Genomic DNA, 72,089 nt, shown 5'->3' with positions numbered 1-72,089 from the left:
AGAAATAAACAAAATAATAATAATAGTAAACTTGTAAACCTGGTGCACCAAAACATTCAAGGAATGCTAGGAAAAGATTTAGAGATTGAGTTATTCATAAACAGCAATGCCATTGATATTTTATGTTTTACAGAACACTGGCTTGTAAATTATCAGTTTATGTTTAACTTCAGTGGTCACCAGATGGCTAGTCTGTTCAGTAGAAAAAAAGCTATACGCGGTGGCTCATTAATACTTATTAATAAAAATTTAAAATTTAATTTATTTTGAACGTAAGGATGTTGTGAGCCTTTCTATTGAGCAGACTATTGAAATAGCCTGTGCAGAGCTTGAGCATGTCATTGTTGTATGCGTATACAGACCTCCTAGTGGGTTATATGAAGCATTTGAGATAATATTAGAAAGTGCATTTCGCCTTTGCACGCTTCTCTTTTTTTTATGTTCTTGTAATGTTATGTACACTGTATCTTTTGCTTTTTGTGTGCAATAAAGTATCTATCTATCTATCTAACTTGTTCCTAGAAACAACTAGAATCACTGAATCCACTGCAACATGTATTGACAACATATTTACCAATTGTGTTCCAAAACATAAATGTATTATAAATATGTTAAATTCAGATCATTGTGGACAGTTGGCTTCATTCAATTTGCAAATAAAAAATAATACTAAGGGTTTAAAACAGACATTTGTTCCTATCAATTTGTACCGATTTGAGAAGTTCAGAAGTAATATCATGGCAAAGCTCTCATATTTACAATTAAATAATAATTCTAATCAGCTTTATAACAATTTTTTTAATTTAATAAAAACAGAATTTAATGCCATATTTACTCCTAAGACAGTCAGTTCTAGGAATTTTCTTAAGTTTAATGATTGGGCGACTGTCGGAATTCACAAGAGTAGGCAAAGGTTGTATGAGCTTTATAGTGAAAGATCATACAATCGGTCATTTTCATTTATTAGTTATGTTAGTGCCTACTCTAAACTATTCAAACGTGTATGTCATACAGCCAAATCATTACATATAAAAAAAAAATTATTGACGCTCCTGATAAAATTAAAATGACATGGAAAATGATTAATTGCGAAACTGGAAGAGTCAAAAATAACATCTCCGACATTAGTTTATCTATTGATAATAATTTATTTTCCTCAGATCGGGATGTTGCAATTATTTTTGAAAATTTTTTTGCTGACATTCCTTTTTCGACTACTAGCTCATTAAATCCCTCTCCCACCGTTGCTGAATCATTATTAAAAAACAATGTAAAAGAATGTAATATAAGTTATAAATTTAATACAGTAGGTGTAAATGACATCATAAGTTCTTTCAGATCGCTAGATGTTAAAAAAACTGCCGATCTATGGGGGTTCTCTGTTAAAGTAGTCAATTCAATAATTGATGTAATCGCACCCTACCTTGTCAATATATTCAATAATTGTGTTCTTAGTGGCGTGTTTCCTGACCTCATGAAACATAGTAAAGTAATACCAATATTTAAGTCAGGTAGTACATCAGACCCCAATAATTATAGACCCATCTCTGTACTACCAACTCTTAGCAAGATCTTTAAAAAATTATTACATTTTAACAAGAACAAGTTGCTACACAAGAAACAATTTGGATTTACAAGGGGTCGCTCGACAACTGACGCTGGTGTTGAGCTCATAAATAATATCTACAGGGCCTGGGAGGAGTCACAGGATGCCTTGGGGATTTTTTGTGATTTATCTAAGGCCTTTGACTGTGTGCAACACGAAACTTTGGTCAGGAAGCTACGACATTATGGAGTCAGGGACACTGCACTCAATCTTCTGATTTCGTATCTGAGCAATCGGATTCAGAGGGTTGATATAAATGGAAAGAGATCTCCCGGGGCTCAGGTTACTGTGGGGGTCCCTCAAGGATCAATTCTTGGTCCATTTCTCTTCCTGGTTTATCTAAATGACCTACCACATCTCTTAGGTGATAAACTCGAGATAGTATTGTTTGCTGACGATACTTCATTAATTTTTAAAATAAAAAGACGTCTTTTAATGTATGACGATGTGAACAATGCTCTCTCGGAAATAGTACATTGGTTTAGTGTCAATAATTTAATGTTAAATAGTAAAAAGACAAAATGTATTAAATTCACTACTCCCAATGTAAGATGTGTCAAAGCGAATGTACTTTTATTATTTATTATTAGGGGAAGCATTAGATGTATTAGAGTCAACAGAGTTCCTTGGTATGACTATTGACTCTAAGCTCCAATGGGGCCCCCATATAAGTAAATTGGCAAATAGACTCAGCTCTGCAGCCTATGCGGTAAAAAAGATTAGATTTTTGACAGATGTGGATACAGCTCGCCTTGTGTATTTTAGCTATTTCCGCAGTATTATGTCGTATGGCATTCTACTCTGGGGTAATGCAATGGTAACCTGGGCCCAAAAGATTCGTTAAGATGTAAATTTAAAGAAATTCAAATAATGACTGTCGCTTCTCAATTTGTTTTTGATAATGTTATGTATGTACGCAAAAATATGATTTTCCCAAAAATTGTGACGTACATTCCATTAATACTAGGAACAAGAATAAACTTGTTACGCCTTGCACCCGACTACACAGGGTTAGTAACTCTTTTTTGGGGCAATGTATACGTTTTTACAACAGGATCCCAGAAAACGTTCAACAATATTCAATTATAAAATTCAAAAGAATCGTTAAAGAGCTTTTGTGTGCTAAAGGATATTACAGCACTAATGACTTTCTAGTTGACTGCACACCTTGGGAATGAGATGATCGCCTCCAGGCTGTTTCAAATAACAGGAATATGTTTATTATTGTAAATTATAAATTGACATTATAAAAAAAAAAAAATATCCCGCTGAGTTTCTTTCGCCGGTTCTTCTCAGGTCTGAGGTATTAAATTCCGAACCGGTGGTAGATTATCGACAATCAATAAGAAAGTGTAAACACTTATATTTTGAATAAAGGTTTTTGACTTTGACTTTGACTAACGCAAGCACGGCCCACTGACTTACCACCTGACGCAGCTCATGTCCGGTCACGGCTGCTTCGCCAAGTACTTGTGCGAGGTGGTCGGGAGAGAGCCGTTAGTGGTATGCCTCCATTGCGACGACGGAGCCGTGGATACGGCCGAGCACACGCGCGCAGAGTGCCCAGCCTGGGCGGAGCCTCGCGCAGCCCTGTTCACGGCCATTGGATCAGACATCTCGCTTCCGGCCTTAGTGCGCAAGATGGTCGCGAGTGAAGAGGCGTGGGCGGCATTACGAACCTTCAGCGAGGTCGTAATGTCCGCCAATCAGAAGGCGGAACGACAGCGGGAGGACGACACCAACGGGAGGGCCGTTGCGTCGACGGAGATCTGGTCGACGACGCCGCGACCATCTAGGCCGGTTGCCTTGACCCGACTTGACACAGCGGCGGCGGACCTTTACATCCGCTGCCGCATATTCCGGACGTGACATAGCGAAGTCGGCAGCGGACCTTTACACCCGCTGCCGCCGCCTAGCCTCCAGTGGCGGACTCGGGGGAGTCCGTCACGGTTCTGACGGAGGCGGAGACGGAAGCGTGCCGCAACACCCTGGCACGCTCTAGAGACGAGTCGCCCTTCTACAGCGACGGCCGTTGGCAGGGCCGCGGTGGTGAGCCACGTGCGTTCCCGTAGTCCTGCCGTCTTGCGGCGAAGGCGTAAATCCTAGGAGGTTTTAGTGGGTAGGACGGGGCCTTCTGCCCCGGGAGTCCCACATATCCGTCCCGGTCCCCCCTTTCGACCGGGCGGAATGCGAAAATGCATTTCCTCCTAGTAAAACAAAAAAAAAGGTTAGGTTGGGGTGCATGTCAGTCGCCTCCTCGTGGCGCACCCTGGGCAACGGGGCCGGCTTGAGCTCGCTCGCCGGCCGCGGCTAAGACTGACGCGGAGGAAGGCCGCGAGGTCGCTCCTAGTACTTCTCCGAGCGCAGCGGATGTGAGCGGCCTCGGTGGCAATTAGCGGAGGAGTGTACATATGTATACTATGTATTTATGTAAATTATGTAAATATTTGTTATTGTGTATATATGTATATATAGAGCGGAGGGCTCATTACGAGCACTGAAGGAGGAGTGGTGGTCCACCTTGTGGTGTGGAGTTACACCGATGGTCGGCGGCGGAGCCAGTCATCTTATTCGCCGCCACCAGGGCGTCAGCATTGTTGGCGCCCAGCCTCCAGTGGCGGACTCGGGGGAGTCCGTCACGTTTACGGGACGGAGGCAACGGAGGAAGGCGCGCCCTTAGGCGCGCATTCAACGATTTGACCGCCTCGCGGCGGTCGCCGCGGGGGGGCCGCGGAAGTATGCTTTAGCGTTCCCGTAGCCCCTCCATCACGCGGTACGGTGGAAACCCGAGGAGGTTTTAGTGGGTAGGACAGGGCCTTCTGCCCTGGCACGGGGCCCTTATGGCCCCGGTCGAGTCCCACATACCCGTCCCGGTCCCCCCGCCGGGCGGGAGGCGTAAATGCCTTTCCTCCTCGTAAAACTAAAAAAAAAAAAGGTTATGTTAGGTTGGGGCGCATGTCAGTCGCCTCCTTGTGGCGCACCCTGGGCAACGGTGTCGACGATCTTTTGTCGTCGGTAACGGCTAAGACTGACCCGGAGGGCACGCCACGGGTCGCCCTGGTCCTTCACTGTTTTCAGAGCGGACTGTGAGCGCGGCCCGGTGCCAATGAAGGAGTGTACATATGTTTTGTTAATATATTTAAGTAGTCGTAAGTTATACATATAATATTTAGTGTATTTAATTTTAAGGTGTAAATTTTGTATATTTTATTTTACTACCCGAATCCTAAGTGGCGACGCAGCGCGATGGGATGCATGGCCGGAGGGTATTCCGGTCATTACTGCGTCACGCCGGCAGCCCCGGCAAAAATTTTTATTATGAGTGCAACTAACAATAATTAAAACTAACAATAATTGAAACAGCAGCACACAGGATACGCTCGGAGGATGACTTAATGACGGTTTTTGGTCAAACGTCTATTTGAGTTTTAAATTTAACTATTTGTTTATGGACTCACAAATATTGTTTTTTGTTTTTTTAATTAGTTACTTTAACTACTTAAAAGCAATATTAAGTATAGACACTTTTTCTGTGCATTGGTTTAGGTACAGCTTGTATTATATTTTTCTTGGAATTAAATTCGAAAACTTTTTAAAACGCGTAACATCTAATATAAAATCAATAACAATTCAATTTAATCTATCTGCAATAATTCAAAGTAATGTTGTTATAGTCTGCTTTAAAATTTATGTTGAAACTTGTTCCTGCATATTGCATTCAATTTGCCATCAAGTAATTACACATATACATATATATATAATATATTTTGGTTCTAAATGATTAATCCACGACACTTAAAAGTTGGTTTTATAAGTCCTGGGTCTCTTGGGACTAATCATGAGGAACTCATTGTTACCGTAGAAAGACACAAAGTAGACATATTAGGCCTTAACGAGACGTGGTTAAAAGCAGGCGAAGACGGGCGTGCGCCTAACATTGCAGGTTATAATCTTCGACATATACCAAGGCCACCAGGGGTACGAGCGCGCGGTGGCGGAGTAGGATTTTATATAAGGCAGGGTTTAACCGTACGCACTCTTACTCATCCTCCCTCGTCCGTTGAGCAGATGTGGATAGGAATTAAAATCAAAGGCAAGCAAATCGTAATAGGTACAGCCTATAGACCTCCATGGTTAAGTGTGCATACATTCTTCGATGCCCTGTATGAGACTCTGAGTACGTTTACATGGCGCGATCATCTAATAATAATGGGCGATTTTAACATTAATTTTCTTAACAATAATCAAGTTAATTACAATATGATCACTGATTTTTTATCTTTTTTTAACTTAACTCAACATGTTACTGAACCGACGCATTTTACAAACCATAGCGAGACCCTAATTGACTTAATTTGCTCAGATACAAGTATATGCCGGGTATGGGTTGATCATATTAGTACATTAAGTAGCCACTCTTTCATTTCTTGCGAGCTTAGTATCGACAAAGATGTATTTCACTCTAAAAGCATTTGTATTAGAAACATTAAAGCTATTGACTGGAATGAGTTGGATAGGAATCTAGCGTTAATTAATTGGGAGTGCATTGCTGAACTTGAAAATGTTAATGATATGGTGGAGGAATTTAACAAGATAGTGCTTCGTGTTTATAATACTTTAGCACCTCTTAAATGTATTAGCATCAAAAATCGGCAATACCCGTGGATCACCGCTACCATCAAGTTTATGATGAAACTTAGGGACAGTGCGCACACACGTTCAACTAAAAATAAAAGCGATGTTCATCTCAGTTACTATAAACAATTAAAGAATTTAGTGAATCAGGCAATAAAAAATGAAAAAAAGGCATACTTTGATATGTATGTGAATAAAAATATCAAAAATTCTCGGCTCTTATGGACGCATATAAAATATAATGTAAATATCAATAGGAAATGTGACATGCAGCTACCAGAACAATTACGTGATCCTAATAAAATAAATACCTTTTTTCTAACGGTTCCTGGCAAAAACTTTGTTCTCCAATCGGATATTGATTTCTTTCTAACGCATAAATTTGGACATTCAATATTTAATATAAATGTTGTTACAGAGACTGACATATTCAGACATATCAAGTCATTGCATACTAACGCCATCGGATCTGATGGCATCTCACTTGATATGTTATTACCTACGCTTCCTTATTCAATTCAATTAATTACAAAAATCATAAATAAATCAATAACGACTAGTATTTATCCTAATCAATGGCATAAGTCCATAATTAAGCCCATACCAAAGAACAGTAACCCTACAGAACTAAAGGATTTACGCCCTATTAGCATCCTGCCCTGATTGTCTAAAGTTCTTGAGAAAGTAGTTTGCAATCAATTAAGGGACTATCTCGAACTGAACAATATTTTGCCTTCAGAACAATCTGGGTTTAGAAAGAAAAGGAGTACTACAACCGCATTTGCTTATGTAGTGGACGATATCCTATCTGCTCAGGACAGGGGGGAGGCGACTATCCTTGTGCTTCTCGATTACTCGCGAGCTTTTGATACCATAAACATCACTCTATTACTTTCAAAATTAGCATACTATGGTTTTAGCTCAGAAGCTGTAGAGTGGTTCATAAGTTATATGTCCGATCGCACTCAATATGTAGAAATAGGACGTGAGGATGGTAATGCTGATAAATCTGTCTGTAGCCAGGTAAACAGGGGCGTACCGCAGGGATCCATCTTGGGCCCTATTCTTTTTATAATCTACATATCAGACATAGTAAACAAAATAGAGAATTGTAAATTTCAGATGTACGCGGACGATATACAATTGTATATATCATTTAAACCAAGTGAGATAAGTTTAGCTTTGCACAAGCTTGGGCAGGACTTAGACCGTATCTCCAAATGGTCGGAGTCAAACACTTTGACTATAAATGCGGCCAAGACAAAATACATGATTTTTGGCACAGATCGTCAAATACAATTAGTTAACATTTATAACCCTAAAGTAGAGATAAGAGGTGAACATATTGAAAGGGTAACCGAGGCACGTAACCTAGGTGTACTAATGGACGAAAGACTTCGCTTTGAAAATCATATAAATAATATATCTAAAACTTGTTTATATAGATTAAAGATCCTTTATCGTATAAGAGACTCAATTTCAACGAATGTCCGTATCAAACTATGCGAGGCCTTAATTTTGTCTAAGTTTAACTACGCTGACGCAGTTATAGGGCCCCGCTTACTTGCACGCACTAAAAAGGTAATACAGCGAGTGCAGAATGCATGCGCACGGTACTGTTTCAATATTCCACCTCGTACTCATGTTACGCCTTTTCTAAATAGTGCCAATATTTTAAAAATGAATTATCGTAGACAACTACACTTTGCATCGTTACTTTTTGGTGTTATTAAATATCAGATTCCTCCTTACCTATACCACAAACTACAATGGTTAAAAAGGAACAGTAATGAACATGTCACGCGAGCGTCAATTTTTATGCTAAAAATGCCCCAGCACAGAACTGCAGCGTTCCGAGGCAGCTTCAGGTATAACGCCACCAAGTGCTGGAATGATCTTCCACCTCCTTTGCGGGACCTGAAAACAATTTCAACATTTAAAAGTAAATATAAACAATACTTGCTAGATAAACAAAAAACTGAATGAGGATACTAGATACTCATTTATTATTATTATTTTTTATTTATTTATTTTTTAAATAATTGTTCTATTATGAGTATGTATATATATATATATATACATATATATATAGTATATACTATAACATAACATATATACATATATATATATATATATATGTATATATGTTATGTTATAGTATGTACTCGTGTGTAGGTATTCAGTATTTAAAAATTGATATAAATTATGAAAATAAATTTTAACAGAATGTAATTATTATAATACACTAAGTATGTTTAGTTTACTTTAGGAATACGATTAATAGTAAGAGTAGGTACCTGTCTGTTTGCGGCCCGATAGCACTTGGAATGAGTCATGCCAGCGCTCGGTGACCGGTTGTTGTTGTTATTGTAGTTTTAAACACAATCTCCGACTCCAATTTTTTTTTTTTTTTTTTTTGTATTGGATATTTAATATTCTTCCACAGGTTTAAATCTTCTTGGCGTTAACTTTCTGTCTAACATTAGTATTCTCCGTATAGTATTGTTTTTGATCACTTACACTTGAGAGCCTAGAATATAAATAAATAAAAAGTAAAGGACTTGGACCAGAGAAATATAATACAACTGAAAAGCCTAAGTTATGATCTTATTATATGTAATCCAAAAAATATTGACTTACCATTGCGATGTCTGTTTTTCTTTTTTTTTTCCTATTACTTGTCATTGTTGCTATTTTATCAACCGACTTCAAAAAGGAGGAGGTTATCAATTCGTCTGTATTTTTTTTTATGTTTGTTACCTCATAACTTTTTACTGGGTCGACCGATTTTGATAATTTTTTTTTTGTTTGAAAGGTAGTGCTTTCCGTGGGGTCCCATTTTGTTTTTATTTTTTTCCGATGATGTTATCCGTATGAAAACGACATAAGTCTTAAATTTGCATTATGTATATGCGCGACAAATAGGTGAATAACTCAAAATCATGTTAACCAATTTTGATGATTCTTTTTTTATTATAAAGGTGGTTTTGAAATTGATTGGTGAAAGTTTGGTAAGGTTCTGAGCACAGGATCCATGACAAAATAAGGGAACGGGAGGGAATGGAACAATTCTGAGGAGCACGTTAGCAATACTCGGTCGAGTCTTTTATTTATGGGTTACTTGGATATTTGAATCACCTTCCGGAACGTGGTTATGTTCATGTAATTGTCATAATCGAATATTATAATCAACTAGCGACCCGCCCCGACTTCTCACGGATGCAATACTGATACTAAATATACTAAAGAATTTGTTTATTTACGACATCACATTGCAAACTTCTAAAATTGTCAGTGTTTCTTTACTATATTGTTCATTTATTATATACACAAACCTTCCCCTTGAATTACACTATCTATTAAAAAAAATCGCATCAAAATCCGTTGCGTAGTTTTAAAGATATAGGGACAGAGAAAGCGACTTTGTTTTATACTATGTATTGACATAACTCCTAAACGGCTTACAGTTAGGGTGCGATTTGGGGCAGAATTTCTTTCTGTCTTTAATCAAATTTTGTGTATATGATGTGATGTCATATGATGTACGACATAGAATACGAATAGCTCTTTTGCAAAGTTTTTTTACTGAGGTCGATTACAGCTCATTCGAGGGTGGTACCTTGTAGTTTATGCCGCATGACGTATTACAGCCGCATTTTCGAAAGTCTATTTTTGCTTTATTCGAAAGTTTCTTTTGAAATTGTCCCTGAAGTAGTTTCTGATTCATATAAACGGCACGCTTAATCTATCTATATTAAGAAAATAATGTTAGTCTACATCAGCTTCACTTAAAATAAAAAAATAATTATTGTTATATTTGGAGCCGGTGTCAGCCACAGGCACACGCTTCAACAATCAAAAGAAAGAAGCGATACGAGCCTCTTGATTGACCCAGTATAATATCGTATAAAAGGTAATTTGTAAAAAACATTTCTTAAAGTATTCTCGTATTGTTTTTTGATAGGTATAGTTTAGGGTTGGCTGACACCGACTCCAAATATAGCAATAATTATAACTACATTATATAATCGTAAATCGACTTATAAGTAGTCTAATATTTTTCATTTCATTTTACCTAGGAGGACTCTCAAAAATGTGTTAAATATGCAATTATTTTTATTACTTTTTAGTGCATTTTAATTTGTTTTAAAATACTGTTTTGTTTGAAGTCGGTTTTTCTTTTTGTTAAAATTTTATTTTTAATTACAAGTTGTGCCTATAATAAACGATAATTATAATTATTTAGTGCGGACGAGCAGTACGCACGACAGCTCAGCGCTAGAGGTGACGCTCAGACTGAGAGTGAGATGGAACATTAAGTCTACATTGTTATTGTTATATATAATTTTTTTCCCTTACATTAAAATTGCCGTTTAGTTGCTCCTATCTCATGTAGATATCTCACTCGCACAGCGTTCCGCTAGGACTGTTTATTGTTATCATTTTATTATTATTATTATTTATTTTTATTTTTTTTTAATTACTTTCGTTATATTATTGTAAGAATTTTTTTTTTGCTTGTTTTTAGTGTTTAGATTTGCTTTGTATTACTTTTATTACTATTTTTTTTTGTGTCACAGCTGTCAGCGCATACCTTCTGGAGACCGCTGAAAATCAGTTTAGAAGCATCATTGATGCTTCTTGTTTTACTGAGCGAATCTCCATTTGGTATTGTTGTACTGCAGCACAATTTCTTTTTTCTTCCCTTTTTCTATTATAATATTAATTTTTTTTTTGTGTAATTTTAATTTATTGTGTTTTTTATACTGTTTTTATATGTTAATAAGATTGTTATTGTGTTGTAGTGCAACTTGACCAATAAATCTTTATTATTATTATTATTATTATTATAAAGTCAGTTTGGCCGCTTCAGTGTAAGCGGCCAGGACGTCTTCGGTCTCGAAGCGGTCCTCTCTGGCCTTCGTTTTCGCCGCACGGAGTTCCGCTTGAGACTTGCCCAAGCCCACGTATTTACCGTGAGTGGGCGGCCGGCCTCGCCCTCTCTTGTTTGCGGGTTTAAGCCACCTCGCTGAGTCCGAGTTTTCACTCAGCTGCACGCTCGCGTCACTTTCGGAGCCAGAGCAGCTATTCTCAGCGTGGGTCCGCTTCTCACCCTTCCGCCGTACATTGGTCTCGTCCATGTGTGTAGAATCCAGTGACTCCACCGTCTGCATGCTGCAAACTGAAGTGTCCGACTCTGAGAGCCCTTCAGTCTGCGTAGCAGGTCCTGCGTGTTCCGAGCTTAAGGAGCTCGGAGTCCTTTTGATAATAGATAATAAAGATAATAAAGATTTATTGGTCAAGTTGCACTACAACACAATAACAATCTTATTCACGTATAAAAACAGTATAAAAAACACAATAAATTAAAATTACACAAAAAAATAATAATAATATTATAATAGAAAAAGGGAAGAAAAAAAAATTGTGCTGCAGTACAACAATACCAAATGGAGATTCGCTCAGTAAAAGAAGAAGCATCAATGATGCTTCTAAACTGATTTTCAGCGGTCTCCAGAAGGTATGCGCTGACAGCTGTGACACAAAAAAAAATAGTAATAAAAGTAATACAAAGCAAATCTAAACACTAAAAACAAGCAAAAAAAAAATTCTTACAATAATATAACGAAAGTAATTAAAAAAAAAGAAAAATAATAATAATAATAAAATGATAACAATAATAACAATAAACAGCCCTAGCGGAACGCTGTGCGAGTGAGATATCTACATGAGATAGAAGCAACTAAACGGCAATTTTTATGTTAGAGAAAAAAATATTAGACTACTTATAAGTCGATTTACGATTATATAATGTAGTTATAATTATTGCTATATTTGGAGTCGGTGTCAGCCAACCCTAAACTATACCTATCAAAAAACAATACGAGAATACTTTAAGAAATGTTTTTTACAAATTACCTTTTATACGATATTATACTGGGTCAATCAAGAGGCTCGTATCGCTTCTTTCTTTTGATTGTTGAAGCGTGTGCCTGTGGCTGACACCGGCTCCAAATATAACAATAACTATAACTACGTTATATAATCGTAAATCGACTTTTAAGTAGTCTAATATTTTTCATTTCATTTTACCTAGGAGGACTCTCAAAAATGTGTTAAATATGCAATTATTTTTATTTCTTTTTAGTGCATTTTAATTTGTTTTAAAATACTGTTTTGTTTGAAGTCGGTTTTTCTTTTTGTTAAAATTTTATTTTTAATTACAAGTTGTGCCTATAATAAACGATAATTATAATTATTTAGTGCGGACGAGCAGTACGCACGACAGCTCAGCGCTAGAGGTGACGCTCAGACTGAGAGTGAGATGGAACATTAAGTCTACATTGTTATTGTTATATATAATTTTTTTCCCTTACATTAAAATTGCCGTTTAGTTGCTCCTATCTCATGTAGATATCTCACTCGCACAGCGTTCCGCTAGGACTGTTTATTGTTATCATTTTATTATTATTATTATTTATTTTTATTTTTTTTTAATTACTTTCGTTATATTATTGTAAGAATTTTTTTTTTGCTTGTTTTTAGTGTTTAGATTTGCTTTGTATTACTTTTATTACTATTTTTTTTTGTGTCACAGCTGTCAGCGCATACCTTCTGGAGACCGCTGAAAATCAGTTTAGAAGCATCATTGATGCTTCTTGTTTTACTGAGCGAATCTCCATTTGGTATTGTTGTACTGCAGCACAATTTCTTTTTTCTTCCCTTTTTCTATTATAATATTAATTTTTTTTTTGTGTAATTTTAATTTATTGTGTTTTTTATACTGTTTTTATATGTTAATAAGATTGTTATTGTGTTGTAGTGCAACTTGACCAATAAATCTTTATTATTATTATTATTATTATTATAAAGTCAGTTTGGCCGCTTCAGTGTAAGCGGCCAGGACGTCTTCGGTCTCGAAGCGGTCCTCTCTGGCCTTCGTTTTCGCCGCACGGAGTTCCGCTTGAGACTTGCCCAAGCCCACGTATTTACCGTGAGTGGGCGGCCGGCCTCGCCCTCTCTTGTTTGCGGGTTTAAGCCACCTCGCTGAGTCCGAGTTTTCACTCAGCTGCACGCTCGCGTCACTTTCGGAGCCAGAGCAGCTATTCTCAGCGTGGGTCCGCTTCTCACCCTTCCGCCGTACATTGGTCTCGTCCATGTGTGTAGAATCCAGTGACTCCACCGTCTGCATGCTGCAAACTGAAGTGTCCGACTCTGAGAGCCCTTCAGTCTGCGTAGCAGGTCCTGCGTGTTCCGAGCTTAAGGAGCTCGGAGTCCTTTTGATAATAGATAATAAAGATAATAAAGATTTATTGGTCAAGTTGCACTACAACACAATAACAATCTTATTCACGTATAAAAACAGTATAAAAAACACAATAAATTAAAATTACACAAAAAAATAATAATAATATTATAATAGAAAAAGGGAAGAAAAAAAAATTGTGCTGCAGTACAACAATACCAAATGGAGATTCGCTCAGTAAAAGAAGAAGCATCAATGATGCTTCTAAACTGATTTTCAGCGGTCTCCAGAAGGTATGCGCTGACAGCTGTGACACAAAAAAAAATAGTAATAAAAGTAATACAAAGCAAATCTAAACACTAAAAACAAGCAAAAAAAAAATTCTTACAATAATATAACGAAAGTAATTAAAAAAAAAGAAAAATAATAATAATAATAAAATGATAACAATAATAACAATAAACAGCCCTAGCGGAACGCTGTGCGAGTGAGATATCTACATGAGATAGAAGCAACTAAACGGCAATTTTTATGTTAGAGAAAAAAATATATATATAACAATAACAATGTAGACTTAATGTTCCATCTCACTCTCAGTCTGAGCGTCATCTCTAGCGCTGAGCTGTCGTGCGTACTGCTCGTCCGCACTAAATAATTATAATTATCATTTATTATAGGCACAACTTGTAATTAAAAATAAAATAGCAACAATGACAAGTAATAGGAGAAAAAAAAAAGAAAAACAGACATCGCAATGGTAAGTCAATATTTTTTGGATTACATATGATAAGATCATAACTTAGGCTTTTCAGTCGTATTATATTTCTCTGGTCCAAGTCCTTTACTTTTTATTTATTTATATTCTAGGCTCTCAAGTGTAAGTGATCAAAAACAATACTATACGGAGAATACTAATGTTAGACAGAAAGTTAACGCCAAGAAAATTTAAACCTGTGGAAGTATAATATTTAATATCCAATACAAAAAAAAAAATTGGAGTCGGAGATTGTGTTTAAAACTACAATAACAACAACAACCGGTCACCGAGCGCTGGCATGACTCATTCCAAGTGCTATCGGGCCGCAAACAGACAGGTACCTACTCTTACTATTTTAATCGTATTCCTAAAGTAAACTAAACATACTTAGTGTATTATAATAATTACATTCTGTTAAAATTTATTTTCATAATTTATATCAATTCTTAAATACTGAATACCTACACACGAGTACATACTATAACATAACATATATACATACTCATAATAGAACAATTATTTTAAAAAAATAAATAAATAAATAAATAAATAAAAAATAAAAATAATAAATGAGTATCTAGTATCCTCATTCAGTTTTTTGTTTATCTAGCAAGTATTGTTTATATTTACTTTTAAATGTTGAAATTGTTTTCAGGTCCCGCAAAGGAGGTGGAAGATCATTCCAGCACTTGGTGGCGTTATACCTGAAGCTGCCTCGGAACGCTGCAGTTCTGTGCTGGGGCATTTTTAGCATAAAAATTGACGCTCGCGTGACATGTTCATTACTGTTCCTTTTTAACCATTGTAGTTTGTGGTATAGGTAAGGAGGAATCTGATATTTAATAACACCAAAAAGTAACGATGCAAAGTGTAGTTGTCTACGATAATTCATTTTTAAAATATTGGCACTATTTAGAAAAGGCGTAACATGAGTACGAGGTGGAATATTGAAACAGTACCGTGCGCATGCATTCTGCACTCGCTGTATTACCTTTTTAGTGCGTGCAAGTAAGCGGGGCCCTATAACTGCGTCAGCGTAGTTAAACTTAGACAAAATTAAGGCCTCGCATAGTTTGATACGGACATTCGTTGAAATTGAGTCTCTTATACGATAAAGGATCTTTAATCTATAAAAACAAGTTTTAGATATATTATTTATATGATTTTCAAAGCGAAGCCTTTCGTCCATTAGTACACCTAGATTACGTGCCTCGGTTACCCTTTCAATATGTTCACCTCTTATCTCTACTTTAGGGTTATAAATGTTAACTAATTGTATTTGTCGATCTGTGCCAAAAATCATGTATTTTGTCTTGGCCGCATTTATAGTCAAAGTGTTTGACTCCGACCATTTGGAGATACGGTCTAAGTCCTGCCCAAGCTTGTGCAAAGCTAAACTAATCTCACTTGGTTTAAATGATATATACAATTGTATATCGTCCGCGTACAGCTGAAATTTACAATTCTCTATTTTGTTTACTATGTCTGATATGTAGATTATAAAAAGAATAGGGCCCAAGATGGATCCCTGCGGTACGCCCCTGTTTACCTGGCTACAGACAGATTTATCAGCATTACCATCCTCACGTCCTATTTCTACATATTGAGTGCGATCGGACATATAACTTTTGAACCACTCTACAGCTTCTGAGCTAAAACCATAGTATGCTAATTTTGAAAGTAATAGAGTGGTGTTTATGGTATCAAAAGCTCGCGAGTAATCGAGAAGCACAAGGATAGTCGCCTCCCCCCTATCCTGAGCAGATAGGATATCGTCCACTACATAAGCTAATGCGGTTGTAGTACTCCTTTTCTTCCTAAACCCAGATTGTTCTGAAGGCAAAATATTGTTCAGTTCGAGATAGTCCCTTAATTGATTGCAAACTACTTTCTCAAGAACTTTAGACAAACAGGGTAGGATGCTAATAGGGCGTAAATTTTTAGGGCGTTTTGGGGTTTTGTTTTTTCGTTTCTTCCATATAATTTCAACGAATGTCCGTATCAAACTATGCGAGGCCTTAATTTTGTCTAAGTTTAACTACGCTGACGCAGTTATAGGGCCCCGCTTACTTGCACGCACTAAAAAGGTAATACAGCGAGTGCAGAATGCATGCGCACGGTACTGTTTCAATATTCCACCTCGTACTCATGTTACGCCTTTTCTAAATAGTGCCAATATTTTAAAAATGAATTATCGTAGACAACTACACTTTGCATCGTTACTTTTTGGTGTTATTAAATATCAGATTCCTCCTTACCTATACCACAAACTACAATGGTTAAAAAGGAACAGTAATGAACATGTCACGCGAGCGTCACTGTTTATGCTAAAAATGCCCCAGCACAGAACTGCAGCGTTCCGAGGCAGCTTCAGGTATAACGCCACCAAGTGCTGGAATGATCTTCCACCTCCTTTGCGGGACCTGAAAACAATTTCAACATTTAAAAGTAAATATAAACAATACTTGCTAGATAAACAAAAAACTGAATGAGGATACTAGATACTCATTTATTATTTTTATTTTTTATTTATTTATCTATTTTTTAAATAATTGTTCTATTATGAGTATGTATATATATATATGTATATATGTTATGTTATAGTATGTACTTGTGTGTAGGTATTCAGTATTTAAAAATTGATATAAATTATGAAAATAAATTTTAACAGAATGTAATTATTTAATAGTTTAATAGTTATAATAGTTTAAAATCAAATGCCATAGGGAGGGACGGCATATCTCTGGATATGATATTATTGACTATTCCCTATACACTCAGAATTATAACGAGCATAATAAACAAATCCATAATGACTCATATATTTCCTGACATGTGGAAAGAGTCAGTAATTCGACCTATCCCCAAGAATAATAACCCTGTTAGCTTAAAAGATCTTCGACCTATAAGCATTCTACCATGTCTCTCTAAGGTTCTTGAAAAGATAGTATGTCGTCAATTAACAGAATATCTAGAGTTAAATCGAATACTACCTGAAGAGCAGTCTGGGTTTAGAAAAGGTCGCAGCACAACTACCGCTCTGGCCTGTGTTGTTGACGACATACTTACAGCTCAAGACGAAGGAAAAGGCACTATTCTCGTTATGCTAGATTACTCCCGCGCATTTGACTGTATTAATATTCCTCTGCTATTGTCCAAGTTAAAATATTACGGTTTTGATCATACATCTCTAAATTGGTTTTCCAGTTACCTTAATGATAGAAAACAGAGAGTTGAATTGAAGTGTGAAGATGGGAGGCCTTTAATCTCAGGCTGCTCCACAGTTAAAAGAGGAGTGCCACAAGGCTCAATTCTAGGCCCACTTCTTTTTATATTATACAGCTCGGATATTACGAAGTGTATTAAACATTGCAATTATCACATATATGCCGATGATGTTCAGCTGTATATCTCCTTTAAACCTTCAGAGACAGACAACGCGCTAGAAAAGCTTAATGAAGATCTTAGTAATATCTCAAACTGGTCTGAGTCCAATACATTAGTGCTGAATCCAAGTAAAACTAAATATATGTTACTGGGTACTCCTAATCAAATTAAAAAAATATCTGTTAAAACCCTCAACATACAAATTAAGGGTGAAAATATTCAGAGAGTTTCTGAAGCAAAAAATTTGGGTGTCTTAATGGACGAGAATCTACGCTTTGAAAACTACTATTCTGAAATTGTCCGCAATTGCTATTACCGTTTAAAGATTCTGTATCGTATCCGTGACTCACTGAGTACTGATTTGCGTATTACATTGTGTGAGAGTTTGGTTATGTCTAAGCTGAATTACGCTGATGCAATTACAGGACCAAGACTACTTGCAAGAACTAAAAACGTAATACAACGTGTTCAAAATGCTTGCGCTCGATATTGTTTTCACATACCCCCTCGCACTCACGTCACGCCATTTTTGAATAATTCTGGTCGTTTAAAGATGGAAAGCCGTAGAAAATTACATTTAGCAACACTTTTATTTGGCATTATAAAAAATAAGGAACCCTTGTACCTTTACAAAAAACTACGATGGGCGAGAGACGAAAATACCTCGTATGGTACCAGGGCGACCACATACATGCTCAGACAGCATAAGCACAGCTCCGCTAGTTTTCGAGGCAGTTTCCGGTACTCCGCAAGCAAAATCTGGAACAACTTGCCACCGCCTATCCGTAGCCTGCAAAACATTAATAATTTTAAAACAAAATTCAAGACCCATCTGCTAAATTTACAAAAGCAGACATAGATCTAGTGTATACATAATTTATAGTAGGTACTACTTGTATATACTAGGTAGGTACTTTTTTCTTTATTATTATTATTATTATTTTTTTATTATTATTTATTTATTTAATGTTACTAAACTCAACTAATTTTTCTAATTCAACAACCTTTTAAATATTACGTATAGTATACCTAGGTATTTAATATATAATTATTTTTTAATTTGATTAACTACTTGCCTATCGGTCATGGCCATCTTGCAATATGGAAGTTGCTCCTTACTTGAACACGGATGCCGGATTGCCTCGACTCGCCTATGATGTTTCACTCCCTGAAAATACATACAAAAATACGATTACAATATTAATATGCATATTTCAAATCAAATAATATATAACACAAACAGATTCTTTGACTAAAAATAAGTTGATAATTAAATTTTATATATAATTAACAGATATACTAAATAAAATAATACATAACATACCTTACAGTAGCACAGGACATTTGCATTATGTGTTGCTGAATATCGTTTAGTGTATAAATATGGAATAATTTTCTCAATTAACCTATGGTAGTTCTTTTATGTTGCTTTTACTATGTTTGTTGTTCACTTTTTATTGTTTTTTACAATTAATGTAAGCAAATAAAATTACTTTAATGTAGTAATAACATGTCACAGAATAAGTAACATAATAGGTTTATAATGACGCAACGTGACGCAATCTACACGGGCGTGCGGTGACGATCACACTGACGTCGACGGTGTTCCGTTATGTCCACGGACCACGTCCACGTTGCGGCCGCGCACCCCCCGCCCCGCGCGTTTAAGTTGATACTGTCATTGCGTGGCTACAAGGGAGACAGCTGAAAATCAGCAGAGGGATAAAAATCCCTCATAGCCTGAGCTGTCTCCTTTTGACTGCACACAAGTTTTACATTCATTATATATATATATATATTTTTTTATTCGTTATTATTATATCTTTCTTTGTTTTTGTTTTTTTTTTAATCAATTTTTTCTTTATATGTGTGTATGTCAATAAATGTTTTTTCTTTCTTTCTTTCTTTCTTTCTTAATTATTATAATACACTAAGTATGTTTAGTTTACTTTAGGAATACGATTAATAGTAAGAGTAGGTACCTGTCTGTTTGCGGCCCGATAGCACTTGGAATGAGTCATGCCAGCGCTCGGTGACCGGTTTTTGTTATTATTGTAGTTTTAAACACACAACAATTTATTTATTTTTTGTATTGGATATTAAATATTATACTTCCACAGGTTTAAATTTTCTTGTCGTTAACTTTCTGTCTAACATTAGTATTCTCCGTATAGTATTGTTTTTGATCACTTACACTCGAGAGCCTAGAATATAAATAAATAAAAAGTAAAGGACTTGGACCAGAGAAATATAATACAACTGAAAAGCCGAAGTTATGATCTTATCATATGTAATCCAAAAAATATTGACTTACCATTGCGATGTCTGTTTTTCTTTTTTTTTTTTCGTATTACTTGTCATTGTTGCTATTTTATTTTTAATTACAAGTTGTGCCTATAATAAACGATGATTATAATTATTTAGTGCGGACGAGCAGTACGCACGACAGCTCAGCGCTAGAGGTGACGCTCAGACTGAGAGTGAGATGGAACATTAAGTCTACATTGTTATTGTTATATATAATTTTTTTCTCTAACATTAAAATTGCCGTTTAGTTGCTTCTATCTCATGTAGATATCTCACTCGCACAGCGTTCTGCTAGGACTGTTTATTGTTATTATTGTTATCATTTTATTATTATTTTTTTTTTAATTACTTTCGTTATATTATTGTAAGAATTTTTTTTTGCTTGTTTTTAGTGTTTAGATTTGCTTTGTATTACTTTTATTACTATTTTTTTTTTTTGTGTCACAGCTGTCAGCGCATACCTTCTGGAGACCGCTGAAAATCAGTTTAGAAGCATCATTGATGCTTCTTCTTTTACTGAGCGAATCTCCATTTGGTATTGTTGTACTGCAGCACAATTTTTTTTTTCTTCCCTTTTTCTATTATAATATTAATTTTTTTTTTGTGTAATTTTAATTTATTGTGTTTTTTTATACTGTTTTTATATGTGAATAAGTAGTTGTAGTCCAACTTGACCAATAAATCTTTATTATTATTATTATATTATTATAAAGTCCCACGAGTATGGGGGAAGTGTCGGAAGGCCCCGTCCTACCCACTAAAACCTCCTAGGATTTCCGCCTCTCCGCAAGGCGGCAGGTCCACGGGAACGCGTTTGGCTCACCACCGCGACCCTGCCAGCGGCTGTCGCAAATGAGGGCGACACTTCGCGAAAGGCACGCCAGGGTGTTACGGCGCACTTTCCGACACTCCGCCTCCGTCTGAACCGTGACGAACTCCCCCCGAGTCCGCCACTGGAGGCTAGGCGGCGGCAGCGGATGTAAAGGTCCACTGCCGACTATGCTTCGTCAATTCAGTTCAGGGCGGCAGCGGGTGTAAAAGTCCGCTGCCGACTACATTACGTCAAATCAAAACAGGGCTATGCGACAGCGGATGTAAAAGTCCGCTGCCGATAGCGCTGTGTCACATCCGGGTAATGCGGCGGCGGATGTAAAGGTGTAAAGCAACCGGCCAAGATGGTCGCGGCGCCGCCGACCGGGTCTCCGTCGGCGCAGCGGGAGGGAGTTTGGATCGTCCTCCCGCTGACGCTCCGTCTCCTCCTTCGCGGACATTACGGCTTCGCTGAAGACCCGTAATGCCGCCCAGGCCTCTTCACTCGCGACCATCTTTCTAATCAGGGCCGGAAGCGACAAGTCCAATCCAATATCCGTGGACAAGGCTGCGCGAGGCTCCGCCCAGGCTGGGCACTCTGCGCGCGTATGCTCGGCCGTGTCCACGGCTCCGTCATCGCAATGATGACATACCACCGACGGCTCTCTCCCGACCACTTCGCACAGGTATTTGGCGAAGCAGCCGTGCCCGGTTATGAGCTGCGTCAGGTGGTACGTCAGTGGGCCGTGCTTGCGCTCGACCCACTCTCTAAACACGGGCCGGATCGCCGCCACGAGTTCCCCACTGGCATCCGGAACTCGCAGCCGATCCTCCCACTTCTCCATGAGGCGGCGTCTTGCCTCCTCCCTCCACTGCTGTACCTCGCGCGGTAGCGGTCCGCTCCCGCTCGCTCTTGCAGCCTTGACCCGCCAGTAGACGCTCGAGTTAGTCTCGGCCTCGAGGTCCCATGGCGGGCTTCCGGACAGCAAGCCGGCCGCGGTGTATGACACCGTCCGGTACGCCCGAGCCGCCCAACGTCGCCCGCTGCGGACGTCGCAGCGAGGCGACGTTGACGCGATTGCTCAGAGCGTCCGCACATATTGGCGCACCGTATAGTGCCATCGAACGCACCACGCCGGAGTACAGCCGTCTGCAGGAACCGCCCGGTCCACCGACGTTGGGCAAAATCCGCCCCAACGCTCCGGCTGCAGCCACCAGTCTTGGGGCCAAGCGCCGGAAGTGCTCCTCAAACTTCCACCTGCCATCGAGGACGAGTCCTAGGTACTTCATCGTCGACCCGATGGTGATGGAAGTTCCGCCGACAGTTATTGACATGCCCTGAGGTGGCACGTTCCGAGGTCCATGGAAGACTAGGGCCTCGGATTTGTGCAAGGCCACCTCAAGGCCCAGAGCACGAATGCGGTGGACCGCATGTGCCACTCCCGCCGTGGCAAGATACGCCGCCTCCCGATGGGTACTGCCGCGGGCCGACACGAGGGTGTCGTCAGCGTAGCAGGTCACGCTGACCCCCCGCAACGTGGCCCCGCGCAGCACCCAATCGTAGCCGATGTTCCACAGTAGCGGCCCCAAAACCGAGCCCTGTGGAACACCGCAAGTCACAACCCTCCTGCTCACTCCCTCCATCGTCGGGAACACCACCGCCCTACCCGAGAAATAGTCGGCGATGGTTCGTCGCAGATAGTCCGGAACGTTGTGGTATCTCAGGGCTTCCAGTACCACTTCCCAGGGCAGAGTGTTGAGGCCCTGACGAAGGTACCCTTCAGATTGCCAGACTTGTTGGCAACCTGAAGTACCACGTCCAACGCCTCCTGTACCGTATGGTCCAATGCTGCGGACGTCTTTTGAGCGTCCTCATTGGCCGCGTCCATGTGACGACTCCGATTACGAGCCGCTCTCTCGTCTATATTCAATTTGGCCGCTTCACTGTAAGCGGCCAGGGCGTCTTCGGTCTCGAAGCGGTCCTCTCGGGCCTTCGTTTTCGCCGCACGGAGTTCCGCTTGAGACTTTCCCAAGCCCACGTATTTACCGTGAGTGGGCGGCCGGCCTCGCTCTCTCTTGTTTGCGGGTTTAAGCCACCTGCTTGCTTAGTCCGAGTTTTCACTCAGCTGCACGCTCGCGTCACTCTCGGAGCCAGAGCAGCTGTCCTCAGCGTGGGTCCGCTTCTCACCCTTCCGCCGTACATTTGTCTCGTCCATGTGGGGAGTTTCAATCGACTCCACCGTCTGCATGCTGCAAACTGAAGTGTCCGACTCTGAGAGCCCTTCAGTCTGCGTAGCAGGTCCCTCGTGTTCCGAGCTTAAGGAGCTCGGAGTCCTTTTGGGGTTTTGTTTTTTCGTTTCTTCCATAAAAGTCCCACGAGTAAGGGGGAAGTGTCGGTCCGCCCAGGTGGTGCCCCCTGTACCTGGGTAAGCCTTGCGTAACTCGTCGAGGGTGTCGGCCGGTGCCCTGACGAGGATCGCGGTAGCGACTGAACATCCCATCAGCCATGCATCCCCTCGTGCCGCGTCGCCACTTGGGATTCGGGGTGATTTTTATAGAGGTGGTCTTCCTCACGGTCCGGCCGGTTAAGGCAAGACCCGCGGTCCCGCTCGAAGCCGCGAGACGTGTTCCACGACACCTCACTAGCGGGATTACGCGTTACGCCTTCGGTCTCCGAGGTCAATAAACCCCGGAGACAAAACACAAAACATAAGAATAAGAATAAGAATAAGAAATGTTTATTCGGGACAAACATACATTGCAAAGATAATTATCAAAAAAAAAACACAAAAAAATCAAATCAAATCATCATCATATTTAACATTAGCTAACTAACAACATTAACTAGTGACTATAAGAAAACAAAAAAAAAAAAAAAAAAACTTAAAACATTTAAAGGAAATTAAAAAAAAAATAATAATATAACAAATGCCACAAAATTTATACAAATAAACAAACAAAGTCTTAACTTATGATGTCTGCAATCGCGATGTTTCCCGAAAAGGTGAACCATTCAGCTTTTATGTTGGATTAAAACCCAACGCTGATTTTCAATGGTACCCTTTGTGACTGTAACGAGCCGTGACAAAGTGTTGAATAAAAAAAATTAATATAGTTATGTGAAATAATAAGAATATTATATAAATAAATACTTTATATACTTACATATTATAATTCAGGTTGTCGTTTAACAGCAATAAATAAATGCAAGTTTTTAAAGTAAATGCAAAGCGAACCGCCCAAATAATAAAATTAATGATTAAACGAACTTACCTTAGTGACGTTCTATCATAATTATACGAAGGCTTCATCCGAAGAGATTAGAGAACAATTGTAGTTTCACGCAGCGACTCGCTAATCATACACTATAGTTTAAAAAACATATTTTAAAAATAAAAATACAAAAACCTGTGTTTTTATACATTTAAAATGTGCAAATTTTGTTTTCGTGTGGCAACACCGATTCTAGGACGTGGCGGTAGATTATTCAAACCTCATTTAGTTTAAAGTAATAGGTAAAAGTAATTGCCAAATAATTTAATAGTATGACACTTTAGACACAAGATTTTATGGTGTCTGTGTAAATAATTTTATAAATAATATTACGAGGTTATGGGTAAAAATGGGATGGGTGGGTGCTAATCTTCGTATAATTATGATAGAACGTCACTAAGGTAAGTTCGTTTAATCATTAATTATACTTAGCTTCATCCTCGAGATTAGAGAACAATTGTAGACTTTGAAAGATACCGGAATATTATTTTAAAATAAATACGTTGATTTCATAATTTGATGTTTTTAATTATTAAAAATTATGAAAACATAAACTTGACAAAAGGAATAAATAATATAAATCAACAATATCTTGATACCTAATCAAGATATAATAGTGACTACAGTCAACATTATTATTATTTTATTTTATATATTCTAATATTTTGTATACACATTAATCATCTGTTATTTAGGATTGACATGGCAAAGGTATTTGTACTTTGTATGTCAATAAGCCTATTATAAAATTTACCAAAAACATTGGAATTTCCGCTCCATCCGGCAGTGCTTCTAATTACATCAATGTTTACACCGAATCTGCTGGCGGCAGATGTACTTGCGTGCCGAGTGGAATGGGCAGAGAACATAGAAGTGTCAATTCCACTTTCATGAAGAGTACTTTTTATCCATTTACTGAGAGTTTGACTACTTACTGGCTTGTACGGCCTTCGAACACTAATAAATAAGGAATCAATATTACTTCTTAAACGATTTGTAATTTCTAAATAATCAAGTAACGTTTTAGCAGGACAAATTTCGGGTTTGGTGTCATAAAACGGTATGATAAGATAGGGTTGATGAGTCCCTGGTCTGGAAGTTTTTATTATATCTGGTATTTTAATACAAATCTTATCGGAATTACGCTCTATATTTTCAATTTTCACTAACGTCAGAGTCTGAACTCTATGAGCTGTAATAAGCGCTAAGAGTGTGACTGTTTTCTTAGCTAGTTGGTCCAGGGAAAGCTCATCATTGGGATAAAGATTTGACAAGAAATCGAGAACAATGGAAGTATCCCATGTCAATTTATATTTGGGTGCGGGGGTACGCAACCTATAAAAACCTTTAAACAACCTATTGATTCGATCATCAGAACTAACTCTTGAGCCAATTATTAGGGACAATGCGGAGCGATAACTGTTGAGAGTACCATACTGTGCTCCATTCTCAAAAACATTTGTTAAGAAATATATAATATTTGGAATTGACGCTTCATAATAATCGATATTATTAGAATCACAAAAAACAAACCAACGTTTGAATGCTACAGCATATTGTATGATTGATTTGATAGATAATGATGCACAAACTATATCTAAGGAGCTTAATGGGACACTTCTCCTCGAGAAAGCTTCCCTGATAATTTTCCTGCCATAAGCCTCAGCTGTGGTGGTATGGTCGCGCTGTCGGATACAGAAATTAAAATTTTATTAGTAGGCTCTAGAATAATAGCATCCGATAAAAGCAGCTTGTTAAATAACGGGAACCATGCCTGAGTAGGCCAGTATGGAACTACAAGAACTCCCTGTGCTTTATCAGTAATTACTTTTCGTAAAACTTTCGCTATCACAGAAACTGGAGGGAATGCGTAAAAATTAAATTGATTCCAGTTGATAGTGAAAGCATTTATAGCATAAGCTTCTGGATCTCTTCTCCAAGAGATGTACCTAGCGCATTTGGTGTTTAACCTTGTTGCAAAAAGATCTATATCTGGGCTACCAAAAGTGTCAATAATTTGTTTAAACGCATAATCACTAAGCTCCCATTCTGTATCAGGATGTAACTTTCTGGATTCTGCGTCTGCTATATCATTATCTTTTGAGCTAATATATGAGGCATATATAAATAAATTTCTACATTCGCAAAACCCCCAAATGTCTTTGGTTAATTGATTGAGATGAGTAAACCTTACTCCACCCATGCGGTTGATATACGATATAGCAGTCGTGTTATCAATTCTTAGTAATATTTGACAATTTTTTAAATTAGATGCAATATCTTCAAACCGAAATAGGCAGCTAATAACTCAAGAAAATTTATATGTTTGGTTGCTTCTTCAGGGCTCCATTGACCGTTCGCAGTCTTTCCGGCACATACTGCCCCCCACCCAGTTTTGCTGGCATCAGTAAAAATCTTTAATTTGTAAATATCTTCCCTTATGGGATTGATAGCATTTCTAATCGATTTTATCCACCAATGTATATCATTTTGTAAGTACGTTGGTATATTCATGTAACTATCATAATCACTAGACTTTAGTAATGCAAGATATTTACATCTTTCCATCTGTTTTGTATAGAGCCAGCCATACTGTACGCCAGGGCAAGCGGATGCAAGTAGACCGACAACGCGAGCAAAATATCGTATAGAGCATCGCTCTAAACGACTTAGTCTAATAAGCTCTGTTAATATGTTATTTCTTTTTGCGTCGGTTAGGCATATGTAAAAGTTTGTTGTGTCTATTATGAAACCTAGATAGGTACATCTATTAGAGGGTGTAAAACAACTTTTCTCCTCATTGATAATGAAACCAAGGGATTCAAATAAACTTCTGGTGTGGATTATATTATCCACACATTCTTGATATGTAGGTGCTATACAACAGACGTCATCTAAGTAAATAGTTGACAGGAAGCCTAATGACCTTAGTAGTGACATGACTGGCTTGAGTAATTTAGTGAATACATAGGGAGCTGTGCTCAATCCGAAGGGTAAGACATTAAATTCAAAAAGCATGTCTTGCCATTTGAACCTCAAATATCTTCTGTGCGACTCATTAATAGGTATTAAAAAATAAGCGTTGTAAAGGTCTAAAGAAGCCATGAAATAGTCCTTGGAGATAAGTTTTAAAGTGGTTCTGAGGTCTTCTAACTTAAAGTGGTCGGTTTTTATAAATTTATTAAGACCTTTTAAGTTTAAGATAAATCGTGAATTACCATTTTTCTTTTTTATAATAAAATAACTGGATAAATATTGACCTTCACACGGTGAGCATTCGGAGATGGCGCCAGATATTAGTAGATCATTAATAGCTTTTCTATAAAGAATGATCTCATTGGCTGTTAACTGAGGCATTTTCGGAATGTACTTCTGTACTACGGGTTTGAAAAAAGGGATGGAACAACCCTGTACCCAAGACAATATAGTTGAGTCTCTAGTTATATGTAACCATTGATTATAAAATAGATTAAGTCTGCCAGAACAACATACCGTATCTAACGGCGTTGGTAAGGACGTCTGTAACGCTGCTGTGGCAGCTGAGCCGGCGGTGGCGGCGGCGGTGGCGGCGGCGGTGGCGGCGGTGGTAGTAGTTGCGGCGGTGGCTGTACTACTGCAGACGCTGGCCATAGTCGCCGCTGCATTGGAGCAAATTGCGGTTGTGCGGCTGGTGCCTGCGAGTAGGTAGCAGGATCTTGTCTCCTCTTCGCGGGCTGCCTGCTGTTTGACCGCGGAGGTTTCGAGTTTAAATTGCGAGATTGGACTCGCGAAGGCACTTTTGATCTGGGTGCTTTAATTTCAGAGCCCGATTTGCTTATAGCTTTAGCAGCTTTGAGTGTATCGGCTAACTGTTCCCCAAACAGAAAGGTATCAATCTCGGTCTCATAGAGTTGACTTTTTATATCTTTTTTGATAGATGTACAGATAATACTTCTCCTTTTCATTGATTCACTAAATTGTAGATCACAGAGCAGCTGAGCACTCTCAAGGAGTGGTTTTATGACAGAGGTTTCTTTATATTCAGAATTGAACATCTTTGTGAGAGCCTCGCCAATACAGGATATAACAGATGCTATCTGATTCTGCTTAAACTCAGTGCCTCTGTCCTTGCCTATCAGGGTATCTGAAGAAGCAGCTTTTATTTCGGGGTTTAAAAGCGGAGCAACTAGCTTAGGACAGTTTCCAGGTATAAGGTGTTTATTCAGAAGCTCCTTACGGGCCTCTTTAGTAAGCCCGGAGGTTGCGATATGCTCCCACCGAAGTGCGATATCTTTCTGAATATTATCCCCGAACGTTTTGGAGTTCGACGGGGATGCGCCCAATAATTCGAGGATATCATCATCCAAGTCGCATTCCGCGGAACCAGAAGGAGCTGGTTCAAAGGGCTCAACGTTAGGTTCCAGATGCGTTACAGCCGGTTCTTGGCTATCTGGAACGAAGTGCATAAAATATGAAAATTTTATTATTTTGCACTTTGTTGATGTCGTATAGATTAGGTAAGCTATGCGACCAAATACGAGAACAAATTTATTTACAAAGCAGGACTAAAATCCATGCAATGTATTTGTTAATTTCGTAATTGTATGTTATCGCCGTCTGATTTCCGGTCAAATTTCATCTCAATGGGTGGCAGCACTGTGCAACGTGAAGTTCGTAGGAGGCAACTACAGGGAAACGCTAGCTGAATCGGTTACTTCGGAATAGTGCATTGGACAGTGTAGACGTGTCTTTGTTGCCTTAGTCATTACAAATTATATTGAGTTATAAGTGTGTATAGTGTTGTATTGTGTTGATTAATAAATTAGTTAATATCAGAAGTGGTGAAAGTAACGACGCCCAGGATGCCTCGTAAACGGCAAAAGAATACGAAACGATCACGGAGGCACTCTTCAACTTCTAGTACGATATCATCATCATCAAGTGATGAAAGTAATTATCACCACAGAAGTAAGAGGCACCGGCACCGTTCGCCTACTGTGAGTCAAAATGTTTTATTATCGTCTGTTATACCTGAGTTTGATCCTTTGGTAGATGATGTGAATATGTGGATAAATGTTATAGAAGCAAACGCGGGTAGTTTTGGCTGGTCAGATCAAATGATTAAGTATCAAGCCCTCCAAAAATTACGTAATACTGCAAAAACTTGGTACGATTCCTTACAAAAAAACGAAACTAGTTGGACCGATTGGAAATGGAAAGATTGGCGTAATAAACTAAGAGATACCTTTCAAATAAAACGTAATGCTTATCTTTTGCTTAAAAAACTTTTGGAAACCAAACCGACTGAGGGTCAATCATTATACGAATTTTATTTTCAACAAAAGAGTAGAATTGATAAATTGCATTTAGAGTTTACTAAAAATGATATAATTTCCATAATCGTGGGTACAATAGGCGACAGTAATTTATCTATGGCGGCAGAAGCAGGTAGTTTTAAAAATTGTGACGATCTGGCTTCTTTTCTTCATAGTAAAGTTCAAGTAAATTCGAATTTTAAGCAGACCTTATATAAAAATACAACTTCTTTTCAAAACCAAAAATTGCCTTACGATAGAAAAACTGAAATAAATATCGATCCTTCTACAAGTAAAAATTCGAATACGTCGTATAATTTAATAACTTGTTACCGTTGCGGTCAGACGGGGCATAAACGTAATTTCTGCTCTATTCAAGATAATGTAAAATGTTCACATTGTAACAAAATTGGTCATTTGGAAAAAGCTTGTAAAAGCAAATCTAAAACTAAGACTGAAAACGAAACAGAGGTTAAATTGTTGAATATACTCGCCGAAAAAAATAAATTTTATAAAACTATTTTTATTAACGGTAAAAGTTGCAAAGCTTTTATAGATATGGGTAGCGATTGTTCTCTGATTACTTCAAATATAATTAATAAGTTTGGATTAAAAAGTTATCAACTCAATAGCCCAATTAATTTAGTTGGATTTACAAAATCAGTTACGTTTACAGTAACGGAAGCTCTGGACACGTTAGTTAAAATCGATGAAGTTCAATTGAAGATTACTTTGTACATTGTAGAATCGATTACGGATTGTGATGTCTTGATTGGGCGAAATTTTACAGAAAATGAAAATATTATGTACATTCGCGTTGGTTATACTCTGAAGTTTGAATATACTAAATCATTGCATATTTTAAAAATTACTCAAGATACGTTAGACCATTGTAATTCCACATACAAAAATATTCTAAATGATTTATTTAAAAAATATTCTAGTTGTTTTTCGGAAGATTTATCGACATTAGGTAAAGCATCATGTATAGAATTAGAAATAGAACTTACTACTACAAAACCTATTTATCAACGTCCCTATCGAATGGCTAATCGAGAAAAAGTAATTACGCGAGAAATAATTGAAGATTTATTAAAAAACGGTATTATTCGAAATAGCAATTCTCCATATGCGAGCCCAGCATTATTAGTTGACAAACCGTCAGGGGAAAAACGTTTATGTATAGACTATCGCCAGTTAAATAAAATCACAGTAAAAGAAAAGTATCCTATGCCAATGATAGAAGAACTCATAGATCGATTACGCGACTGTAAATATTATACTTCGTTAGATTTGAAAAGCGGATACTATCATATTGCCATTAAAGAAAAAGATATACACAAAACAGCATTTATTACGCCTGATGGACACTATGAATTTGTTAGAATGCCATTTGGGCTTTGTAATGGGCCAGCAGTATTTCAGAGACTAATGAATACTGTTTTAGGTAAATTACGTTTTGATCGCGTTATTTGTTACATGGACGATTTGTTAATTGCGACTAACAGTCTAGAAGAAAATATCACTTGTTTGGAAAAGATTTTAAGTATACTAAGTTCTCACGGTCTAACACTTAATTTAAATAAATGTTCTTTTTTTCAAAATAATATTACTTTTCTTGGATATGACATTTCCGAAAATAACATTCGCCCTAGTTCAAAGAAACTTTATGCTATTCAGAATTATCCTATTCCCAAAAATATTCATGAATTAAGACAATTTTTAGGATTAATTAATTATTTTAGAAAATTTATTAGAAATTGTGCGTTAATAAGCAAATCACTTACTAATTTATTAAAAAAAGATACAGTTTGGATGTGGGACACGAAACAGGATCAAGCTGTTTCAGATTTAAAAAAATATCTTATTAATAATGCGGTGCTTAATATATTTAACCCAAATTTACCTACAAATTTATATACTGATGCCAGCCGTAATGGAATAGGATGTATTTTAATGCAATTAACTGATAATGGGGAGCGACCCGTACATTTTTATAGTCGTCAAACCACAAACGAAGAGAAATCATATCATTCATTTGAATTAGAGTTATTAGCCATTGTTGTTGGACTGCAAAAATTCAGACATTATTTACTAGGAATAACGTTTAAAATTACAACCGATTGCAATGCTGTTAAATATGCGTTAACAAAGAAAGACATTATTCCACGAATTAGTCGATGGGTCCTATTTACACAAGAGTTTTCTTTTGAAATTAATCACAAAGCTGGTTCACAAATGCAGCACGTAGATGCACTTAGTAGAAATCCCGTCAAAAATGATAACGAACAAAATACAAGTAGTGTATGTACAATAATTACAGAAAGTGATTGGTTATTATCGGTACAGCTTCAAGACCCGGATATAAGTAGCATTCGCGATATTTTGCAATCAGGAGAGGCCGAGTCAAATAAAGAAATATTTAACAATTATGAGTTATTAGGGAATAAAGTATATAGACGAACTGAATACGGTAGGAGATGGTTGGTACCAAAACAGTGTATATGGCAAATTATTAAATTAAATCATGATAATATTGGTCATTTTTCCGTTGATAAAACAGTTGAAAGAATTAGGTCTCTATACTGGTTTCCGCATTTGAAAAAGGTTGTTACAAAATACATAAAAAATTGTCTTTACTGTATTTACTACAAAAACATTCATGGTAAGAAACCTGGTCAGTTATATCCAATTCCAAAGTATGCCAGGCCTTTTCAAACCCTACATCTTGATCACTTGGGGCCGTTTGTAAAAACTACTCAAAATAAGTCCTATTTATTAGTAATTGTAGATTCTTTTACAAAGTTTGTTTTTATATCTGCTGTTAAAAATACCAAGAGTAAATTAGTTGTCAATGAATTGGATAAAATTTTTAAAATATTTGGTAATCCGAAAAGAGTAGTATGTGATGCAGGTACCGCTTTTACTTCAAAATTGTTTACAAAATATTGCGAAGAACGAGGTATTAGACGCCATATTGTAGCTACAGCTGTGCCACGTTCAAACGGCCAGGTTGAACGCTACAACCAAACGATATTGGAGGCTTTACGTACTATGGGTGCAAATACTGATTATAACAAATGGGATCAACATATCACAAGTATACAACAAGGTATTAACAGTACGATCAATAAGACCACAGCAGCGATACCGAGCAAAATATTTTTCGGGTACCGCTTGCGAATGGATGGCGACATTGTTGTTGATAATGATGAAGAACAGTTAATAGACGTCACACAACTGAGAGGCAAAGTTGATGCTAATATAAAAATGAATGCAGAGAAACAAAAACATGCATTCGATTTAAAACGAAAAGAAGCACCTAAGTATCAGATTGGTGATCTTGTCGTTATTAGAACGGCTAGTTGTTCAAATGATGGTCAAAGCACGAAGTTGATGGCACAATACAGAGGTCCATTTCAAATCACGGAAATACTGGGACATGATCGATACAAAATTACCGACGTGAGAGGAGCGGAAAGAAGTACAAAGCCGTATAACGGAGTAACATGTGTGGAAAATATGAAACCATGGATAAATCTGCAAAATATGACTAACTAACCGGATGTTATCGGAGGTAAAACATAGGTATTGTAAGTATCTTATAAGTGAGTATTAATTACTATAAAAAAGCTTTTTAAAAATAAGATTATTGTTGTGCTTGTGTCTTATGTATTTACTGTGAATCAAACAGGATGGTGACGGTGCGGTTGGGACCCCAACTTGCAACAGATATCTGTGATGAACACTGTTGCAAGGGTAACATGGTGATATACGTTTAGAGTGGCCTCAGGCATCTCTATTCCAAACCATGATGAACAAGCTAATCGATACTTAGTATGATTGCTTATATACCAGGGGTCTTCAACCGTTCCATCCATGTGTGTTGTTATGTGAAAATATAAACACTATATAAAATATAGTATAGGGATGTGACAATTTATGTGTATGAGACTAATTGAATAACTGATTGTTCTAACTATGTTGAACTTTTTCACCATTGATATGTATGAGTGGATTTAAATGACTGATTCGGTTTATTTGATTTTTTGTTCCTAGTATAATGCATTTAGTTTTGGTTGGATTTAATATAAGGTTATGTGAGTCTGACCAATTTGATATACGGTTTAGATCCTCATTTAATTGTAATATGGCTAAATTAAAATCCGCAGGCCTGAATGATATATACATCTGTATATCATCAGCATAAATATGGTATTTGCAATGTTTAATATTATTAACTATATCGGCACAGTATAGTGCGAAGATAATTGGCCCTAATATGGAACCTTGAGGAACCCCCCTGTTAACAGGGCAACAGTCAGAAATAGCTCTTGAGCCATTATCGTTCAGCATCTCCACAATTTGCTTTCGATGTGCCAAATAACTTGTAAACCATTTTATTGTATCAATAGTGAATCCGTAATATTTTAATTTTGTTAAAAATAATGATCTATTTATAGTATCAAAAGCCCGAGAAAAGTCCAATAATATGAGAATTGTAATCTCACCTACGTCTTGAGCGCATAAAATGTTGTCTATTACATTTAATAAAGCTGTCGTGGTGCTGTGTTTTCGAAACCCTGACTGCAAGGATGGTAGAATATTGTTAGATTCTAAATAACCTGTCAGTTGATTACAGACAATCTTTTCTAAAATCTTTGATATGCAAGGTAATATGCTTATAGGTCGTAAATCCTTGAGTTCACTTATATTTTCTTTTTTGGGGATGGGTCTCACTAGTGCAGTCTGCCACTGGGTAGGAAATGTATTAGTCATTATAGACGTGTTAACAACTTTAGTAATAACTGATAATGTACTTGACAGCGTCAATAAAATCATGTCTAATGAAATGCCATCAACACCGATAGCATTTGATTTTAGAGACCGCAGTACTTTTTGTACTTCAATTTCGTTAGAAGGCAGTAACGTGAAAACTGCAGTACTATGTTTATGCGTTTCGTAATAATTAGTGAGCAATGGTGAAATATAGTTGCTACCGGGTATATTAAGAAAGTATCTGTTTATCATTTTGGGATCATTAAGGTTTTGTGGTATAATATGGTTATGTTTCGGTTTAATATGAATATGTTTTTTCAAATTATTCCATAGCAGTCTTGAGTTTTTAATGTTTGCATTTATGTGCAGATTAAAATAAGCAGATTTCTCACGGTGTATTGCTTGTACTACCTGAAGCTTTAGATCCTTATAATAACTGATCTGCGATTGTGATTTCGACATTCTAGCACGAGTCTGGGCTTCATTCCTCCTGGTCATCATTAGTTTTACATTATAAGTTATCCAAGGGTAATGTTGTTCCTTAATACAAATAATCTTATTTGCAGCGAGCATATCGAATACCCATTGCAAGCACCCAGCAAACTCATCAACCATGTCATTAATATCTTTAATTCCGGAAATGGCTTGCCAATTTACTAAATTAAGCGCAGAAGTTATATGATCTGGATCAATATCTTTTAGAGGGCGGTACATAATAGTTTTGTTTTTAATTTTATCTTTTGTGATATATATTTCGCAGGAAATAAATGCGTGGCCGCCGAATTCTCCCACGTAATCCACCATAATCTGTCCGATCTTTGCGTTAGAACAAATTAAGTCAATTAAAGTTTCGCTGCTAGCAGTAAAATGAGTAGGATTTTGAACATGTTGAATTAAGCCATGAGTAGACAAGAATAGATCCAGCATTTGTTTATTGTAGTCATGAGTTTCACTAAGGTAGTTAACATTAAAATCTCCTAAAAAATATAAATAGTCATTATAAGGTAATGAGCTAATTGTATCTGATAATGCATTAAGAAAGTCTGTAATATTTGCCCATGGAGGCCGGTAGGCCGTACCGATAACTATGGACTTGCAATTCAACCTTATACCAATCCACATTTGTTCAACCAAGGGCGCTATAGGATGTACTAGTGTCTGTACGGTTATACCACGTTTGACGTAAAAACCGACACCGCCACCTCGTGATCGTATTTCTCTCGGTCTCGGTATATGACTGAGGCTATAGCCTGGCACTTGAGGGGCTCTGCCATCCTCACCCGGACGTAGCCAAGTTTCGTTGATTGCAATTATATCTGCTTTATGACGCTCCATAAGTACTATAAATTCCTCATGATGTGAGCCAAGCGATCCTGGGTTGAACAAACCTAATTTAAGGTTATTTGTTTTTATCATTGTTAATAGCAGGGTAAAATAAATATAAGAACATAATACCTAAAAATAAAAGAAAATGAAATGAATTTATAATGTACTTATATATAGTATATGTATAAATACTCATAAATATGCAAACATACATATTTATATAGTTATGCTGGTAAATCGTAAAAATGAATTTATAGTGAAAGTAGTTAATTTCAGAATAAACATTGTAATATAAACTATGAAACGGAGTATTATTGAATACAAAACATGTTTTGCAAAAAGTATTTAAAGTTAAAAGTTTATCAAATGCAGCCAAAAAAAAGTATGACATGGTAAGGGACCCTACACTAGTAATAACTAAATATATTATATTGTGGTATAGAAATATATCATTACTTGGGGAACGTCTGTTAATGTTACATAATAGAATAAAACACAAATAGAAATACTTAAAAAATATTACAACAAAAAATAACACGTATCGAACATAAAAATACTTAAAATTTATATAACAAGGAAAAGACCAACTTATTTTGTAGAAAAAAAAATTTAGAATGTCTTTTTCCGTACGAACACGCTGAACGGACGCACTTGTATCGCGTCTCATGTAAATTCGTCCTTCCCGAGTCCAAATGTAACGCCAGCCATGACGTTTTCCCTCTTCTCTGGCCTTATAAAAAAGAAGGCGGTTAAGTTTAGTCAGGCTTTCATTGATATAAACACGAGACGGGTTGCCTTCAGTTACCCCAGATGTATCAGTCCCTCGACGTATCCGCGCTGACTTTATAACGTCATCGCGCAAAGATCGGCGCGCTAAGCGCACGTTTATCGGCCGCGGCCGCGGTCGCCGGTCTTCGCTCGACAACAGCGAGCGGCGCAGCCCGACACGCTCTGCACTTACAATATCGCGAGTGTCGAGAGTGATACCTAACTTGTTCGCAATTACCTGAGTTAGGTGCACCACATTCTCTCCGCGCTGTTCTGGTATACCCGATATTTGTATATCATTTAAAAGTGTAACCTGTTCACGTTCATTAAAATCAGCTTTTAATTGTTGTATCGTTTTATCGATTTTTGTGCTACTACAATCACTATTCGCGTACTTATCCTCTAAAGATGACATACGGTACATGTTACACGCCACAAACAAATTTTAACAAATTTACAACAGATAACAAGCAACGATGGACAAAACAACAGCACCAAACGTCACAAACACTCCCCTTTGCCACGAAGCCGCTCACACAGTCCACTCTGCTTATCAGAGAAGTACCAGGAGCGGTCCGTGGCATACCCTCCCCGTCAGTCTTAGCCGTTGCCGACGACAAAAGATCGCCGACACCGTTGCCCAGGGTGCGCCACGAGGAGGCGACTGACATGCACCCCACACTTCGCGAAACCTTTTTTTTCTTTTTTACGAGGAGGAAAGGCATTTACGCCTCCCGCCCGGCCGGGGGACCGGGACGGGTATGTGCCCCGTGCCAGGGCAGAAGGCCCTGTCCTACCCACTAAAACCTCCTCGGGTTTCCACCGTACCGCGTAATGGAGGGGCTACGGGAACGCTAAAGCATACTTCCGCGGCCCCCCCGCGGCGACCACCGTAGGGCGGTCAAATCATTGAACGCACGCCTAAGGGCGCGCCTTCTCCGTCCCGTAAACGTGACGGACTCCCCCGAGTCCGCCACTGGAGGCTGGGCGCCAAAAACGCTGACGCCCTGGTGGCAGCGGATAAGATGACAGGCTCCGCCGCCGACCACCGGTGTATCTCCACACCACAAGGTGGACCACCACGCATCAGATGGTGGACCACCACTCCTCCTTCGACGCTCATAAAGAGCCCTCCGCTCTATATATACATATATACACAATATTTACATAATTTACATATATACATAGTATACATATGTACACTCCTCCGCTAATTGCCAACGAGGCCGCTCGCATAGTCCACTCCGCTGCGCTCGGAGAAGTACTAGGAGCGACCTCGCGGCCTTCCTCCGCGTCAGTCTTAGTCACGGCGCTGCTCAGCCCATGCTGGGCACTCCGCCAACGTGTGCAACGCCGTATCGTCGCGACCATCGCCACAATGGTGGCACTGGGACGTCGGCTCCCGGCCTATGCGACACAGGTACCTACCGAAGCATCCGTGTCCAGTAAGCACCTGCGTCAGCCGAAAGCTGAGGGCGTCGTGGCTCCTAGTGAGCCACTCCTTCAAAACGGGCCTCACCGCCGCAATAGCGACGGCTTGCCCTGCCGTGGGTCGCGCTAAGCGCGTCTCCCACTCCGCCACTGAGACCTGGCGAAGCTCTGCCCTGCGTGCCTCGATCTGTCGAGGCACCAGGCGCTCACCTCGCTCGACCGCCTCCGCGCGCCACCAATAGAGCGACGCGAGGAGCTTAGCCTCGAGGTCCCAGGGCGGCGATCCGGCTAGGAGGCTCGCTGCCTCGAAGGAGATCGTACGGTATCCCCTTATCATCCTGACGGCCATCGCGCGCTGCGGCCTTCTCAGCGCGGCGATGTTGCGGGCCGTCAGGGCATCCGCCCACACTGGCGCGGCGTATAACGCCATCGACCGTACGACCCCCATGTAGAGCCTCCTGCATGAGGAGTTGGGTCCCCCCAGATTGGGCAGCAAGCGCGAGAGCGCTGAAGCGGCGCCCAACAACCGGGGGGCGAGCCGTGTAAAGTGCGGCTCGAAGTTCCACGGATGGACACCCCTCCTACCATGATGCTGGACCCGGGAGGCGGCTTCATCCTCGGCCCGTGAAAACACAGGGCCTCCGACTTGTGCAGTGCCACCTCCAAGCCCAGCCGCCGGATCCGACCCACGGCATGCGCGACACCAGCCGTCGCGCGAATGGCCGCCTGCCGGTACGTCTTACCACGCGCTGTAACCAGCGTGTCGTCGGCGTAACAAATGACGCCGACGCCGTGGATGAACGCACCGCGCAGGGCCCAGTCGTACCCCACGTTCCACAGGAGTGGACCCAAAACGGAACCCTGTGGAACGCCGCACGACGTCTCTCGACGACCCCACCTCTCGCGACCCGGGTACACGACCGCTCGGTCCGACAGGTACGCCGCGACCACGCGTTGGAGGTAGCGCGGCACTCCGTGGTACCGGAGTGCTTCACGGATGGTACTCCAGGGCAAGGTGTTGAAAGCGTTGGCGATGTCGAGCGACACCGCCAAGACCACCTCACCCCGGGCGACTGCCTCCTCCGCGAGGGCCTTCACGCGCATGATCGCGTCGACCGCCGAACGCCCCTGGCGGAAGCCGAATTGGTTCTCCGCCAAAAAATCCGGCCCCACCTTGGTCATGTGCTGAACGAGGCGACTGGCGATGACACGCTCGAAGATCTTACACACCTCGTCCAGCAACACGATCGGTCAGTACGCAGATGGCGAGTCTGCGGGTCGTCCCTCCTTCTTCAGCAAGACCAGCTTCCCGGTCTTCCACCGGCTTGGAAACTGGCCTCGCTCCAAGCATGCGCTCAGCAGCCCTGAGAGTCGTGGCCCGAGTTCTCTCAGGGCGAGGACCCACGCACGGCCTGGAATGCCGTCGGGTCCAGGGGCGGTGTTCCTGATGCGAGCCACCGCCCCTCTGAGCTCTGCCCGAGTAACCGCGGGCACGTCTTCATCGTCCTCTTCCGCGTCCCTGTGAGGCGGAACCATAGCCGGTGGTGTGTGCTCCGGTCTAGATGGAAACAGAGCACCCACCACCTCCTCCAGCAGCTGCGGCTGGAGACTCCGGGACAGTGGGGGAGCCGACTGGCGCAACTTGCCCCTCACCATCAGGTAAGGGCGTCCCCACGGATCTAGGTCCAGAGTCTCCACCAGCTCGTCGTTGGCCTGGGCCTTGGCTCTGACGATGGCCAACTGGAGTGCGCTCTTCGCCTCCCTGTAGCTGGCGTACAGTTCCGCCTCTTCCTCATCCTGGGCTTCTTCGGCCGCCGCTGTAAAGGGGCGGCGGCCTCTCCTCCGTCGTCGGCACCTCGCGTACTGGCGTCGCATCTGTGTGCATTCGTTGCGCAACTGCGCAATCGACTGCGCCCACCAGTACACTTGGCGCCTAGCTGACAACGGCCGGACTCGGGGCATGCCAGCGTCGCAAATGTGCGACATGCTCTCCCGGAACCACTCCGCCTCGTCGTCGATGTCGGCAGGCCTGTCCGGCGAATCCAGCCAGGCCTTGACGATCGAGGCCTCCAGGAGAGCCTCCCTGTCCAGCCGCTTCAGCGCCCATCGCGGACCGTCTCCGTGCCGACCTGCCGCTTGGATCGGCCGAATCGAGGTTCGGGCAGAGACGCTAAACCGAATGTACCTATGGTCGGATAGCGTCTCGACGGCCTCGACGACGTGCCAGTCGAGGACGTTGCGAGCGAGAGCGGGGCTAGCGAACGTGAGGTCCACTATAGACCCACCCCGCTGCCGCACGCACGTCTGCACCGAACCCCGATTCAGGAGAAGCAGGCCCAGCTCGACCGCCCACTCCTCCACTAGCTCACCCCGCGCGTCCGTAGACGGGGAACCCCAAGCCGTAGACTTGGCGTTGAAGTCCCCCAGGACGATCACGGGGCGAGGACAGCCACGACGGACAACCGTGGCCAACTCCAGGGTGACACTCTCGAGATCGGCGAGAGAAAGGCTGGGGGCGAAATATACCCCCACGACCATGATGTCACCCCAGACTGCCGCGACATAGCCCCGCCCTCGAGTTACAGCCTCGAAGGGAAGCGTGTCAGCGGCGGACCTTCTGATCAACGCCACCGAGCGGTTATCGTCACACACCCAGTCATCCCTGGGCGGCACGAAGTACGGCTCGGCGACGGCGGTCAAATCGATCGACCACTGCGCCATGCTCTGGAGCAAGAGATCCTGAGCCCTGGCGCAGTGGTTGATATTGGCTTGGAGGAGACGACGTAGAGCCATTACTGAGTGTCCATGGCCGTCGCCTCCTCCCCAGTCCTCGGCTGTTCTTGTGCCGCAGCCGGTGGTCGAACCGGCTGCGAGGAGCTGGCTGCCTTCTTCTTGGCGGTCTTCGGCGGATGAGCCGGTTGTTTCTTCGCCGATGTTTTGGCAGTGGGTCTCGACCGCAGGCCTTCGACCCGATCTTATGGTCGGCTGGCTTTCCAGACGCCGCACATATAACGCAGTGCGGCGTCGTGGCAGAGCAGGTGCCAGCCTTGTGGCCGGGCTGACCGCAGCGGTAACATAATTGGCTGCGATCAACCTCAGCGGTGCACCGTGCCCCCGCGTGTCCACCCTCCAGACACCGGTAGCACCGGAAAGGCCTCGGCGGTAGGAGCGTGACCTGCGCCGAGACCCACCCCACCAGGAGTCTGCTGTCCCTTAGCTTTCTGGCCGCCGCTAAGGGACAGCTAGGGTAAGGGTAGTCCCGAGTCCGGAGACCCCCCGACGTATCGTGCCCGCCTTGACCTGATCAGGCGGGCATCCTCCGGTCTTGGAGACGGCGGCGACGACCTCCTCCGTCGTCGCAGAGTCATCCAGGCCCGAAATGCGCAAAACCGCGCATTTGGTGGGCCTGGACACTCGGACGTCGTCCGACCCCAGTGACGCCCTGAGCTTTTCCGCTAGGGCGTCAGCTTTGGGACCACTGGTGGCCCCCGAGACCTCCAGGAGTCGGCCTCCGGTCGCAGTCGTTTTGCACCGGAGGCCCGTTATGCCGAGATCGCTCAGTGAGATCTCGGCTTTGGCTTTGGCCAAGATGCCAGCATAGGAGAGGCCCCGCTCCTCCGCTCCTGGCTGCAGGGTGAGAGCCACTGCAGTGGAGCGGGGAGTCCTGAGCCTCGCAGGCCGGCGCTTGGCCGCCGCGACTCTCTCCTCCTTCTTCTTCTGGGCCTCTTTTTTAGCCCGCTGGCGCGCCTCCTTCTTCTTCTTCTTGGCGTCGCCCGCAACCTTCCACTCCGCGTCGGGTGTTGACGGGGGGTTGCGCGACGCCGGTCTGTCTCGTCCATCGGGTTGGGTGACACGGGGCGCTGCGGCTTGGGGCGCTGCGGCTTGGGCCGCACTTGCCTTTTTGGCCGCCTTCGACTTCCCTTTTTTGGCAGCAGCCGCTTGTGCCGGTTGGGTGGCACGGGGCGCTGCGGCTTTGGCCGCATATGTCGGCGCCGGTGTGCTGCGCTGGTCTGCAGCTAGGGGGGGACGTAAAATCCTCCCCTCGAGCACCGAGAAACGAGCGTTAAAGCTCGCCATCTCCTGACGGATCAGGCGAGCCAGCTCAGTCTCCTGCGGCGACTGCTGCTGTTGCTGCGGTTGCAGCGTGACGTCAGGTGTGGCGCTCAGAAGGCCCACCTCCCGCCTGAGGTGTTCCCGGCGGAAGTTGGCCATCTCGGCCTTGAGCTCGAAGTGCTCTTTTCTGAGCGCCTCGACCTGTGCTGCGAGCCTGGTGTTCTGTGCCCGCAGCAACGCCGTCTCCTCTGTGTCAGTGCGGGTGAGCAGCACCTGGGCGCACTCCAGAATTGAGGCCGTAGCCTCTTTAAGCGCCTTCTGGCTGCAGCCGCTAAGGCCCTTGGAGACCTTGCCCACCCGTCTGATGGCTGCAACCGCGTTTGTCATTTTTTGGTTGAGGTCGGAGGCAGGTAACTCGTCTGCCTCGACCTCTAAGGCAGCAGAATCTGACGACTCCGACCGAAGGGTGGCTCTCCCTTCCACCACCCTCTTGGTCAGAGCCGCGATCTGCCGCTCGTCGTCTTCTAATTTTTGGGCGGCAGCTGCGGCCTTCGTCGCAGCCGCAGCCTCACGCCTGGAAAGACCGATACCGGCATATTTACAGGTACTGGTCGGTCTACCCTTTCTCACACTCTCGCGTGTGTCGCTGGAAGGAGAGTCCGATCCTGAGTCTGGACCCTCCCTCGCGCGTTTTCGTGAGCGCTTTGAATTGGCGCTCACCGCGCTCACCACGCTCATCCGGCTGGATACGCTGTCGGTGTCCGACAGCTCACCCAGTCGCTCCAGCCGGACCACTGGCACCTTCATCGTAGGCAAATCATGTTCCGTTGTCGTCGCGTTGTGGTTGTTGGAAAAGATCGATCTGGCATCCCTGTCCCCTCCAGATTCGACGGGACTGTCCGATCCGTGAGGCGGATCGGAGAGGGACTGAAACCCCCCTGGAGAATTAATTTCGTTAGATGCACTATTCATTTTTTAGGTTTTGCCGGGGCTGCCGGCGAAGAAGAATAAAAAGAAGAAAGAGTAAAGGAAGAAGCAAGAAGGAAAAGGAAATGCAGTCGGGACCGAACTACCCTCCGGCCATGCATCCCATCGCGCTGCGTAGCCACTTGGGATTGGGGGTAATTTTTTATCGAGGTTGTCTTCCTCAAAACAAAAATTAAATTTACAAAATTTAGAATAGAATAGAATAGAATAGAATAATGTATTTATTTGAAACACAGGCACAGGTATTACATTAAAAAAGGAGCAAGAGAAACAAAAAAAAAAAAAATCTACGAACTAACTAAAACTATGACAATAAATCCAAAAACAATTATGTCCGTAGACATGTACATATGGAAAGCCTGCAAATATGCCGTGTCCCAAACAGGCGGACCATTCAGCGAAATATGGGTCCTAAAAAAAAAACCCAATGCTGATTTTCAATGGTCACCTTTTTGTCGTATTCATCGCTGTGACGGGCAGCGACAAAGACATCGAATTAACATAATAATAATTACGTGAATTAAAATTAAAAAAAGAAACTGATATCTGTATAATACATATAAGAAATATATATTTCTTAATAAAGTCATAATAATCATAAAAAAAAAGAAATAAAATAAAAAAATACGAGAAAAAAAAACAAAGGAATATAAACAATATATAAAACAATCGGCGCACGTGAAGCAGTGCAGGTGTTCACCCTCCGGCCATCAGACAGCCACGCGCGCCGGTATCGGCAAGAGGTGTATGCTCGATTTTTTAGTGTTTTACGATTATTATATTACGTAACATGCACTTGTGAATTCATGATAAAGGAAACGTGCTTTGTTTGCAGAGAACAAAATGAAAAAAAATATATTAATAAGGTATGTTAATGCACACTATTATAAAATAAATATAATTTTTTAAAAAACGTCTTGTCATAACCTAAAATTCATTTTTAGACCACCTTCACAAAACTTTGTGCGATAAATATAAATGAGGGAGCCGTCTCGGGAGCAGCAGCATGCACGAATGCTGGAACGACGGTACACGCGACGGAGCCATACTAATTGGGTAAATAATACAATCTAACAATATATAATAGTGGAGAAGAATTGTGTTTCATATGTACACATTTGTATGTTCAATCGTATATTAATAAATAATTTATTATTTATTACTAAAAAAAAAAAGAACAAAAGGAAGAAAAAAGAACAAAAAAATAATAAATAAATAAATAAAAATCTGGTGTATATGTACATATTTTAAATGTGCTATTGTGTTTGAAGTTGTAAACTAAATAAATATTGCTTATATTTAACACGAAACGAATTAATGGTTTTCAGGATCCGAAGCGGAGGCGGCAGGTTGTTCCAGCACTTCGTCGCTGCATAACGGAAGCTGCCACGAAACGCCGCTGAACGATGCGATGGCACATTTAGCATATAGGACGATGCTCTCGTAGGGTACCTTTTATTACTTTCTTTTGTCCAGCTCAATTTCTTATATAGATACATGGGGGTTTTATTGTGAATAACACCGAAGAGTAAGGTGGCAAGATGTAATTGCCTGCGGTGTTCCATTTTAATCATTCGTGCGTCATTAAGGTATGGCGTGACATGCGCGCGAGGTGGTACGTTAAAACAGTATCGGGTACATGCGTTTTGTACCCGCTGAATAATATTTTTTGTTCGCGCCAGCAGTCGAGGCCCTATAACAGTATCAGCATAATTAAACTTTGATAGCACTAAGGTGTCGCACAGTTTTATACGAATTTCTTTACTAAGAACATCCCTTATTTGATACAAAATTTTTAATCTGTAGAAGCAATAACGAGCTGTATTAATTGTATGTTTTTCAAACCGTAATTCCTCATCGACCAGCAAGCCTAAATTTCGCACTTCTATGACGCGCTCTATTCTCTCACCTTTTATATGTATGTTTGGATTTGCATGGCCAATTTCATTAATTTGATTTTTTGTGCCTAATATTATATATTTGGTCTTGCTGGGATTCCAGATGAGGCTATGAGAATCTGATCACTCTGAAATACGGCTAAGATCGTCATTTAACTTTTGAATAGCCGTACTAGCATCGGTTGTTTTAAACGATATGTAAATTTGAATGTCATCAGCATAGATATGATATTTACAATATTTAATATTTTCAACTATAACGGCGCAATAAAGTGCAAAGATGATGGGTCCTAATATAGAGCCCTGAGGAACGCCTCTATTGACCGAGCAACAGTCGGAAAGATTCCTCGAACCGTCCTCAGTAACTGTTTCCACAATTTGTTTTCTATTTCCTAAGTAACTTGAAAACCATTTAATTGCGTTTGCACTAAATCCATAATATTTTAATTTTGACAAAAATAAAGCTCTGTTTATCGTGTCAAAGGCGCGAGAGAAATCTAATAATACAAGGATTGTGCCCTTGCCCACGTCTTGAGCACATAGCACATTGTCAATCACATCCAATAATGCAGTGGTCGTACTGTGATGTTTTCGAAAACCTGATTGCAAGCTGGGCAAAATATTCTGTGATTCTAAGAAATTTGTCAAATTAGTGCATACTAGCTTTTCTAAGATTTTGGATATACAGGGCAAAATGCTTATAGGGCGTAAATCTTTGAGTTCGCTTACAATTTGTTTTTTGGGGATTGGCCTCACCAGTGCGGTCTGCCACAAGGTTGGAAATGTATTACTTAAGATCGATTTATTAATTATTTTAGTAATAATTGATAATGTAGTTGGCAACGTCAAACAAAGCATGTCCAACGAAATTCCATCAATACCGATGGCGTTGGATTTTAAGGATCGAATTATTTTTGACGTTTCAATTTCATTAGTAGGCGTCAAAGTAAACTCTGTATCAATAGCACTATATTTATGTGATTCATAATAATGAATTGTTGATAATGAAACATAATCGCTACCGGGTACGTTAAGGAAATATGAATTAATCATTGCAGGATTATTAATATTATCTGGGATATTATGACTATGTTTTTGTTTGATGTTGACATATTTTTTTAAATGTTTCCAAAGTGCAATAGAATTTTTAAAATTTGAGTTTATATGTAGATTAAAATAAGCACATTTTTCTCGATGAATTGCTTGTACTACCTCTAGTTTCAAGTTTTTATAATAAGTTTTACTCGAGTCAGAGTTAGAGAGGACACCGTAACCCTCGAATCAGGCCACCTAATGTACTTCCGAGAGGGTGACCAACAATCCCAAGGTGGCGTTGGGTTTCTGGTAAATAAGTCCCTATTTGACAACGTGGTGGAAATCTCCAGTGTGTCGAACAGGGTAGCGTACCTCATTATAAAGCTCACCGAGAGGTACAGCCTCAAGGTGGTGCAAGCGTACGCACCGACCTCGACACACTCGGACGATGAAGTGGAAGAATTATTCGATGACATATCGAGGGCCCTCCACTTCACCACGAAAACCCACTACAACGTTGTCATGGGGGACTTCAACGCTAAAGTGGGAGTACAGAACTGCAGCGAATCGGTAGTAGGACCCCATGGACTTGGAAGCAGGAATCATAGGGGGCAAATGCTTGTCAACTTCCTCGAACGGGAGGGGCTCTTCTTGATGAACTCCTTCTTCAAGAAGCAGCCGCAAAGGAAGTGGACGTGGCAAAGCCCCGACACTATGACGAAAAACGAGATCGACTTCATAATGACGGACAAGAGGCATATATTCAGAGACGTCTCAGTGATTAACAGGTTCAATACCGGTAGTGATCACCGACTCCTCCGAGGCTCTCTGAATATCAATTTTAAGGCCGAGCGCGCCCGTCTGATGAAGTCCACGCTCCGACCAAAGCTGCTCCAAACCATTGCGGGATCTGAAACATTCCAGTCAATCCTGGAGAACCGATTCGCTGCCGTGGAAACCACAACGGACGTAAACCAGAACCTCGAAAATGTAGTTCGAATTCTCAGGGAAGAAGGCACGAGATATTGTGGCATGCAGCGTAAGGGCAGGAAGTCGAACCTTTCGGAAGAGACTTTGGGGCTCATGAAGAAACGACGTGAAAACCCACCTGTCACTTCGTCAGAGAAACGGCAATTAAACCAAGAGATCAGCAGGCGCGTACGACACGACCTCCGGTGCTCCAATACTCTTGCAATAAAAAGAGCTATTGAGCAGAATCGGGGGTCTAAGGTGTTCGTACAATCTCTTGGAAGGAGCCACCTGACGAAGTTGACCACAGCAAGTGGAGAAGTCGTTTCTTCTAAGCCGGCAGTACTTTCGGAAGTAGAGGACTTCTACGGCCGGTTATACGCATCGCATGCATCTCGACCTGATCCCGAAAATGAGGATCCTAGAGCTACATTAACACGCCATTTCTCCGAAGACCTGCCTGAAGTCAGTATTGGCGAAATCGAGACTGCTCTTGGACAGCTTAAAAATGGAAAAGCCCCTGGAGAGGACGGCGTTACCACAGAGCTATTAAAAGCGGGAGGTAAACCGGTACTTAGGGAACTTCAGACGCTTTTTAACTCTGTCCTCTTCGAAGGGAGAACTCCGGAGGCGTGGAGTAGGAGTGTGGTCGTCCTGTTCTTCAAAAAGGGAGACAAAACCCTGCTGAAGAACTATCGTCCCATATCCCTACTGAGCCATGTCTATAAGCTATTTTCAAGAGTGATCACGAACCGTCTTGCGCGAAGATTCGACGAATTCTAACCCCCGGAGCAGGCCGGGTTTCGGACCGGATACGGCACCATAGACCACATCCATACAGTGCGGCAGATTATACAGAAGTCCCATGAGTATAATCGGCCCCTGTGTCTTGCATTCGTGGACTATGAGAAGGCCTTTGACTCGGTTGAAATCTGGGCTGTTCTGGAGTCCCTGCAGCGTTGCCAAGTTGATTGGCGATACATCCAAGTGATGAGATGTCTCTACGAAGCTGCCACCATGTCCGTCCGAGTACAAAATCAGCAAACAAATCCCATACCATTGCATCGAGGAGTGAGACAAGGGGACGTTATTTCCCCCAAATTGTTCACTAATGCAATGGAGGATATGTTCAAGACGCTGAACTGGAAAGGACGTGGCATTAACATCAATGGCGAATACATCTCTCACTTGAGATTCGCAGACGACATCGTCATCGTGGCAGAAACGCTGCAGGACCTACAACAAATGCTGAACGAGCTGGCTGATTCTTCTATGCGTATCGGCCTACGGATGAACTTGGATAAAACCAAGGTCATGTTCAATGAACATGTTCTACCGGAACCGACTACGATACACGGTACCGTTCTCGAAGCTGTTCAAAAATATGTCTACCTCGGGCAGACTCTGCGATTAGGTAGAAACAACCTTGAGGACGAGGTGAATAGAAGAATTCAGCTGGGTTGGGCAGCGTTTGGGAAGTTACGTCGAATCCTAACATCGTCGATCCCACAGTGCCTTAAGACGAAAGTCTTCAATCAGTGCGTCCTACCCGTCATGACATACGGAGCCGAAACGTGGACACTCACGACAAGGCTGGTCCACCAACTTAAAGTCGCTCAGCGTGCTATGGAAAGGGCTATGCTCGGCGTTTCTTTGAGGGATCGCATCAGAAATGAGGTTATCCGTCAAAGAACCAAAGTCATCGACATAGCCCACCGGATTAGTAAGCTGAAGTGGCAGTGGGCTGGTCATATTTGTCGTAGAACCGACAACCGTTGGGGAAAACGTGTTCTAGAGTGGAGACCGCGTCTCGGCAAACGTAGTGTAGGACGTCCTCAGGCACGGTGGAGTGACGATATACGCAAGGCGGCAGGCAGGAGCTGGATGCGAGTAGCCGGAGAAAGACCACAGTGGCGTGCACTGGGAGAGGCCTATGTCCAACAGTGGACAAAAATAGGCTGTTGATGATGATGATGATGTGAGGTCGTGAGTAGAAAGAAACGAGTCCAAAACATGCTTTTGCGAATTATGTGTGCTTAGGTAATTAATATTAAAATCACCCAATAAAAATAAATAATCATAAAACGGTAACGAGCCAATGGTATCAGATAAAGCATTAAAAAAACCTGTCACGTTTGCCCAGGGGGGGCGGTACGCTGTACCAACAATTATGCACTTGCTATTTGATTTAAAATGGATCTACATTTGCTCAACCATAGGCGCAATGGGATGTTCTAGTGTCCGCGCAGATATACCTCGTTTCACATAAAAACCCACACCACCACCTCGCGATCTTATTTCCGGCGGTCGTGGGATGTGACGCAGTCGGTAGCCGGGCACATTTGGGGCTCTGCCGTCCTCACCCTGCCGTAACCAAGTCTCATTTATGGCAATCACATCTACTTGATGCCGCTCCACTAGTACTGCGAACTCCTCGTGGTGTGAGCCAAGTGAACCCGGGTTAAAAAGACCAAACTTAAGATTATTTACCTTAACCATGGATAATGTTTTATAGTAAATAAATAATGAAAATAAGAAATATAGATAGATTTAAATTCATAATAAATACATATACATATATACATATGTATAGCGGTATAATACAAGCGATTTTTCAATAAAAAATACAATTTAACAGTAAATAAATAATGAAAACAAAAAATATAAATGCATTTAAGTCCATAACAAATACTTATATACTTATTTATGATGGTATCGTATAATTTTTTTTCCAATAAAGAGTATTTTTTTAAGAACATAATTTAAAAATTTTATATCTGATTCAAATATCAAGTATTTAATCCCTCGGAACACGGCACTTTTGCTTTTATTACATATTTGAAAACTAAAAACACTCATTGAGAAACAGCTAAATCTATCAACGTCTTTATAAGCAATTGTAATACAATATATAATTAAGACTTTTGTACTGTTATTTAGTTTTAACACAGACCTATCGATAAAATGTGTATTATTAAATAGGGCATATCTTAAATACGTTAAATATAACATCAAAACCATTGCAAACCAATTTAAATTGTACCAAAAAAATTACAGATATCTTTTTCCGTATGTATCCGTTGAACTGTCGTATTCGCCTCGCGCCGCATATATATTCTCCCGTCTCGAGTCCATATGTAACGCCAGCCAAGACGTTTGCCTTCTTCCTTGGCTTTATAAAAAAGCGTACGATTATGTCGAGTAAGATGCTCGTTAATATGCACTCGAGAGGGATTGTCGTCGATGACGCCGGAGGTGTCAGTTCCGCGCCGCACCCGCGCCGCCTTTATAATGTCATCACGCAGAGACCGCCGCGCCAGTCGCATGATCACCGGCCGCGGGCGGTGACGCTCTCCACTCGATGACAACAGACGTCGAGGTCCCACACGCTCGGCGCTAACGATGTCGCGGGCGTCGAGTGGGACACCCAATTTGCTCGAGATTACCTGAGATAGGTGTACCACATTCTCACCATTATATTCTGGTAAACCCGCTATTTGGACGTCATTTAACAACGAGCTCTGTTCCCGGTCATTGATCTCTGTTTTTAGCTCCGTGATAATGTCCTGTACCTGTGAACTGCCATGTTGAGTACAATTGTCAGATAATTTATTCTCCAGGGATGACACGCGTTCTTCTACCATGTCGACTCTTTTATTGAATTCTGACATATTTTCATTAAGCCTGCCCAACTCCAGCCTAAAAGAGGTCATCTCCCGGGCGACCGTGACAAGCTCCAATCTGAGGAGTCGTATTTCCTCGGCAAGCGATAATGCAGGGGTCTTTTCTATATCCACCGAATTCGCGTCCGTGAACACTTCGTTCGTTGTAGGCGATTCGGTGACTGCAGCGGACTTGTTTCTGCTTTCCGGTCCCCGGCAGGCACGGCACATCCAGCGCGTAGGAAGGCGAAAGTCGGGGCTTATGTTGACGCATGACCGATGGAACACGCAGTTGCATTTATTACATTTTGCGCCCTCTGTTGGTGACAGGAACTTACCACATTGATTGCATTTATTTGCCATTGTACAAATAATGTGTAGTATTAGAAATATCCGGAAGGTGTCACTAAATGTATAATATAGGTTTGTGTAGTTTATCGTTTTATAAATATCAGTGTTTGTTTTAGCACTAAGAGTAGTATTTATATTTAAAGAAAAAGAAGAATAAACCCAAATCACTAAAAACTAGTTGCAAAATATACTTTTTTGTAATGTTTACTTTTTGTGGGTAGATATGTATCAGCTGATCCGAACAGCTGATCGATTAATCACTTAAAACACGAATATTATACTTGTTTTTCAGTTATCTATTATTTCACTCACTTTGTATATATATTGTTAATATTTTAATAAACTTTTATAAACACTTTTTCGACTTTTATATTTTTATTTTAAGAAAATAAACAACGATACTTGTCACTGCCAAACGTCACAGCGAGTACTGTGATTTACAAACCAACTTTAAAATACAAATAAAATAAAATAAAATAAAATATTTATACCCTACCTAATAATTATAAAACTAATCAATATATATTTACAGAATATATTTACACTCCTTCTCTGCCACGGGGCCGCGCACACAGTCCACTCTGAAAACAGAGAAAGACCGGGAGCGACCCGTGGCATGCCCTCCGCGTCAGTCTTAGCCGTGGCCGGCGAGCAAGCTCAAGCCGGCCCCGTTGCCGAGGGTGCGCCACGAGGAGGCGACTGACATGCACCCCTGGTTCCCCCAACCTAACCTTTTTTTTTTTTTTTTTTACTAGGAGGAAATGCATTTACGCATTCCGCCCGGTCGAAAGGGGGGACCGGGACGGATATGTGGGACTCCCGGGGCAGAAGGCCCCGTCCTACCCACTAAAACCTCCTAGGATTTCCGCCTTCACCGCCAGGCGGCAGGACTACGGGAACGCACGTGGCTCACCACCGCGGCCCTGCCAGCGGTCGTCGCTGTTAATGGGCGACTCATCGCGAGAGCGTGCCAGGATGTTGCGGCACGCTTCCGTCTCCGCCTCCGTCAGAACCGTGACGGACTCCCCCGAGTCCGCCACTGGAGGCTGGGCGAAGGCAGCGGATGTAAAGTTCCGCTGCCGACTACGTTGCGTCAAGTCAAAACAGGGCCATGCGGCAGCAGACGTAAAAGTCCGCTGCCGATAGCGCTGTGTCACGTCCGGGTTGTGCGGCGGCGGATGTAAAGGTCCGCCGCCGCTGTGTCAGATCGGGTCAAGGCAACCGGCCTAGGTGGTCGCGGCGTCGTCGACCAGGTCTCCGTCGACGCAACGGGAGGGAGTTGGTGTCGTCCTCCCGCTGTCGTTCCGCCTTCTCCTTGGCGGACATTACGACCTCGCTGAAGGTGCGTAATGCCGCCCACGCCTCTTCACTCGCGACCATCTTGCGCACTAAGGCCGGAAGCGAGATGTCTGGTCCAATGGCCATGGACAGGACTGCGCGAGGCTCCGCCCAGGCTGGGCACTCTGCGCGCGTGTGCTCGGCCGTGTCCACGGCTCCGTCGTCGCAATGGAGACATACCACTGACGGCTCTCTCCCGACCACCTCGCACAAGTACTTGGCGAAGCAGCCGTGACCGGACATGAGCTGCGTCAGGTGGTACGTCAGTGGGCCGTGCTTGCGTTCGACCCACTCTCTCAGAACCGGGCGGATGGCCGCCACGAGCTCCCCGCCGGCATCCGGAACTCGAAGCCGATCCGCCCACCTCTCCATCAGGCGGCGTCTTGCCTCCTCCCTCCACTGTTGGACTAGGGGGGGGTTGCCATCTGCCCTTGCCGCCTTGACCCGCCAGTAGACGCTCGAGTTGATCTCGGCCTCGAGGTCCCATGGCGGGCTTCCGGACAGCAAGCCGGCCGCGGTGTATGACACCGTCCGGTACGCCCGAGCCGCCCTGAGCGCCATCGCCCGCTGCGGACGTCGCAGAGAGGCGACGTTGCGAGCGCTCAGAGCGTCCGCCCATATTGGCGCACCGTAGAGTGCCATCAAGCGCACCACGCCGGAGTACAGACGCCTGCACGAACTCCCTGGTCCACCTACGTTGGGCAGAATCCGCCCCAGCGCTCCGGCTGCAGCCACCAGTCTCGGGGCCAAGCGCCGGAAATGCTCCTCGAACTTCCACCTGCCATCGAGGACGAGTCCCAAGTACTTCATCGTCGACCCGATGGGGATGGAAGTTCCGCCGACCGTCAACACCATGCCCGGAGGTGGCGCGTTCCGAGGACCATGAAAAGCAAGGGCCTCGGACTTGTGCAAGGCCACCTCGAGGCCCAGGGCACGGATGCGGTGGACCGCATGTGCGACGCCGGCTGTGGCGAGATAAGCCGCCTCCCGGTGGGTACTGCCGCGGGCCGACACGAGGGTGTCGTCAGCGTAACATGTGACGCTGACCCCCCGCAACGTGGCCCCGCGCAGCACCCAGTCATACCCAATGTTCCAAAGGAGAGGACCCAGTACAGAGCCCTGTGGAACACCGCAGGTCATGACCCTCCTTCCGAAGCCGTCTTGCGTTGGGAATACCACCGCCCTGCCCGAAAAGTAATCGGCGATGGTTCGTCGGAGGTAGCCCGGCACATTGTGGTAGTGCAGAGCCTCCAGTATGACCTCCCAGGGCAGAGAGTTGAAGGCGTTGGCTATGTCCAACGAGACAGCCAACAAAACTCCACCCTGCGTCACCTCCTCCTCGGCCAGGTCCCTGACCTTGGCGATCGCGTCCAGCGTCGAGCGGCCGGGGCGGAAGCCATACTGCCGCTCGTTGAGGCCCGGCTCCATGCTGTCGACTAGGCGGACGGCGAGCACACGCTCGAAGAGCTTGCTCACCTCGTCGAGCAGCACGATTGGGCGGTAGGCCGACGGCTGATCGGGGGCTCGTCCCTCCTTACGGATGAGTACGAGCTTACCCGTTTTCCACCTATGCGGAAACCTACCTTGAGCCAGGCAGGCGGAGAAGAGCTGGCGGACGCTTTCGCCCAGGGCATCCAACGCGATCGACAGGGCGCGTCCCGGTATCCCGTCAGGCCCGGGGGCTGTCCTTTTAGAGCGAAGCTTGTGGACGGCCGCGCACAGTTCCGCCTCGGTAACCGGGGGTGCCAGGACTCGTACTTCACTGCTGGGCCGTAGTGGGGCCATCGACGGCGGGACGAACTCGCCGCGCTCAGGAAAGAGCACACTCAATACTCTCTCCAGAACGTGCGGCTGGAGGGTGCTAGAGAGCGGGGGAGTCCAGGGTCGGAGTTTTTGTCTCACGACCCGGTACGGTCTCCCCCATGGGTCGCTCTCCAGCGTCGCGAGCCATTCTCGCCACGCATCCTCTTTCGCCTGGGCTATGGCCTTCTTGAGTTGATCGCAGGCGTCCCTGTAGGCGGTGTAAAAGGTCGCCTCCAGGTCGCGGTCGCGCACACGTCTTCTCCTGCTCCTGGCGTACTGGCGGCGAGCCGCAACACAGGCTCTCCGCAGCTGGCGGAGTTCCGGCCGCCACCAATACACGTGGCGACGTGGAGCCTGAGGCTTGACTCTCGGCATCGCCACATCGCAAATGCGAAACAGGGCTGCGCCGAGTTGGTCAGCCTCTCGGTCGACCTGCGCCACCGGCTCGGTGCCAGCGCACCAGGCCTCCACGATTGCCGCCTCTTTTGCCAACTGGCTATCGAGGCGGCCCAGGCTCCACCGCGGACCTTCTGTCCGCTCAACAGCGGGCCGGACGACTGGAACCGCGGAGACATCGAATCGGATGTATCGATGATCCGATAGAGTCTCCACGGCCGTCTCCACCCTCCACTCTTGAACACGGCGGGCTAGGGCGATGGACGCGAACGTAACGTCCACGATCGACTCGCCCTGCTGCCGCACGCACGTGCTCTCCGACCCACTGTTGATCACCGCGAGACCGAGCGAGACCGCCCACTCTTCCAGCGCCTCGCCTCTGGCGTCTGTCGCAGGGGAACCCCAAGCCGTAGATTTGGCGTTGAAGTCCCCCGCAACTAGCACCGGGTTAGGCGATGCTTGCCCAATCAGAGCCCCGACCTCGACGAGCAGCTGTTCAAACTCCGCGAGACTCCGATTGGGCGAGGCGTAGACGCCCACGGTCACCACACTCCCGATCACCGCGACCACGAACCCTCTGCCCCTGACTACCCCTTATATAACAGGGGAACCAGCGACGGCAGGGGCGACGATTGCCACCACTCCTTCGTGGTCGGAGACCCAGTCGTCCCGTAAATGAACGACGTAGGGCTCCGATACCACCGCAACGTCGATTTGCCACTCTGCCATGCTTTGGACTAGGAGGTCCTGAGCTCTGGCAGAGTGGTTTAAATTGGCCTGAAGACAACGTAGAGCCATTAGTGCGATGTCTCCATTGGCTCCTCCACGGTCCGTTGGGACGCGGTGACGGGCCTCTTCGCCACCGTTCCTCTGGCTTTACCTCGCGCAGGGCGGGTTCTGTTCGTAGGACACGCCCTGCTGCCGATGGCATGCGCCGCCGGTTTGCCAGCCGCTGAGCATATGGCGCAGCTTGCTTCTGCGGCTGAACAATCTCGGGCCTTGTGGTCAGCCCGACCGCAGCGGAAGCACAGACGGCTGCGGTCGACGTCCCTGTCGCACTTGGCCCCCATGTGGCCTCCCTCGAGGCATTTGTAGCAGCGGAGCGGCCTCGGCTCGAGCAACAGCACCCGCGCCGAGATCCACCCCACTTTAACCCTGCCAGTTGCCAATATCTTTTTGGCCGCTGCGACTGGGCAGCTGAGCCACAGCGACCTGCAGCCGTTGAAGCCCCGAACGACCACGCCTGGCCTAATCGCTCCATCAGAGCAACCTCCTTCTGCGGCGACCGCCGCCACTACTTCCTCCGCCGTGACCGCATCGTCCAGATCCATGACGCGTATCTCGACACATTTGGTAGGCCGATGGATCTGGACTTCGTCCTGATCGAGGACCTCCCGGAGCTTGGCCGCTAGAGCGTCCGTCGCCTTCTCCGGTTCGTTCGTGCCCGGCGGCACTTCGAGCATCCTCGCCCCCGTGGCTGTTGTCCTGAAGCGCACGGAGGTGAGGCCGACCTCGCCGAGTTTGACACGGCTTTTGGCCTCAGCGAGGACGCTCTCGTACCTGACCCCTTTTTCCTCAGCACCGGGTTCCAGTGTGATCGTAATGACCGCGGTGCGAGGAGGGCGAAGCTTCCTTTGCCTAGGGGCTTTCTTCTTTCCCTTTGTTTCTTTCGCCGGGTTTTTGGGCGGCTTTGTTTGCGAACAACGGCCGCCCATGACATTCCGGAACTGACCGGCTTCGACGGCGCTGGAGGGACAGTTGTGTTACCCGCAGCTGCTGCTGCTTCTTGAGCAGCCATACTGGGCTTTGTCCTCTTCTTTTTCCCCTTCTTTTTGGTGACTTTTGGTTGAGCCGTTTTAGAGCTCCCAACTCTTTCCGTGTCCACAGCAGCGGGCGACTGCGTTGGAGTCGTCCCCCGTGCAGCTGTAACCGCAGTCTGCGTCGTCTTTCGGTCTGCGGCCAGCGGAGGTCGCAGCCGGGGCTCCGGGAGGAGGCGCCGCTCGATGCCCTCCATCCGGGCATTCAGCATGTTGCCGAACTGCTCCCGGCTGGAGCGCAGCGCCTCCTCCATTACGCGCTGGATGGTTGCCTCGTCCATACTCGCAGGCTGTGTGCGCATCAGGGCCACTTCTCTTCTTAGCTCGGCCAACTGGCCCGAGAGCTGCGTGTTCGCAGCCTCCAGCCGCGCCACCTCTTCTGTCACGGTCAGGGCTCTCAGATCCGCAACTGCACCTTTAATGGTGTCAGCGGCAGTCTTCAGAGCCCTGACGAAGGTGCCCTTCAGGTTGCCCGATTTGTCGGCAACCTGAAGCACCACGTCAAGCGCTTCCTGGACCTTCTCGTCTAAGGCGGCTGACGTCTTCGGAATATCGTTTTCGGTTATACCGATTGTCGGCGTGCGATTTCTCGTGCGAGCCGCCCTTTCCTCGATCGCCGCCTTTGCCGCTTCAGTGTATGCGGCCAGCGCATCCTCCGCTTCGTACCGCCGTTCTTTCTCCTTTTGGGAGCTGAGCTCAGCTTGTGATTTGCTGAGCCCGACGTATATCCCGTGAGTAGGCGGTCTGCCACGCCCTCTCTTACTCGAGGGCTTCAGCCACCTACTCACTGACGACTCCGAGAGTTCTGCGTCGCTAAAATGCGCGCTCGCATCGCTCTCGGAGCCCGAGAAGCTGTCCGCCGTGCGGGACCGCTTCTCCCCTTTCCTTCGAGTGTCTCGTCCGGTTTGTGTGTATTTACATCAAAATCTACTCCCACACTCTCCATCTCTATATCCTTTATGCTCGCCAAATGGTCATCGTGAAAAAGATCTAGTGCAACTTTGTCCCCTCCAGATTTCGATGCGGGACGGTCCGACCCGTGAAGCGGGTCGGAGAGGGAGTGACACCCTCCTGGAGAATTATTATTGTTAGAAGCACTCATATTTTAAAAAAAGTTGCCGGGGCTGCCGGCGAGACGCAGTCATGACCGGAATACCCTCCGGCCATGCATCCCATCGCGCTGCGTCGCCACTTGGGATTCGGGTACACAATATAAAATAAAAGACTATACAAAAGACTATACACCTAAAATAAACTTATTATTACTACATACTTAAAATATATATACACTCCTTCGTTACCACGGGGCCGCCGGTCCACTCTGAAAACAGAGAAAGACCGGGAGCGACCCGTGACATGCCCTCCGCGTCAGTCTTAGCCGTGGCCGGCGAGCAAGCTCAAGCCGGCCCCGTTGCCCAGGGTGCGCCACGAGGAGGCGACTGACATGCACCCCTCCCCCAACCTTTTTTTTTTTTTTTTTGTTTCCGATGGGGAATGCAGTTACGCATACCCGCGAGTCCGGGGGGACTCCGCGGGTTATGTGGGACTCGGCAAAAGGCCCCTACCCACTAAACCCCACCGGCGCTCCGTCTTCGCTTGACTGACAGGAGGCTGGGAATCCGGTTTGCATCCAGCCCCCCGTCGGCGACCGCCCGCCCTATGGCAGACCCCTCACACCCCCCCGAATGGGGGCGGACACTGTGATGGCCGGAGCGCACGACCATCACCAGTCGTGGCAGGTGTGCGTTGTGACGCGGGCGGCGGCGACAACCCCTCCCCCAACCTTTTTTTTTTTTTTTTTATGGTTGGGAAATCCATTATGGAGACCCTCCGCTCTGGGGGAAGAGCGAAGGGTACTGTCAGACTCCTACTGACTAAAACCCAACCCGTGTCCTCCAATTGCCCATGTGTCGGAAGGGCGGGTATCGCCGAAGCATTCGTCGCACCCCTCCGACGGGCGTTGGCGCGCCTGATGTAAAGAGTCAGGCGCGCCCCGTCACTCACTGCGGCTGTCCACCCGGCCGCAGGACTCCACAACGAGGCGCGCGTGCGGAACACGACGCCGCCGCCTCGAGGCCTGTTGCTGGTCGGACGGCGAGACGCCCCGAGTCTGCCGTCCGCAGGCCACGCCCTAGGGTGGTCGTAAGTCGGCGACCACCCTGCGACGCCCAGTTCGTCTGCTGCGGGAGGGGAGAGAGGAGGCAGCCTCTCTCTCCCTTTCCGCCGCCTCCTTTGCGAGCATCACTTCCTCGCAGAAGGTGGCGACGGCGCTCCACCCTGCCTCGCTCCGCACCATCGCAGAGACGACGGCCGGAAGCGAGAGGTTCCCCGCAGCGACACCGACGGCCGCGACGAGGTCACGGCGCTGCTCAGCCCATGCTGGGCACTCCGCCAACGTGTGCAACGCCGTATCGTCGCGACCATCGCCACAATGGTGGCACTGGGACGTCGGCTCCCGACCTATGCGACACAGGTACCTACCGAAGCACCCGTGTCCAGTAAGCACCTGCGTCAGCCGGAAGCTGAGGGCGCCGTGGCTCCTTGTGAGCCACTCCTTTAAAACGGGCCTCACCGCCGCAATAGCGACGGCTTGCCCTGCCGTGGGTCGCGCCAAGCGCGTCTCCCACTCCGCCACTGAGACCTGGCGGAGCTCTGCCCTGCGTGCCTCGATCTGTCGAGGCACCAGGCGCTCACCCCGCTCGACCGCCTCCGCGCGCCACCAATAGAGCGACGCGAGGAGCTTAGCCTCGAGGTCCCAGGGCGGCGATCCGGCTAGGAGGCTCGCTGCCTCGAAGGAGATCGTACGGTATCCCCTTATCATCCTGACGGCCATCGCGCGCTGTGGCTTTCTCAGCGCGGCGACGTTGCCGGCCGTCAGGGCATCCGCCCACACTGGCGCGGCGTATAACGCCATCGACCGTACGACCCCCATGTAGAGCCTCCTGCATGAGGAGTTGGGTCCCCCCAGATTGGGCAGCAAGCGCGAGAGCGCTGAAGCGGCGCCCAACAACCGGGGGGCGAGCCGTGTAAAGTGCGGCTCGAAGTTCCACCTACTGTCGAGGACGAGTCCTAGGTATTTCATCGTCGACTCGACAGCGATGGACACCCCTCCTACCATGATGCTGGACCCGGGAGGCGGCTTCGTCCTCGGCCCGTGAAAACACAGGGCCTCCGACTTGTGCAATGCCACCTCCAAGCCCAGCCGCCGGATCCTTCCCACGGCATGCGCGACACCAGCAGTCGCGCGTATGGCCGCCTGCCGGTACGTCTTTCCACGCGCTGTAACCAGCGTGTCGTCGGCGTAACAAATGACGCCGACGCCGTGGATGAACGCACCGCGCAGGGCCCAGTCGTACCCCACGTTCCACAGGAGTGGACCCAAAACGGAACCCTGTGGAACGCCGCACGACGTCTCTCGACGACCCCACCTCTCTCGACCCGGGTACTCGACCGCTCGGTCCGACAGGTACGCCGCGACCACGCGTTGGAGGTAGCGCGGCACTCCGTGGTACCGGAGTGCTTCACGGATGGTACTCCAGGGCAAGGTGTTGAAAGCGTTGGCGATGTCGAGCGACACCGCCAAGACCACCTCACCCCGGGTGACTGCCTCCTCCGCGAGGGCCTTCACGCGCATGATCGCGTCGACCGTCGAACGCCCCTGGCGGAAGCCGAATTGGTTCTCCGCCAAATCCGGCCCCACCGTGGTCATGTGCTGAACGAGGCGACTGGCGATGACACGCTCGAAGATCTTACACACCTCGTCCAGCAACACGATCGGTCGGTACGCAGATGGCGAGTCTGCGGGTCGTCCCTCCTTCTTCAGCAAGACCAGCTTCACGGTCTTCCACCGGCTTGGAAACTGGCCTCGCTCCAGGCATGCGCTCAGCAGCCCTGAGAGTCGTGGCCCGAGTTCTCTCAGGGCGAGGACCCACGCACGGCCTGGAATGCCGTCGGGTCCAGGGGCGGTGTTCCTGATGCGAGCCACCGCCCCTCTGAGCTCTGCCCGGGTAACCGCGGGCACGTCTTCATCGTCCTCTTCCGCGTCCCTGTGAGGCGGAACCATAGCCGGTGGTGTGTGCTCCGGTCTAGATGGAAACAGAGCACCCACCACCTCCTCCAGCAGCTTTTTATCGCCGCAACCGCGTCTGTCATCCTCCGGTTGAGGTCAGAGGCAGGAAGCTCCTCTGCCTCGACCTCTAAGGCAGCAGAGTCTGACGACTCCGACCGAGGAGTGGCTCTCCCTTCCACCACCCTCTTGGTCAGAGCCGCGATCTGCCGCTCGTCCTCCTCCAGTTTTTCGGCGGCTGCTGCAGCCTTCGTCGCAGCCGCGGCCTCGCGTCTTGATAGACCGATACCGGCATATTTGCCGGTAGTAGTCGGTCTACCTTTTCTTGTTGGTGTTTCGCTGCGAGCAGAGTCCGACCCAGAATCCGGGACCTCTCTCGCGCGTTTCCGTGAGCGCTTTGAATTGGCGCTCACCGCGCTCGCCACGCTCATCCTGCTGGATACGCTGTCGGTGTCCGACAGCTCACCCAGTCGCTCCAGCCGTACTACTGGCATCCTCATCATAGGCAAATCGTTGTCCGTTGTCATCGCGTTAAGGTTGTTCGAAAAGATCGATCTGGCATCCCTGTCCCCTCCAGATTCGACGGGACTGTCCGATCCGTGAGGCGGATCGGAGAGGGACTGAAACCCCCCTGGAGAATTATTTTCGTTAGATGCACTCATGTTTACGTTGTTTGCCGGGGCTGCCGGCGAAGAAGAATAAAAGAGTAAAAGAAGAAAGAACAAAGGAAGAAGGAAAAAGAAATGCAGTCGGGACCGAACTACCCTCCGGCCATGCATCCCATCGCGCTGCGTAGCCACTTGGGATTTGGGGTTATTTTTTATCGAGGTTGTCTTCCTCAAAACAAAAAATTAAATTTACAAAATTTACAAACCTACTTTAAAATACAAATAAAATAAAATAAAATAAAATATTTATACCCTACCTAATAATTATAAAACTAATCAATATATATTTACAGAATATATTTACACTCCTTCTCTGCCACGGGGCCGCGCACACAGTCCACTCTGAAAACAGAGAAAGACCGGGAGCGACCCGTGGCATGCCCTCCGCGTCAGTCTTAGCCGTGGCCGGCGAGCAAGCTCAAGCCGGCCCCGTTGCCCAGGGTGCGCCACGAGGAGGCGACTGACATGCACCCCCCCCCTTTTTTTTTTTTTTTTTTTTTTTTTTTTTTATGGTTGGGAAATCCATCATGGAGACCCTCCGCTCTGGGGGAAGAGCGAAGGGTACTGTCAGACTCCTACTGACTAAAACCCAACCCGTGTCCTCCAATCGCCCATGAGTCGGAGGGGCGCGTATCGCCGAAGCATTCGTCGCACCCCTCCGACGGGCGTTGGCACGCCTGATGTAAAGAGTCAGGCGTGCCCCGTCAATCACTGCGGCTGTCCACCCGGCCGCAGGACTCCATTACGAGGCGCGCGTGCGGAACACGACGCCGCCGCCTCGAGGCCTGTTGCTGGTCGGACGGCGAGACGCCCCGAGTCTGCCGTCCGCAGGCCACGCCCTAGGGTGGTCGTAAGTCGGCGACCACCCTTCGACGCCCAGTGCGTCTGCTGCGGGAGGGGAGAGAGGAGGCAGCCTCTCTCTCCCTTTCCGCCGCCTCCTTCGCGAGCATCACTTCCTCGCAGAAGGTGGCGACGGCGCTCCACCCTGCCTCGCTCCGCACCATCGCAGAGACGACGGGCGGAAGCGAGAGGTTCAATGCACCCCACCCCTTTTTTTTTTTTTTTTTTTTTTTTTTTTTTTTGGTTGGGAAATCCATCATGGAGACCCTCCGCTCTGGGGGAAGAGCGAAGGGTACTGTCAGACTCCTACTGACTAAAACCCAACCCGTGTCCTCCACGTGCCCATGAGTCGGAGGGGCGGGTATCGCCGAAGCATTCGTCGCACCCCTCCGACGGGCGTTGGCACGCCTGATGTAAAGAGTCAGGCGTGCCCCGTCAATCACTGCGGCTGTCCACCCGGCCGCAGGACTCCACTACGAGGCGCGCGTGCGGAACACGACGCCGCCGCCTCGAGGCCTGTTGCTGGTCGGACGGCGAGACGCCCCGAGTCTGCCGTCCGCAGGCCACGCCCTAGGGTGGTCGTAAGTCGGCGACCACCCTGCGACGTCCAGTTCGTCTGCTGCGGGAGGGGAGAGAGGAGGCAGCCTCTCTCTCCCTTTCCGCCGCCTCCTTTGCGAGCATCACTTCCTCGCAGAAGGTGGCGACGGCGCTCCACCCTGCCTCGCTCCGCACCATCGTGGAGACGACGGCCGGAAGCGAGAGGTTTCCCGCAGCGACACCGACGGCCGCGACGAGGTCACGGCGCTGCTCAGCCCATGCTGGGCACTCCGCCAACGTGTGCAACGCCGTATCGTCGCGACCATCGCCACAATGGTGGCACTGGGACGTCGGCTCCCGACCTATGCGACACAGGTACCTACCGAAGCATCCGTGTCCAGTAAGCACCTGCGTCAGCCGGAAGCTGAGGGCGCCGTGGCTCCTAGTGAGCCACTCCTTCAAAACGGGCCTCACCGCTGCAATAGCGACGGCTTGCCCTGCCGTGGGTCGCGCCAAGCGCGTCTCCCACTCCGCCACTGAGACCTGGCGGAGCTCTGCCCTGCGTGCCTCGATCTGTCGAGGCACCAGGCGCTCACCCCGCTCGACCGCCTCCGCGCGCCACCAATAGAGCGACGCGAGGAGCTTAGCCTCGAGGTCCCAGGGCGGCGATCCGGCTAGGAGGCTCGCTGCCTCGAAGGAGATCGTACGGTATCCCCTTATCAACCTGACGGCCATCGCGCGCTGTGGCCTCCTCAGCGCGGCGACGTTGCGGGCCGTCAGGGCATCCGCCCACACTGGCGCGGCGTATAGCGCCATCGACCGTACGACCCCCATGTAGAGCCTCCTGCATGAGGAGTTGGGTCCCCCCAGATTGGGCAGCAAGCGCGAGAGCGCTGAAGCGGCGCCCAACAACCGGGGGGCGAGCCGTGTAAAGTGCGGCTCGAAGTTCCACCTACTGTCGAGGACGAGTCCTAGGTATTTCATCGTCGACTCGACAGCGATGGATACCCCTCCTACCATGATGCTGGACCCGGGAGGCGGCTTCGTCCTCGGCCCGTGAAAACACAGGGCTTCCGACTTGTGCAATGCCACCTCCAAGCCCAGCCGCCGGATCCTTCCCACGGCATGCGCGACACCAGCAGTCGCGCGTATGGCCGCCTGCCGGTACGTCTTTCCACGTGCTGTAACCAGCGTGTCGTCGGCGTAACAAATGACGCCGACGCCGTGGATGAACGCACCGCGCAGGGCCCAGTCGTACCCCACGTTCCACAGGAGTGGACCCAAAACGGAACCCTGTGGAACGCCGCACGACGTCTCCCGACGACCCCACCTCTCGCGACCCGGGTACACGACCGCTCGGTTCGACAAGTAGGCCGCGACCACGCGTTGGAGGTAGCGCGGCACTCCGTGGTATCGGAGTGCTTCCCTGATGGTACTCCAAGGCAAGGTGTTGAAAGCGTTGGCGATGTCGAGCGACACCGCCAAGACCACCTCACCCCGGGCGACTGCCTCCTCCGCGAGGGCCTTCACGCGCATGATCGCGTCCACCGTCGAACGTCCCTGGCGGAAACCGAATTGGTTCTCCGCCAAATCCGGCCCCACCCTGGTCATGTGCTGAACGAGGCGACTGGCGATGACACGCTCGAAGATCTTACACACCTCGTCCAGCAACACGATCGGTCGGTACGCAGATGGCGAGTCTGCGGGTCGTCCCTCCTTCTTGAGCAAGACCAGCTTCCCGGTCTTCCACCGGCTTGGAAACTGGCCTCGCTCCAAGCATGCGCTCAGCAGCCCTGAGAGACGTGGCCCGAGTTCTCTCAGGGCGAGGACCCACGCACGGCCTGGAATGCCGTCGGGTCCAGGGGCGGTGTTCCTGATGCGAGCCACCGCCCCTCTGAGCTCTTCCCGGGTGACGGCGGGCACGTCGTCTTCACCCTCTTCCGCGTCACTGTGAGGCGGAACCATAGCCGGTGGTGTGTGCTCCGGTCTAGATGGAAACAGAGCACCCACCACCTCCTCCAGCAGCTGCGGCTGGAGACTCCGGGACAGCGGGGGAGCCGACTGGCGCAACTTGCCCCTCACCATCAGGTAAGGGCGTCCCCACGGATCTAGGTCCAGAGTCTCCACCAGCTCGTCGTTCGCTTGGGCCTTGGCTCGTACGATGGCCAACTGGAGTGCGCTCTTCGCCTCCCTGTAGCTAGCGTACAGTTCCGCCTCTTCACTCTCCTGCGCTTCTTCGGCCGCCGCTGTAAAGGGGCGGCGGCCTCTCCTCCGTCGTCGGCACCTCGCGTACTGGCGTCGCACCTGCGTACATGCGTTGCGCAGCTGCGCAATCGACTGCGCCCACCAGTACACTTGGCGCCTGGCTGGCAACGGCCGGACTCGGGGCATGCCAGCGTCGCATATGTCCGACATGCTCTCCCGGAACCACTCCGCCTCGTCGTCGATGTCGGTAGGCCTGTCTGGCGAATCTAGCCAGGCCTTGACGATTGAGGCTTCCAGGAGAGCCTCCCTGTCCAGCCGCTTCAGCGCCCATCGCGGACCGTCTCCGTGCCGACCTGCCGCTTGGATCGGCCGAATCGAAGTTCGGGCAGAGACGCTAAACCGAATGTACCTATGGTCGGATAGCGTCTCGACGTCCTCGACGACGTGCCAGTCGAGGACGTTGCGCGCGAGAGCGGGGCTAGCGAACGTGAGGTCCACTATAGACCCACCCCGCTGCCGCACGCACGTCTGCACCGAACCCCGATTCAGGAGAAGCAGGCCCAGTTCGACCGCCCACTCCTCCACTAGCTCACCCCGCGCGTCCGTAGACGGGGAACCCCAAGCCGTAGACTTGGCGTTGAAGTCCCCCAGGACGATCACGGGGCGAGGACAGCCACGACGGACAACCGTGGCCAACTCCAGGGTGACACTCTCGAGATCGGCGAGAGAAATGCTGGGGGCGAAATATACCCCCACGACCATGATGTCACCCCTGACTGCCGCGACATAGCCCCGCCCTCGAGTAACAGTCTCGAAGGGAAGCGTGTCGGCGGCGGACCTCCGGATCAACGCCACCGAGCGGTTATCGTCGCACACCCAGTCATCCCTGGGCGGCACGAAGTACGGCTCGGCGACGGCGGTCAAATCGATCGACCACTGCGCCATGCTCTGGAGCAAGAGATCCTGAGCCCTGGCGCAGTGGTTGATATTGGCTTGGAGGAGACGACGTAGAGCCATTACTGAGTGTCCATGGCCGTCGCCTCCTCCCCAGTCCTCGGCTGTTCTTGTGCCGCAACCGGTGGTCGAACCGGCTGCGAGGAGCTGGTTGCCTTCTCCTTTTTGTTTGTTTTCTTCGGCGGATGAGCCGGTTGTGTCCTAGCCGTGATTGTGGCGGTGGGTCTCGTGCAGGCCTTCGACCCGATCTTGTGGTCGGCTGGCTTTCCAGACGCCGCACATATAACGCAGTGCGGCGTCTTGGCTGAGCAGGTGCCAGCCTTGTGACCGGGCTGACCGCAGCGGTAGCAGAGTTGGCTGCGGTCTACCTCAGCGGTGCACCGTGCCCCCGCGTGTCCACCCTCCAGACACCGGTAGCACCGGAAAGGCCTCGGTGGCAATAGCGTGACCTGCGCCGAAACCCACCCCACTAGGAGTCTGCTGTCCCTTAGCTTTTTGGCCGCCGCTAAAGGACAGCTCACATGGGTGGTCCCTAGACCCGAGACCCCCCCCGTATCGTGCCCGCCTTGACCTGATCAGGCAGGCATCCTCCGGTCTTGGAGACGGCGGCGACGACCTCCTCTATCGTCGCAGAGTCATCCAGGCCCGAAATGCGCAAAACCGCGCATTTGGTGGGCCTGGACACTCGGACGTCGTCCGACCCCAGTGACGCCCTGAGCTTTTCCGCTAGGGCGTCAGCTTTGGGACCACTGGTGGCCCCCGAGACCTCCAGGAGTCGGCCTCCGGTGGCAGTCGTTTTGCACCGGAGGCCCGTTATGCCGAGATCGCTCAGCGAGATCTCGGCTTTGGCTTTGGCCAAGATGCCCGCATAGGAGAGGCCTCGCTCCTCCGCTCCTGGCTGCAGGGTGAGAGCCACTGCAGTGGAGCGGGGAGTCCTGAGCCTTGCAGGCCGGCGCTTGGCCGCCGCGACTCCCTCCTCCTTCTTTTTCTGGGCCTCCTTTTTAGCCCGCTGGCGCGCCTCCTTCTTCTTCTTCTTGGCGTCGCCCGCAACCTTCCACTCCGCGTCGGGTGTTGACGGGGGGTTGCGCGACGCCGGTCTGTCTCCTTGTCTGTCTCGTTTCGGTTTCGGTTGGGTGGCTTGGGGTGCCGCGGGTTGAGCCGCACTCGCCTTTTTGGCCACCTTCCCTTTCCCTTTCTTAACAGCAGCAGCCGCTTGTGCCGGTTGGGTGGCACGGGGCGCTGCGGCTTTGGCCGCATATGTCGGCGCCGGTGCGCTGCGCTGGTCTGCAGCGAGGGGGGGACGTAAAATCCTCCCCTCGAGCACCGAGAAGCGGGCGTTGAAACTCGCCATCTCCTTACGGATCAGGCGAGCCAACTCCGTCTCCTGCGACGACTGCTGCTGCTGTGTCTGCTGCGGTTGCGGCGTGGCGTCAGGCGTGGCGCTCAGAAGGCCCACCTCCCGCCTGAGGTGTTCGCGGCGGAAGTTGGCCATCTCGGCCTTGAGCTCTAGGTGCTCTTTCCTGAGCGCCTCGACCTGTGCTGCGAGCCTGGTGTTCTGGGCCCGCAGCAGCGCCGTCTCCTCGGTATCGGTGCGGGTGAGCAGCACCTGGGCGCACTCCAGTATCGAGGCCGTAGCCTCTTTCAGTGCCTTCTGGCTGCAGCCGCTAAGGCCCTTGGAGACCTTGCCCACCCTTTTTATCGCCGCAACCGCGTCCGTCATCCTCCGGTTGAGGTCGGAGGCAGGTAGCTCCTCTGCCTCGACCTCTAAGGCAGCAGAGTCTGACGACTCCGACCGAGGAGTGGCTCTCCCTTCCACCACCCTCTTGGTCAGAGCCGCGATCTGCCGCTCGTCTTCCATTTGTTTTTCGGCGGCTGCTGCAGCCTTCGTCGCAGCCGCGGCCTCGCGTCTTGATAGACCGATACCGGCATATTTGCCGGTAGTAGTCGGTCTACCTTTCCTAGTCGGTGTGTCGCTGCGAGCAGAGTCCGACCCAGAATCCGGGACCTCTCTCGCGCGTTTCCGTGAACGCTTCGACACCGCGCTCGCCATACTCATCCGACTGGATGCGCTGTCGGCGTCCGACAGCTCACCCAGTCGCTCCAATCTAACCACAGGTACCCTCATCGTTTGCAAATCATAGTCAGTTGTGGTCGCGGTAAGGTCGTTTGAAGGAATCCATCTGGCATCTTTGTCCCCTCCAGATTCGATGGGACGGTCCGATCCGTGAGGCGGATCGGAGAGGGACTGAAACCCCCCTGGAGATATATTTTTTTGGGATGCACTCATGTTTAGGTTTTTTGCCGGGGCTGCCGGCGAAGAAGTATAAAAGAGTAAAGGAAGAAAGAACAAAGGAAGAAGGAAAAAGAAATGCAGTCGGGACCGAACTACCCTCCGGCCATGCATCCCATCGCGCTGCGTAGCCACTTGGGATTTGGGGTTATTTTTTATCGAGGTTGTCTTCCTCAAACAAAAGCAAAATTTACAAAAAATTTACATAACCTACATTAAAATAAAATAAAATAAAATATTTATAGCCTACCTAATAAAACTAATTAATATATATATATTTACAGAATATATTTACACTCCTTCTCTGCCACGGGGCCGCGCACACAGTCCACTCTGAAAACAGAGAAAGACCGGGAGCGACCCGTGGCATGCCCTCCGCGTCAGTCTTAGCCGTGGCCGGCGAGCAAGCTCAAGCCGGCCCCGTTGCCCAGGGTGCGCCACGAGGAGGCGACTGACATGCACCCCAATGCACCCCACCCCTTTTTTTTTTTTTTTTTTTTTTTTTTTTTTTTTTTGTTTTACGAGGAGGAAAGGCATTTACGCCTCCCGCCCGGCCGGGGGACCGGGACGGGTATGTGGGACTCGACCGGGGCCATAAGGGCCCCGTGCCAGGGCAGAAGGCCCTGTCCTACCCACTAAAACCTCCTCGGGTTTCCACCGTACCGCGTGATGGAGGGGCTACGGGAACGCTAGAGCATACTTCCGCGGCCCCCCCGCGGCGACCGCCGTGAGGCGGTCAAATCGTTGAATGCGCGCCCAAGGGCGCGCCTTCCTCCGTTGCCTCCGTCCAGTAAACGTGACGGACTCCCCCGAGTCCGCCACTGGAGGCTGGGCGCCAACAATGCTGACGCCCTGGTGGCGGCGGATAAGATGACAGGCTCCGCCGCCGACCATCGGTGTATCTCCACACCACACGGTGGACCACCACGCATCAGATGGTGGACCACCACTCCTCCTTCAGTGCTCGTAACGAGCCCTCCGCTCTATATATAAATATTTACAATACTTACAAATAATACAATATTTACAAATAATACAATATTTACATGTGTACATATATTACATATATATACTCCTCCGCTAATTGCCAGCGAGGCCGCTCACACAGTCCACTCCGCCACCGATCTGAGAAGTACTAGGAGCGACCCCGCGGCCTTCCTCCGCGTCAGTCTTAGCCGCGGCCGGCGAGCAAGCTCAAGCCGGCCCCGTTGCCCAGGGTGCGCCACGAGGAGGCGACTGACATGCACCCCAATGCACCCCACCCCTCCCCCAACCTAACCTAACCTAACCTAACCTAACCCAAGTCTCCCCCTAGTGGTGGACGAAGCTCTGATGAATCACTTCGGAGCTATCGTGATGGCCACCCAAATTGCGACAGCAACAGAGTTAACCCTGATCGGAGACACCAACCAGCTTCCTTATATTGACAGGCACAACTTATTCTCTCTGCAATACAAAACCCCAAACACTATAATAACGACCAACAAAGAATTACTGTGCACATACAGAAGCCCTCAAGACGTAGCATACGCGCTGAATGAAGTTTATAAAGGGATATATTCAGCCAACCATCAAGTGCGCTCCTTATCCCTTAAACGATATGGAGAGACGAGTATCCCGAAAACAAAGAACACCTTGTACCTCACCCACACTCAGGCCGAAAAGGAACTCCTGATCGGCCAGGGCTATGGGTCGGATTCGGTATCCTGTACCCTGACCATACATGAAGCACAAGGGCGTACTTACGAAAGAGTGTATGTGATACGAACAACAGGAAAAGTAAACAGTTTGATCCAGAGCGTCCCTCACGCAATAGTAGCTCTCTCAAGACATACCAAGACTTGCGTGTACTACACTGATAGTACACACGAAGACGCAATAGCTCGACTAATATCACGAGCAGAGAGAGCTACCGAAGAAGCCATCCGTGAATACAATTTAAAGATGGCAATTTGGAATCGCGACAAAACAATAATACAATCACTGACGGAACCGGGGGAGTCGCAACGCCCCTGATACCCCTTCCCATACTCATTGCATGAATGTATTACTAATCAAACCGATCACACATTTTGTTTATTTATATTTATCTAACAAAAAGGCTGAGTGTCCAGCTTGACAAAGCAGTAACGGGCATCCGACAATGTAGATAGTTAGTATAGTCGTAAGCCAATATAATGTATGAAATAAAAAAAAAAAATAATAAAATATATATATATATATATATATATATATATATATATATATATATATATATATATATATATATATATATATCTGTTACTGATTATGAAATCAATAAACAAACGAAATATACCAAAACATCAAAGAAAAAAAATAAAAAAAAAATAAAAAAAAAAAAAATAAAAAAAAAAAACAACAAAAAAATACAACAACACTAGCAAGTAAGAAGTATAATTGTTTACATTACGTCTTAGTCAGTTCCACGTCATTGGTGACAAAGGGGTTTTTAGCCGGTAAGAGTCCGGCACTGCCTGGGCCCTCCCTTCCCAGGCGTCCATGAAGGATTTTCCCCTTTTGTCTTAATGTAGCTATAAAATAAATAACCTAACCTAAAGCGATGATTAAGTTACATAACAATGTTACACATTATATCTATTAGTATAAGTGAAATGGATGCCTAACTGCATGTACTGTTTAACTTTTTATTTAATATCATTAAAGAATGTATTATACTTATATACATATATGTATGGACTGTACCGCCTGTCGGAAAAACATGGATTTTTCCCGCGGACTATGATGTACTATTCACAACTTTTATAATAACAAATAAATTATATCGCAATATACTAAAGGTACGGGCTACGAGCCTGTAGATTGAAACTTTGAATATAAAAAAAAAAAAACCCAAGTCTCCCCCCGTCCACTGTCGAAGATTCAGTTCGAACATTAATGGAATAAAGTCTTCTGGATCTACTTGAATAAAGTTTATTTTGATTGATTGATTTTATAAGCCTTTGTCACCGTCTCGGCCGCTCCAGCTCTGACAAGCCACGTGCCGTTCTTATCAAATTCCGAGATATTGACCTTAGAAATAAGATCTGGTTCAGTAAAACCAATTTGAGGAATACTGGTATTACTATATCTGAATTCCTCACTAAAGAACGTCATGAGGTTTTTGTTGCGGCTCGTCAGCGATTCGGGATCACAAAGTGCTGGACTAAGAATGGCACTGTGGTAGTTTTAGAGTCACATAACTACTACACGCACTAAGAAGAGGATTTCTACGATGGCTGAATTAAAGTCCATTAAACTTCATCCACCGACATCACAGAGGTAAATACTACTCCTACTGCTTCTACTAGCTGCGGCACCCTGGCATCAAAAGACTTGAAAATCCCCAACATCAGGCCAAAAAGAACCGCCAAAAAGTAATACTTTATTTTCTTTTGTTTTATGTTATTAATTATCCCTTATCTTTGTGTCCTAGTTTATTTTAGTTTTATATTAATTTTGCTTCTGCGGTGTTTGTTTATCTGTTTCATTACGGTTGCAATAATTCTATCCGCTTATCTCTTTATTTATTTATCTTAGTTACTTGTCACAATCATATTGTTCGGTGTGTGCTTGTTGTGAGATCTCATTCGAATTACAGAGTAATAATAATTAAATCTCAGTACTTCAACTCGCGATATAATTCATCGAACACAATTCTTTTATTTGTTTACTGATACCGACATTCGTCATTCTTTTTAATGACTGTCAAACTCAAAGGTCAAACTGACAACTGAGATTACAGAGTAAACAAATATTGAGCCATAAACAAAAGCGTTCCGTTTTAAGAAGAAATATGGATACCATATATCTACTGTTATTTCATGGTAAAATATAGATATATATTTTGTAAATTAATGTAATTTAATTTATTTGTTCTTTTTTTTTTTTATCAATACCTATTTGTTTTCATTTTAAGCACTTGTCATTTGTTTCCATATCGTTTAAATATTCCCTGATTATACATAACTACTAAGCGAGGAGATTTAATTATTATCTATCCATTGATTGATTTTTGTGCCTAAATGTTTTATGTTTTGCTTTTATTACTTTTGCTTTTTCTTTTTTTTTTGTTGTTGTTTTTGCTATGCTTTGGTGTTGCTGTTTGCACTGTTTTTGTTTTATTTCATGCATTTAACTATGACCAACTTGTGTTAGTGCTGGTAAGTGTAAGTTTTTGTCTGATAAAATTAGCTTTTACGGGTTATATACATTTGTTTAAATATACATATATATTATTTTAAATATATTTATTATATATATATATATATATATATTTATATTTATTTAGTATGAGTATTAATAATATTGATTTGAATATTGACTCAGACGATGATAACACTTTTGTATCACTTTCCTCTTCGGCTGACAGTTTTCATAGTACTTACATCCCGCTTTCCTCTTCTCTTGATTCAACCTTCTCTCTTTTCCCAAAAAATTTTAATATTGTTCATTTGAATGCGCAGAGTATTCCAGCTCACTATCCTGATCTCTTATCTTCCTTTGCCAACTCTAATATTCACGCTATCCTTATCTCCGAAACATTCCTCAAGCCATCTCTTCCTTCTTCCTCCTTCTCATTA

At 45.8% G+C, this 72,089-nt stretch overlaps 1 protein-coding gene and 2 long non-coding RNA genes across 3 annotated transcripts; 1 reads left to right on the top strand and 2 right to left on the bottom strand.

The window, feature by feature from the left end:
• Positions 1–5,896: 5,896 nt before the first annotated feature.
• Positions 5,897–8,931, bottom strand: LOC124542704. Its single transcript, XR_006967354.1, has 3 exons — positions 8,882–8,931; positions 8,539–8,771; positions 5,897–8,158 (listed from the first exon to the last, which is right to left on the bottom strand). It is a non-coding gene; the product is annotated as an uncharacterized LOC124542704 (long non-coding RNA).
• An 18,587-nt stretch (positions 8,932–27,518) lies between these two features.
• LOC124542652 (inverted formin-2-like) lies at positions 27,519–28,466 on the bottom strand. Its single transcript, XM_047120582.1, has one exon. The coding sequence runs from the start codon at positions 28,464–28,466 to the stop codon at positions 27,519–27,521; it is 948 nt and encodes a 315-aa protein (XP_046976538.1).
• A 14,991-nt stretch (positions 28,467–43,457) lies between these two features.
• Positions 43,458–44,078, top strand: LOC124542727. Its single transcript, XR_006967367.1, has 3 exons — positions 43,458–43,525; positions 43,604–43,715; positions 43,988–44,078. It is a non-coding gene; the product is annotated as an uncharacterized LOC124542727 (long non-coding RNA).
• The last annotated feature ends 28,011 nt before the right edge of the window (positions 44,079–72,089 follow it).

This window comes from Vanessa cardui, chromosome W (assembly GCF_905220365.1).
Source record: "Vanessa cardui chromosome W, ilVanCard2.1, whole genome shotgun sequence".
NCBI classification, from domain to species: Eukaryota; Metazoa; Arthropoda; class Insecta; order Lepidoptera; family Nymphalidae; genus Vanessa; species Vanessa cardui.
Note: the sequence above shows the minus strand (reverse complement) of the source record. Positions and strands in the feature narration are given on the sequence as shown.

Excerpts from the sequence above, each read along its gene's own strand:
- LOC124542652 (XM_047120582.1), bottom strand. The coding sequence starts at position 28,466 with ATGCACTTCGTTCCAGATAGCCAAGAACCGGCTGTAACGCATCTGGAA.